Source organism: Carassius auratus, chromosome 42 (genome assembly GCF_003368295.1).
Source record: "Carassius auratus strain Wakin chromosome 42, ASM336829v1, whole genome shotgun sequence".
In the NCBI taxonomy this organism is placed as follows: Eukaryota; Metazoa; Chordata; class Actinopteri; order Cypriniformes; family Cyprinidae; genus Carassius; species Carassius auratus.
Genome location: NC_039284.1, coordinates 6,264,577 through 6,336,665, shown reverse-complemented (window position 1 = coordinate 6,336,665; position 72,089 = coordinate 6,264,577). Strand labels below are relative to the sequence as shown.

General features: G+C 37.6%; 2 protein-coding genes across 4 annotated transcripts; one reads left to right on the top strand and one right to left on the bottom strand.

The window, feature by feature from the left end:
* Positions 1-42,054: 42,054 nt before the first annotated feature.
* LOC113060491 (uncharacterized) lies at positions 42,055-47,542 on the top strand. 3 transcript variants are annotated; one of them, XM_026229433.1, is made up of 15 exons: positions 42,055-42,326; positions 43,436-43,608; positions 43,827-44,058; positions 44,179-44,254; positions 44,341-44,618; positions 44,820-44,885; positions 44,975-45,062; positions 45,186-45,279; positions 45,366-45,571; positions 45,670-45,763; positions 45,851-46,013; positions 46,142-46,239; positions 46,440-46,584; positions 46,668-46,794; positions 46,925-47,542. In XM_026229433.1, the coding sequence occupies exons 1-15, from the start codon at positions 42,285-42,287 to the stop codon at positions 47,230-47,232; spliced, it is 2,190 nt and encodes a 729-aa protein (XP_026085218.1). In that variant the 5' UTR covers positions 42,055-42,284; the 3' UTR covers positions 47,233-47,542. The 3 variants fall into 3 exon arrangements, with proteins under 3 accessions (XP_026085218.1, XP_026085217.1, XP_026085219.1); XM_026229432.1 differs by having other exon boundaries at positions 43,433-43,608; XM_026229434.1 differs by lacking the exon at positions 43,436-43,608 and having other exon boundaries at positions 42,249-42,326; positions 46,925-47,540.
* A 77-nt stretch (positions 47,543-47,619) lies between these two features.
* Positions 47,620-50,416, bottom strand: LOC113060493 (uncharacterized). The gene is made up of 7 exons (XM_026229435.1): positions 50,221-50,416; positions 49,113-49,783; positions 48,966-49,011; positions 48,789-48,880; positions 48,445-48,555; positions 48,093-48,369; positions 47,620-48,015 (listed from the first exon to the last, which is right to left on the bottom strand). The coding sequence occupies exons 1-7, from the start codon at positions 50,260-50,262 to the stop codon at positions 47,812-47,814; spliced, it is 1,443 nt and encodes a 480-aa protein (XP_026085220.1). The 5' UTR covers positions 50,263-50,416; the 3' UTR covers positions 47,620-47,811.
* Positions 50,417-72,089: the final 21,673 nt, after the last annotated feature.

Sequence of the window (72,089 nt, the reverse complement as noted above, 5' to 3'; positions counted from 1 at the left end):
CAAGAACCAACAATTGCAGACCTCAACAAACACTGATTTACACTGCAGTACAATCTTTAATTTGACAGTGATTTCCATCACTTTTTCCTCAGATTTTTGACTTGTTTCTCTCGCAAGATACCTCTAAATCAAACCCATTATCGTTATAAAAAGATGTGTCATGGCCACTGAAACTGCACATAACTCAGCTCACAGGTTAGTAAAAGGTCCTGAGACAGTCTCTGATGCACTTTACTAAACTTTAACTTTTGATTGAAAACCTGTGATTCTGTAAGTCATCACATATGTGGAGCATGTCAAATGTTGCTCCACACAGATTTAGTTTTCACCATTTATCTTTCAGGCTTCACTTTTCTGTATTGGCGTCCTCCTTTCCTCTATTTAAAGCTTTGACTTTGACATATGGACTCTTTATTTAGCTAAAGAAGCACAACATATGTCATCTATCCTGTGGAACACATGCCATCTGTCCCTATAGAGTTGTTTAACCTTCCATTCGGTCCTGTCTTAACTGGTTTTTGAGCTTTCCTGTTGGTATAATGGACATCACTTAATTCTTAAAAAAAAGTCAAGTAACGTAAAAAAAAGAAAAAGAAAAACATGACCCAGACTTTATTAAATGTAGGTTGATACTGTGCTAAGTTGTCACTTGATAAAAAAAATATATATATATACAAGAATACAATTTATTCATGTATAAAAGTAGCTTTAAATTTATGCATTAAAAAGTATTATTTACTAATTAATGCTTTAATTAATACTTTTTTTTAAAATTGATCTAAAGTGACAGTGAAGACATTTTATAAACTCAAATACATCACAAAATCCTTAAAAATGGTTTCCACAAAAATATTAAGCAGCATAACTATTTTCAGCTTTGATAATAATATAAAATGTTTCTTGAAAACCAAATTAGAATACTAAATTTATTTCTGAAGGATCATGTGACACTGAAGACTGGAGTAAAGGCTGTTATTATGGCTATATTAAAACCTGTTAAGCTACGCCCAGACGCGGGCGCACTGAACTCTCCTTGTTTGCATGTGTCAATGTTTACAAATAGATTAAATGAAATGGGACAAATTTAATTTTGACAAACTATATATCATTATACAGATCTAAGCCTTAAGCATTAACGACAGATCACTGTTTTTCAATGGAAAGCTAGGAATGTATTTGCTAGATTTGTGTAAGCAGTACAAATCAAAACATGAAGAATCAAAATGCAGTACATACCAAATTTGTCTTAATAACGACTCATAAACGCATCCATAGCTTTAAATACTAGTTTAGTTAGGAAGGTAAGGGTCCACTGAATGAAATCTCAATAAAGTTGTAATATGGATGATAATTCCTTTGTTTACATTTCAGTTCTTCAGGGACAGTATCGTTTGAGTCCGTTATGGATGCAATTCTTTATATACCGGCCAAACCCTGTGCTATCATCTTCATGTATTCCATCTCAGTCATTTCTTAATTTTATCATATCAGATTTTTGAGAACTGTTTATTAATCCAAATTCACTTTTCCATGTCCCAGCCTCCTGAAGTTTTGTCAGTTAACCGGTCCGACATTCACCTAATGCTACAAAGTCATTTCACACATGGCACTGAGTTAATCCTCCGTAAAACCTCTGTAAGATGAGGTGTGGTGAGGCCAATGACAATGTGGCCTTGTATTAATATAGCATTCCTAGACAACATGTTGATAGCTATGGGAACATTGGTCTCAAAGTCCCTTTGTCATACAGTAGTTAATAGAGCTGATTTAAGTGATAAGAGACTTCAAAATAATAATATTAATAATAATAATAATAATAAAACAATCTTACTGACCCCAAACTACAATATGTTCTCTTGGATGGTGATTAGATTAAATCTTTCCTTGCAAAAGACCAAGAAATGCTGACCTAATTAAAAAATATATTTTTCTCTTAAATTTAATTTGATCTTGCATTCGGCCCTCCATTTCCTCCTATTATACTCATATTACTGTACGAATTCAAGATCAGGAAAATATATATGCATCCTTAAAGCTGTTATTACGTTTTTGGTGTTTGATTTTGCAGCAGCAGGTGTGTCAACTTACTTGCAGATGGCAATGACTGCCAAGAAGAGTATATCAGGAGAAGTAAATACTAACTAAAATATGGCTTACACAAAATGAAAATAAACAAGACCATATTATTTGAGTTATGTTTGAGATTAGTTGCTCTATAGGCTGAGTTTCTGATTTAGAAATATACTGCAAGCAAGTACTCGAACTTGGGTCACCTAAAGCGCAACCATGCTATATGTTGGAGGACTACTCATGTATCATGGTTATGCTGCTGTGGAGGAACGAAGAAGTAATAGGATGAAGGAGCTGAAATGATCACAGTCTTTATTATATCCGAACTGGAGAAAACACGGGGGAGTCATAAGACACACATGCAGCATGAGGAATAGACATTTAAGACAGCATGCATGACTCAGGAAACACAGGGCTACTAATGGAACACACCTGGAATAAATGACCATACAGACAGGAATGGGTAGGACCAAATAAGGGCATACAATAAACATGCCCTATGCTGCTGTGGATGAATGAAGGAGCACAGTGATGAAGGAGTTGCAATAATCACAGTCTTTATAATATCTAAACTAGAAAAAAACACAGGGCAGTCAGCACACACACACAGCACGAGGAATATATATTTAAATCACACAGGACTCTATAGGTACACAGTTAAAAGTGGGACACACCTTGGATCAAATTAACTAAACGAGGAACACCTGAAAAAAAATGAACATATGGACAGGAATGGGAAGGACCAAATAAGGGCATAAAATAAATATGGAGCACATGGGGGCGATGATACACATAAAACAAGGAACAGAGTCTGACATCATGATGCTGTTGGCTTTTGAGATTAATCTATGTAATTTACAATACAGATCCCAAATATGCTTGCATTGTACGAAAGATAACAATTTTCAACATTTTCTACTGAATATTGTAATTTTTTTTTTATGTAATATAAAAGCATTTTTTTTTGTGATGATATATTTCCGAGTCTGGTTGTGTGTCACTCAAGTCACAAACAGCCCTCAAATGAGAACTTGTATATTGTGAATAATGCTAGTACTTATATGAAAAGCGTTTGTACATTTGAGGCTTTAATTAGATAAACTTAGATAAAGAGGTCAAAATTTGAAATATGTGAATCAGTGAGGGCCAGAAGGCTTGCCACATTGACAATAATATAGCTCAGCATGTAAATCTGTTATTTCAGTGAGCAGAAGGGACTGGTAATCTCACTTGAAGAGTGAATGTCAAAAACAGACTTGGAGGATTTTTGTGTGTGTTTAAAAAAAAAAAAAAAAAAGACAATATATTTATAGTCTCTTCCATTGTTCGGTAACTGTAGTGGGTTTCTTAGCTATAACTTTATTGTCTAGGATTTTTCAGAAATCTCTGAAAAGGACTCTGGGCCGGTGATTTTATTATTTCAATGTTCTTAGCTTCAAGGTACTTTTTTACCCATTTTGTATTGTGACAGGGAGCATTTTCTTGCATTAAAATTTCATTTTAATGGCTATTTGATAAATTCTTGCTGGGAAGGAATTACATATCACTGATGGAAGTTCTGATGAACATTTGCATTTACCTGACAGACGCACAACTAATAAAATATAAATATCTCCCAAAACTATGACACTTCCTGCTCCACCTTTCACTGACTTCTTAACTCACTTGGGCTTCAGTCTTCTCCTAGTTTGATGCTGAACAAAATGTTTCTCATCTGACCCAAATAAATTAAACTTGCTCTCATCATTACAGAGAACTTTGGACCAGTTCTCCTGTCTCCACACAACATTCTCCTTAGCAAAAGTGATAGATAAGAGGCTTGGTCATTGCAGAGTGCACTTTCAGTCCGACTTCTCTTAAAAATGCAGTGACGTACAGATCCATACCCTGTTCAGTGGCGAACTGGTGAGTAGTTCCAGCTGCAGTGTTGAACCGATTGTGATTCTTCCTTGAGAGCCTCCACATTATCCTTTCTTCTTTTGCATTTGTATTATGTGGACTTGCATGGACTTGAATGGATTAGTGTCAATATAAACCTACAATATTCAAGATTTACAGTTTTGCTATGAACTAATCTCGAGTCTGAAAGGTTTCTTTTTTTTTTTTTTTTAAATAGAGAGTGAAATAAATTGAGAAAATCACTGCATGTTTTTGCCACAGTATTTCATATATGAAATGAGGCAGTTTGAGATAAAGTGCAGGCTGGTGTTCCAGATGTGAATGTGTCTCACATGAGAGCAGTCCATAATTAAACTCCACACACTTAATAACCTTAAAGATTCTGTGCTGCCAGCATTTTCCTCTTTGTTTCCCACACTGCTTCTCAAATGGGCCGCTTGTTGTTGGCATGGCTCCCTGTCTACCTGCTGAGCTGTGTCGCAGAACTGAAGTACAAACAGGTGGCATCATGTCTGTTTTGTCCTCACCTCCTCTGAGAGATTACACACGAGGAGAACAAAAAGGGCCTTTCTTGTTCTCACCCCTAACATCTTCCAGGCATGGCCGGAGGACACATCCCATTAACTTTCACCTTTTCAGAAACACATATTTTTACCACTAATGTTTGCAGTAAAAAAAAAAAAAAAAAAAAAAAAAAGAAAGCTTCTGTTTGGAAAAATGTTCCAGGCAACGGTTTAGCTTGTAGCTGTTTAATCTTTATGCAGCTGCGGTGAACCAACAAAGATCAGTGAGTTTTTATTTCCCTAATTTTGCTTTTTGGAGCCGTGGGCCACATGCATAACAGCAGTGACAGATACGGTGCCAAGTTAGATAAGCTTGTAAAAGCATAAGGAGCCTTGTGCTCATTTTTAGCTAAATGGAGGCAAATGTTGTCAAAATGTGTCAGTGAGTTCACCTCAGGAGCCAAAACTCTGGCAAAACAACAACAACAAAAAAAAAAACAGTAGAGTCATGGGGGAAATGCTTAAAGACAGGCGGAAAATTAGCATATTTCGCTAAAAACATTGTACTTACGTGACTCAGCAATGCAATGCTGAGGGTTCTAAAAGTTCATTCTAAAAAGCACATTCAAAAAGAAGAGAAGGTATTAACATCATTTTTAAAGGGGTAGTTCATACTATTTACTCACCCACTTTGTTATAAACCTGTATGACTTTCTTTCTCCTGTGAATCACAAAAGGAGGCATTTCACAAAATGTTCATGCTGCTCCACATAATGCAAGTCTAGGGGTTGTCAAGCTTGAAAAGAAATGACAAAGATTCATAAACGGGGTCCATATACACCATGGTCAATATTCACACTTGTTTGATACCCCCACTCAACTGTAGCTATTAAGTCTGATTTGCGCTTTCGCATATTCAAACTTGGAGTGTCACGATCAATTGAAAGACAAGTCAATGAATGCCAGTTGCCCTCAGTTCAAACTCAAGATGCATAGCCTACAGTATGTGCAGGGATGAGTTACACAATTCATGCAGTTTTGGGTGATCTGATCTTTCTTTTTTCAGAATTACCTTTAGCAATATTACTGTGAGCCCAGATTATATTCACTGTCTCAGCATTAGTGCTAATACTCAAAGTAAAGTCAATTCAAGGTAACAGATGGTGTTTGGACATATTATGGGCTTGTCATTGACCACAGGGGATCATGGATACCTGAGTGCAAAGATTCTCTCATCACAGCACACCACCTTTCAGAGGCTTTAAGAGAATATTAAAACAGGAAATTAAGTTTTTAAGTTCTTTCAGCGGACTGAGTTCCACTTTTTTGTGCTTTTGTATCCCATGGATGAAAGCAGTTTTAAGACGATTTATGGGTGAGTAAATATAATGAATATAACACACAATTAAATTCATAGTAAGCATACTTTTATATTATATTATATTATATTATATTATATTATATTATATTATATTATATTATATTATATTATATTATATTATATTATATAAGGATATTTTTTGTTATTCATCATTTGACCAGAAATATACATTAGCTTATTACAGAGCCCCGCACATGCAAGAAAAAATTAATAAATTGTGCGCACGATTTACTAATTTGTTCCCTCAATGAACTAAATCGTGCACACGATTAATATTGTGTTGCCTCGATTTACTATTGTGTTCACTATTTATAAATTCAAGCAAACGAAATAGTAAATTGAGGGAACACAATAGTAATCATGTGTACGTTTTAGTACATTGAGGGAACAAATTAGTCAATTGTGCACATGATTTAGCCTACATTTTTTTTTTCCTGCATGGCATGTGTGGGGCTCCATAGCTTACAAGTTCATGGGAATTTTTTTTTTTTTTTACTATACTTCAAACTTAGTATTTACATGGAAGACAATCAAACTGTATGTATTTGGATAAAATCAGGTTATGTAAACAATTTTTTTGGGTGTGTCTTTACCAGACACACCCAATGAAAACAACTATACTATATCATATATATATATATATATTTTTTGTCAAGTTTTGTTTTGCTGCAGGAATGGACAGTGACAACTACACTGCAGAGTGGCTGTTATTGACACAGAGCCTTGGGGCTCGACACGCTCGACTCCGAATGATGTTGCCGTAAGCTGTGTTCACCAGTACTGTACATATGGGAGTTTGTTTTGATGAGTCCGCTGGTCTTTTTTAGCTCTAGAGTACGGTGTGTGTCTGCTAGATTGCCGACAAAGACATGATGGATTTATTGAAACAGTATTGGAGATGTGAGGTGCTTTGTGTTTCCATGTGTACCTGTAGGTGTGAGCATGTGTGTTAGTATGTGTGCGATGCTATTGATTTAAACAGAGCAGTGATGAGTTTCTTTGTCTGGATCATGATTATATGTGTGCACTGGTGGGTGTTCGAGGGGAAATTAACAGCCAACTCAGCAAACCTGCCAATCTACCCAGCCCTCATTTTAAGAGATTAAATGCGGTTTGTGTATCTGATATACTGCTGCACTTATATTGATTCACATGCCTGTTGCTTTGGTTTTTCATTATATCTAATCTAACTCACAACATCTCGATGCTTCAAATTCTATGACTTTCATTCATTATATGGAACCATGTGGGCCTGTGATATCCGCAAAACAGATATGAGACCATTTGTTTTCTCCAGCAGTGGTTTGGTTTGTTGTTTTTCTGGTTAGTTTAGTTAAACTGTGATGACCTATGGTGTCCACTATAGGAGCATGTTGTCACAAAAGGTTAACATATTTTGTCATGGTCACATTTACTGTTGGTCAGCGAATTTTTACAGACAAAATCCAGTCATTGCAGTAGGAAAGGGTGAAAGAGTTCACAAAAATTGGTAACAAGCATTTGTTTTGTTGACCGAAAGGAAGCGTACATGATGTACGTGAGAGCTTCTTGCAAAGGTGTTTTTTTGTTCTTCATCAAAATGTTGCTAAAGTGTAGTAATTAATTAATAATTAATAATAATATACAACATGCCATATGTATATAACTAAAACTAAACACACAATAACACTAGAAACTATTATATATATATATATATATATATATATATATATATATATATATATATATTAGTGCTGTCAAAATTAGCGCGTTAACGCATTCGATTAATTTGAAATATTTAACGCGTTAAAAAAAAAATAACGCAATTAACGCGGTTGCAGTTTTTTTTATTTCCAGTTGTGGCCTATGTGTGTTCAACGTGCAAAGAAATATGGATAAGACCAAGGAAGGACTTTTAGACGGAAAGTTTCAGTATAAAACTCTGCCGGATTACTCTTCAGTCTGCCACAAGAAACATTACTCTTCATTTAGTCTGCCACAAGAAACAGCAACATTAAGATCAACATTAAGATCAACTCAAATGTCATTGTTTAAAAAATAAAAATAAAAAAAAACAATGACTGTAACAGTGCGTAAATCAGACCTTTCTGTAAGGCTAACGTTAATAAGCTTAAACGAAAATAACGAAATAATTGTGTAGCGGAGTATTTTTTGTACACAGTGCCGCGAACTGTCAATCACTCCTGTACGCGTGCATCACTGTCCTCCTCGTAGCTGCAGCAACTTGCTCTCTCTCTCTTCATCAAGCTTTAAAATAAAAAGGGGACAAAAAGATAATATTGTATTTGTGCATAGGCTATAGATTAATTAGATAAATGAATATCTAAATTTGTGCCTTGCCGTCTACGGTATTTTTTTAGAACTTAGAAAAAAGATGCTGCAGCCAATGAACAGCCAGCGGGGGCTGCAGGACGACTCAACCTCCGCAGACAGTTTTTAATGTTTATCAGACAATAAATACTAAAGATTTTGCTTTAGTATAACTCACAACGAGTTTCACACACCTTCTCTGGCCACGTTGAGTTGTTGACACTTAACAGTGGGAAAAGCGACACATGCGCTATTCACTTGTATAACTTAAGGGTGAATGGGTAATGTAGTTTCTGCTCTGGGTGGGATGAATTAGGAAGCTTGCATTGTGAAGGGCGCTCTGAAAATCGGCAGTGCAGGTAAAAGATTAAAACCTCTATTAAAACAGATGTCCAAATGAGCGTACCGGTACGCTACAAGCACGTTCTGTGCGCACGGAGAGGTGGCGGTACGCTCAAGAGCTATATTTGGAAGATGGTGGTACTGAGTACCGGTGCGTACCGGCCCACTTAAAGCACTGGCAATGACTATACTTTGGAATTTTTTTGCAGTCCACTTAGACTTCAACATGGAAATCATTTTTGTTTTTTATTGGCATTGATTGTTTTGAAATTCAAATGGTACTTACATGCCTGTGTTTTTATTTCTGTAATAAATATGGCTTTCAAGCCAACAGTTAATTTGGAGGATATTGATGGTTTATTGCAGGTATGTTGTTTACATGAGAATATCTGTGTTACAAGTTAAACAAAAATTCCAATAAACAATCATATTTTGAATTTAAATAGTTTCTTTGTCTTGAGTTTACATTAATTATTTACATTTTACATTTACATATCCAAAAAGTTTCAGTCTTTTAATTGCTATTAATCGCGATTAATTTAAAAAAATTGTGCGATTAATTCGTTAATTTTTTTAAATCGATTGACAGCACTAATATGTCTAATATATTGACAAATAATGGTATATCAATGATACTAAAATAAAACTGGCTCCCGGTCATCCCTAATTCCAATGCAATATTGCTTCTTTCTTAGATCAAATCTTTGTAAAGCCAACTTCTCCTTCGAATGCTTGTTTTATCATACTGCATTATGATGTGATGTTAACATTTTATAAGGTCACCAAATCTTTCAAGTACATACACTGATAATCATCTGTTTACCACAATTACTGATGTCAGCACATGAAGTGAGGGGACTTTCAGACCTTACTAGCATGAAAACATCTGTGTGACTGACAGGTAAGGCCTTGAATTGACAGACATGTATGCGATTATATTATTTTTCATATACTATGTATGTGTGGTTTGGAGCATGGGGTCTCCAGGGGCCACACTAACCATACTGACCTGCCTGTTTTCACTCTCATTACCTACTGTATGCATGGTGCCGGGTAGGCGTTTCAATCTTAACCATTTGTAGGATAGTAGGAAGTTGTGTATTTTACATTTACTATTGACAAGAGCTGTACATATTCTTATAATTTCCTATTATTAAATATCCTCATTTATTAAAAATATTATAATATTGAATAGTATTATAAAGGATTGAATATTACTTTAAAATGGTAATATATATATATATTAGTGGTGGGCCGTTATCAGCGTTAACGTGCTGCATTAACGTGAGACTCTTATCAGGCAATAAAAAAAATATTGCTGTTAATCTATTCTCAAAGTTGAGTTGGGAGCTGGGTCTGTACTAGGCGAGCTATCATGACTTTCACCTTAATATTTTAGCCCGGGTGTATACCTAGCCGAATCTGTAGGTGGCGAGAACGAGTCTTTAAACCTGTGTGTATGCCAACTGTGAAATTACCACATCAAACGTGACATGCTAACATGGATGCAGCTAAGATGCTGCTGGGTTTGCTTCAGGTAAATTATTATTTTTTTTTTTTTTTAAGAAGCTTCCCAATGGAAACCTTGACAAGACGCATGCCTGTTTCACACATACTCCATCTGCAGTGTGTATGCAGTCTGTGTGTGTTTCGTATGTGGTGCTGAAGCAACACGGACTCATACTCATTGTGCTTTCACACAGGACGCGTTTGCAGTCCGCCACTCGGTACATGAACAATCGCTGCATCGCTGCAGATGCAATGCTCCTGGAACGCACTGACGGACCGCAACTGCATGAACTCTGGAATCCGTTAACATGGGTGTTTAAAAAAAATATGCAACGCATACGCACTGCAGACAGAGTGTGAAACAGGCGTAAGGTTGATTGCACCTTGTGCAATGTGGAATTTGTTTACAGCTTTCGCAAGCAGTTTGTGATGCACTTTGGAAACAGGAGATGAGCCCCTGGTCTAATGCACCACCTGTCTTGAGAAACCCGTTCTCAAAGGGCTCAGTCAAAAGTACCAGTTATTATATGTGATTACAGTATTGTGATTTCACCATGTACAACATGTTCCTGGAACATTCCAATCCCATTCCAATCCACCAATCAGAATTGAGGAATACTTTTCCCCTAAATGTCAGATTTAGGCTTATAATCAGGGTTACATGCTTCCACATCCTTGTTATTCACCTAGTATTTCTATCTGATTTTAGGAATAAATTATGGGTAGGGTTAGGTTTAGGGGTAGGCAGTAAGCCCCTGTGCAGATTTCAAGAGCTCAACTGAGTTATAGGTTGCCAGGCTGAGGTAACAAATGGGTTTGAAATTCATATGATGTGTCAATTGTGTGATGCGTTTCATACAAAATCTGGCAACTGGACAACCTTGGAATAATATATGTGATTATTCGTATAATGAGGTTTGGGCCACACAAATTACAGGAGTTTCCCTGGAGAAATAACAAAATGGCAAGGGGGCGGGAGATGGGTGTGAAATATGGGAGACTCTCAAAAAAAAAAAGAAAAAAGGGAGTGTTGACAGGTATGCTCTAACCAAACTCTAACATTTATGATCTCTAGTCAGACCACTTTAATTAGAAACTTAATTTAATCAGGCTGTAAGAATATTATTTATAAGACTGTTTCCTCAAATACAATGTTCAATTTGGATTTTTATATCATATGCAACACCCATAAATATTGGATGCAAGCAGCGCGGTGTGACAAAATAGTATAGAACTTCTTATAATCAGTGATACTGTCTACACTGGATGTGGCGTGGTGTGACAAATCCCCAACTGAAAACTACTGCTGTGTTCTATTTATGATGTATTGGCAAAAATAAAAAAATATATATTTTCAATTGTCGCTCAGTGTAGACAGACTTTTGCAGGCCATTCTCATCCCAAGACGTCATATACTGACACTTTTGACATTTCGTCAACATCCTACGCACAAGGCACCCTCTAGCGTCAATATTAGACGCAGATAAATATGGGCCAGGAGGCCCCTAGCGGTCTGACCTTAACCCTAGCCCTAACCCTAACCCATAATCTGAATCTAAAATTGACGCTAGAGGGCGCCATGTGCGTAGGATGTTGACGAAATGTAAAAAGTGTCAGTATATGATGCCTTGGGATGAGAATGCGTTAGACTTTTGGTGTTGCGGAGCGTCGCTGCGCGACAACTGTCACGTCCAGTATAGACACGGTGTTAGTAAATGAAATACTGTGTATTTTGTATACTGTGGATGCACAGTATACAACATAGGCAATAGGGATGGGACGATACACTTAAACTCACGATACGATGCACCTCGATATGCCAGGATCACGATACGATACGTCACAATACGATATCAAAAAAGAAAAAAAAAAGAAGAAAATATTACTGTATAACATTGTAAATTTCCGGGATTACCTTCTCTGAAAAATGTCCTCGACATGGCATCTTAAACTTGGGCTCCAGCACGTTGAACATTTGGATGAATTTTCTGTTCTCTACCATGTTAAATGGAGCCATATAGTCCGCGATAAATTCGCAAATGAGCCTGGTTATCTGTTTTGCACGCAGACTTGACGGAGGTAGAGTTGGTGTCAGCGCTTGTTTCATGTTCAGCTGTCCCTTCGGTAGGCTCGTTTTCTCCGCGGCCGTCTTAAGATTTTTATGGTGACGTTGAAGGTGGTGGTTCATGTTTGATGTGTTGGATGTGGTGTACGGAATGACAGCATGGCATAGCTTACACACAGTCTTAGTCTTGTCAGTTAGTCTATTGCCGTCTTTGTCTTTTTTAATGAGAAAGCCAAAATACTGCCAGACATATGACTTGTATCCAGGCGGAGCATCCTCAATTTCGACCTCATTTGACTCCATGGTCGGCTGTTTGGGGGCAAAGCAGTTGGTGCTAATGCTAATATTTGTTAGCTCACTACAGTGTTGTTGTTGCAACATGCGCTGTCTTGACGAGACGACGTACCGCACCGTTCCCCGGATATAATTTTTTTTTTCATTTAGTTTTTTTACCCTGCTTGATCAGCAGATGGTGCTGCCAGCCTGCCACCATAGACTGTATGTCTCCCCCATATACATACACACACATATAATACACTACATTATTTATATACTATGCAAATCATGCAGCAGTGCCATCAATCTTTATTCCGCGATCCATTTTTTTCAACCTCGATGTGTTTCATCACATTTTGTATCGCAATATTTTGTCAAACGATTTTTCATCCCATCCCTAATAGGCAATAGATGGTATTTGTGCATATAAGTGTGTTATGTACAAATGCAAGTACATGTAATGAAGAAGTAGAGTGGGGAGGGTTGTGCCAGTGATTAGCTCAGTAGTCCAGATTTTCCTCTGCAATCTTCTTCAAAGGTCTGATTTGGTAGTTGAGCTGATCCAGACAGTTGTAGATGTGCAGAGGACAGATTCAATGACTGCAGAGGAGAAGTGTATCAGCAGTTCCTGAAACTGATTGTACTTCTTCAGCTGGCGATGAAGTACAGCTTCTGCTGGGATTTTTTTGTCAATGGAGTCTATGTGGAACTCCCACTTTAGGTCCTTTGAGATGGTGGTTCCCAGGAATATGAATGACTCAGTTGTTGCTACAGTGCTGTTCATGATGGTGAGTGTGGAGTGCAAGGGGTTTCTCATGAAGTCTACTATCATGTCCATTGTTTTGTTCAGCTCCAGGATGTTAAGACCACAAAAGACATCCAGCTCTTCCAGAGTATGTAAGCATAATCATCACCATCCTTTATGAATCCAATAAGTGTGGTGTCGTCTGCAAACTTCAGGAGTTTGACAGAGGGGTCCTTTGGAGTGCAGTCATTGTTGTAGAGGGAGAAGAGCAGTGGGGGGAGAACACATGCCTGGAGGGCTCTAGTGTTGATGGTCCGGGTGGTGGATGAGAATTTTCCTAGCCTCACTGGTTGTCTTCAGCTGGTGGTCCACTGACAGATGGAGGTAGACACAGATAGCTGGGTTTATTTGGAATGGAAGAGCTTGGGTGACCTTTCAAAAATGGTGGATGCACAGTTGCTAATGCTTAGTTGCCAAGGACTGCTTTCAATTCCCAAAACCCAAAAAACAGGCTCCTGAAGTCTGAAGAACAAGAAGTTTAAAGCTTACAGGCTTCCATATACTTTTTTTTTGTTTGTTTTTTTTTGTAATGCTAATACACCTTGACATTTTGATAATGACATCGTAAGAGACACCAAGGATGCAAGATTGCAAAACAATGCATATTGAGAAACAACCAATGTCCTATTTATGTGCTACAAAAGACATTAAAGCCAGCAGAAACTGATGTTAGCAACTACTAACAGTATGATACTGTAGTAAGCACAAAAATACATAGCGCACAGAAACATACTGGTGATCTGTCCTTTTTTTATTACATAGAAGTACCTCTTTATACTCATTTTAGTGCTGAATACAATGTCTATGTCTTGAATTAGCATATTGAATTAGTGAGTGCTTTTGCACAAATTTACACAAAATGCTGTGAGAATGAAGCACAATATAAGACAGCATAATCTGGCTCCTTGCAGTTTAAAACAACCTTTGGCTTTATGTGTGTATACAATGACTAAAAAACCTAAATATATGCAGTTCTCAAGTGTTTTGATAGAGAGCCAGCATCATACATTAGGATTAAGCATTAACCTATAATTATCATACAGAAACCTACAGAAAAAACTTTCAGACAAAAATTACAGTGCAATTAAGGTCAATTAAGTATTAAAATGAGGTTAAAGCGATCATGAAACATTAGAAGTAAATCCCCAAATCTTCTTTAGGCGACAATCCAAGACTTATCCACTTGTTGTTTACCACAGATCATTTTTCCACCATTTTGGCTCTGTTTCATTCTCTGTTTCCCCAAGTGTATTTGTGTATTCCTGACTGCTCTTCTAGTCTGCTTGTACCCTAAAGTCTCTTTTGCGCACACACAGGTGGTCGGCCTGTTATAGCATAGTGATTATAATGATCTCATTCTTTTTCTGATAGCATTAGCAGCACTTAAATAGTGCTTTTAAATAGAACGGATCAAGTGGCCAAATATTTGCTAGTGTAAAGAACATGAGAATCCCAAGGCAGAATACAAACAACAATTAGCCAATCTTTCTTCAGCCTTACAATTTTAGAAAATAATGGTCAGATTCTTTAAGAGCCATGTAAGTCGAATTGCACAAATCACCAAAGTCATCTCCTGTTACCCCATAAAGGAAATTCTGCTTTATTTTTTCTCTAGTCTTGATGCAGAACACCACCTGGAAAAATGTCACTGCCATGTCAAGTGACGAAAAATGACACCCTTTGTTTATCCTGAATAAGCAATAATTGGCAATAATTGAAGCTATTAGCGGGTATTAACCAAGCACTTGTGTGGCACTCCACAGGGTTGATCTTCTCTATGCCAACCCATTAAATCTAAACACCATTTAAGCTCGGCAGCATATTTAGTTCATTATTCCTTTAATTGCTTGTTTATGTCTAGAAATTACAACCACGGGTGACACAAAGCCTTGGCACTGCACATTTAAATAGAATTCTAAAATCAGACAAGGCGATTATGGCAGAAATGGCAAGGGCCAGACAGATGCGCCCTCCCCTTATTTCCCTCTGAAAGCCAGTCAATAAACAATCTGCATATCTTTAGTCCATCAATATTTAATAGCAGCCAGCAAAAGGGCTCCTCTCTCAGTCTCAGTCAGGTTTGATGTTTGATGCTTTGAAATGTGCCACAGACAGCAATCGCGCGGTCCCCAGAGGGTTTGGGCTCACTGTGTGTTTGTATTTGTGTGTGTTCACTAGAGTATGTATGTGTACACATTTTTCTTTTGAAAGCATGCACTAATGTGTGTATTCTGGGCTACCTGCAATGTTAAGTATACAGTAAATACTGCTCAACTGGTTTTGCTTGGGAATTCCATTTACATTAGACAAAGTGACCCAACACAGTAAATAAAAGGCTATATACTGTATATTAATCTGTATTAGATTAAACCACATAAATCATGTGTGTTTCCTTTTCATGAATGCATAATTTGACCAGTTTATTAAAGTCACATTTAAATTTGTACACAATTTGTTTATTAGTTTCATTTTATTATTCGCATTTAACATTGTTTGTTTTTATTTCCTTTGACCCCAAGACTGTAGATTTATTATTTGATTAAATTTTTTTTCTGATAAAATCATTTTTATTTGAGATTTAAACTTTTTTTTTTGTCTATCTTTAAGCTTTCTGTCAAGCTTCTTTTTTTTTTTCAAGTTTTCAAGTTTCAAGGGTTCCAGCTTTGATGTGGTTATTTGTAAACAATGCCCAAAATGTTGTCAGATTTATGTGTTAAGATAATAATAATAATAATAATAATAATAATAGCAATAATGAAAAAAATGAACACATTGATATAATATATTTTTATTGTTAATTTACAAAGTGAGTATTTAAGAAAGTAAAACATTCCAATAGTACTAATAATGTAAAAAAATAAAAATAAAAAATAAAAATAAATAAATATAATAATAATAATAAAATGGGCATTTTAAAATGATATAATAAATGATCTGTGGGATATTTTGAGCTAAAACTTCAAAACCTCATTCTGGGGACACCTGGGTCCTACATATTGTAAAACAAAAGGGCATAAAAAGACACTGGAAACCCTGTTTTGATTCTTCTTCTTCTTCTTCTTCTTCCAAAAATTGCTTAAGGGGGTAAATTAATCAAGGGGACTCAATACTTCGGATGAGATGTTAAACCGAGGTCCTGACTCTCTGTGGTCATTAAAAATCCCAGGATGTGTGACCTCGGCATCCTGGCTAAATTCGCCCATTGGCCTCTGACCATCATGGCCTCCTAACAATCCCCATATCTGCTGATTGGCTTCATCACTCTGTCTCCTCTCCACCAGTAAGCTGGTGTGTGGTGGGCGTTCTGGCGCAATATGGCTGCCGTCGCATCATCCAGGTGGATGCTATACACTGGTGGTGGCTGAGGAGATACCCCCTGACTATGTAAAGCGCTTTGAGTGCCTAGAAAAGCGCTATATAAATGTAAGGAATTATTATTATTATTATTATTATTATTATTAATTAACAAGAAGACAAACCTTTTATTTATTTATTTATATTTTTATTTTTTATTTTTTCTTATTATAATACTTGCTTTTTTTTCATTTTTTGTGTGTGTGTGTGCAGATGGGGTGGTCTTAGTCATTCTGAAATGAATTTTAATGATCAAAACAAATGAGCCAGTTCAGACCCACAATTAGTGGACAGTCATGGCTATGTGTTGCCTGTAAATGAGAAACACGACAGCCCCTTTACCCACTCTGGAGTAAACCTCTGTCCCTGGAGAAGCCTCATTAACTGGGCTGGGTTATGGGTGAAGGGGGGTGAAGGGGCTCTTTAAAGCCTAATAACCCCAGAGGGCTGGGACTGGAACCTGTTCCCTATAATAGACAGTATTAGTTCAAGGTGTTGCTGTCAATCATCCTTTCTTGTGACTCTAATTTAATAGCTAATTATTTGTGCCTTTTTTCCATCTACAAGATTGATGGCCATGTAACATGGATATTGCGTCATTACTACTTTTTTTTCATCAAGTAATTAAATTGCATCTATGTATCACTGCATTGAAAAGTGCATCATCACGTGGATTTCACGAATCAATATAAAATGCTACAGTGAACTTTCTATTGTTCCACCTGTATTATTATGGTAGTTATCAGTACATTTTAAGGTAAAAAGCTGATTTGTGTAGTGCAAGCTTGGTATATTACCATTATATCAATTTATGAAATATATGGTTGTAAGTAGTAAAATATGTCACCAATATGCCATGCCATAACACTAAAATTGTTGTTCCAATATGATTTACAGACAATTTCTTAAAAAAACAGCTATTTTCTTTTAACATATTTAATTATCTAAATATATATTTTATTTTTGTTATTGCTCATACATTTGAAGAAAATACATTTGAATGTATTACACTTTGGTGTATGACCTTATTAAGCTATGGCTATAAATGATACCTCAAAGCAGTGCACTGTCAATTTACTAAGTGGTCAATTTATAATGTGGTTATTGCTAGACTGGCAAACACTAGAAAGTATTTTGGTTACTAATGTACTAGTTTGGATCCTATTCATTGGTTGTTAATTGGATTAGCATCAACCTGGTTCCCTCAAAAAAAAAAAAAAAAAAAAAAAATATATATATATATATATATATATACTGTATATATATATATATATATATATATATATATATATGTGTATATATATATATATATTTTTTTTTTTTTTGGAGGGAACCAGGTTGATGCTAATCCATATATATATATATATATATATTTATATATATATATATATATATATATATATATATATATATATATATATAGTGTGAACATTACTAGTTTTCAAGTTTTGGCCCTCAAATATATGTCATGTAGGCACTATGTTATGATTTTCCAAGCTATTTCAAAGAATGCAATGATAATACCATTATACTAAAATGATATGCTACGTTTTGTACAATATATTGGTATTCTAATTGGTCTCAGAGACTTGTTGTGGATTTGACCCATGTACGGCGGCTTCAGCACTCCTAGGGAGTAATACTGATAGCTTCACAGCAGAGGGAAGCTGTCTATTAACATTTAAATGATCTTCTTTGAAAGAGATAATATTATGAAAGAAAATGACGAATTAGCGTAATGCCCAGGTCTTATCTGGTTGGAAGGTAATAAGTGCCTCCCAATTACGCCTAATTAATTCTAATGGACCTTCACCATTTACAGTTCATCCACGCTCAGTATGGGGGCTTTTGGTTTTATTTTTTATACAGTGAGGCCTTGATCAGACAAAATGCGTCTTTAGCAGTAAGAGGAGCCTTTTATAAATAATTTTCTGGCAGTGAGCATTTTGCATGTTGTTTCTGTGCCCTGTTGGTTCAGCACCTAGTTTTTTGTTGTTATTTATTTATTTTTATTTTTTTTTGTCCAATAAATGGATAGGCTGACCTTCTATTGTGATGTTTTTTTTTTTTTTTTTTTTTTTTTTAATGACAAAAACTTACAGTTGCTGGCAATGTCCAGAGACTGCAATGATGGAGAAGAAACTCCAGTGGTGGCTGTTGCGGGTTAACCGGAGCAGTATTTTAAATGTAAGTTTCTTATAGTATGACAGTTTACTTAACAGCAAACCAAACAGAAACAAATTTAATTTGTTACATTGTGCGACTGAAGTCCAATGCATTATTAGTGTTAACCGGAGCAGTGATGTTGTGATGTTTTTTTTTTTTGTTTTTTTTTTTAATGACAAAAACTTACAGTTGCTGGCAATGTCCAGAGACTGCAATGATGGAGAAGAAACTCCAGTGGTGGCTGTTGCGGGTTAACCGGAGCAGTATTTTAAATGTAAGTTTCTTATAGTATGACAGTTTACTTAACAGCAAACCAAACAGAAACAAATTTAATTTGTTACATTGTGCGACTGAAGTCCAATGCATTATTAGTGTATAAGCATGTGTGCATTGCTGCAGTGTTTAGCTAACAATATATACAGTTTATACAGTACAGTATATACAAAAAACAGTTTAACAAAAGTTATACAAAATGTATCGCATCATCTTAAAATGCCTTTACTCAGAGACATTTTACAAGGAATAAATTAAATCGCTCACACTCCATTATAGTTTTTCTTGTATTTCTTTGTTTGCATTGGCCTTAGTTGACACAGGCCATATGCTGTGTGTAGAGCACTTTCACTTTCACTTTCAAATGGTTCATTGTTCATTGAGGAGTTGTAAACTTAGCCAAGGATTGATATAGAACATATTGATGACCCTTGTGAAAAAAAAGTACACTTTGGCATGCTTTTACAAAGAGCACTATTACAGAAATTATATGCCTGAAAATTATACACTGAAATGCAAACGGAGTGTATAGTTTTTATAGACAATGATTTGCATGTTAATTGTCCTAAATTAAAATGTTGAAATTAAATGCAGTTAGCTCAACTTTTAAAGTTCTTTTTTTTGACCCACTTAAATGTATGTAACCTTTATGTAATTTAATTATTGTATTGTCTTTGAAAGGTGGCTAAAGTAAAATATAATATAAATGTGTATTTTTTATGTTTTTCATTTTTTTCCACATTTGTGAAGCAGCAAAATGTTAAATGTAACATTGAATCACATTCTACTAATAAAATTATATTAAAGTACATTCTTTAGTTCTCAATACATCAAAGTTTACTTCTTTAAATCACAATTTGTTTATATATATATATATATATATATATATATATATATATATTTAAAATGTAAATTAAAACGTTTAATTTGACATAAAAAACACTTTTTTTAAATTGTACTTAGTGTGATAAGAAACAGTCGTGATGTTGTCCTCTCTTTATGTACACACTACAAGTGCACATTCAGCACAACTAAGCACACTTTTCCACAAGGGGATGATACTTAGAGTAAATTAGTTTGCTTAGCATGAAAATGAAACAATCAAAATACATGTGCTAAATAGATTAGTCTCATCTAAAAGTCTAGTGCTTTTGAAAGTTTTTCTTCATCTTTAATTTCAAGCTTTTATGCACATATTGTGCTCCTCTTCAGTCTATGTTGAAATAGCTTTGTCAGTTTAGAATTAGCTCTCTGGCTATTAGAGAGAAGTTTAATTAAACACACTAATCAAGCATTTCTAATCTGATTAACCAAATGGAATTGTTTCCTGCTAATTAATATTCTGCAATTAAATACAACCCAAAACACTGAAGTATTTGGTAAACTTATATAGGATTTTTCATTAGAACCAAAGATATATCTTGTAGCTTCTGGATTCCAATAAAGAGGGTCATAAGATTTATAGATAGCAAAAAGGTTTCAGCTGAACTTGGATGTTTCCACACATTGATGGAGTGCTCCTGGTGACAAATCCTTTATTCAGCAGAGCTAGCCTTGACGCAATTTCCACTTTCGGTACAACTTTATGGCTCAATGTCAGGGGGCGAGACTGGGACTCAGTTGCAGGTGCTCAAAAGGTCAGTTTATTAGATGGCTTAATTCCAAAGGACAGAGAAAAAAAATAAAAATGAGAATTAACAAAAAACTATCCAGGAACAGGGCAGTCTGGAGCAGATCCAAAAGAGCCTCCTGGACGAATTCCACTAGGAAATCCTCTGATGCAATGCCCGGACAAACTGACAGGGAGGCGGGGGCGCTGTTGAGGCGGGGAACTGGTGGCGCGCTGTGGCGCGGCGAAGAAGAGGAGTGACAGCGATCGGTGAGCTCTAACACGGAAGGCTGGAGAGTAGCGCTGCCTGAAAGCAGGAGGAAGTGGGAAAAAACAAACAAACTAGAGGATGAAAACAAAACGGGCACGATCTCTGTGTAGGCTAAACAAGAGATGTGGATAAAGTTGAGACATGGACGAAAACAACTCGACGATCTGACAACAGACAGCACACATGAGGAGACTAAATAGAGAAGGAGTGATTATCATAATGCAGAGCAGGTGATGGTGACCAATAACAAGATAATAATGAAACAAGAGGGCGGAGACGGGCACCACGGTGACACAGAAGCACATGGTAAGTGTAAACAACACACACTATGGGGAAAAACAGACAGATCAGCCCGGGGGCGTGACATTACCCCCCTCCCCAGGAGCGCCCCCTGGCGCTCCAGGGAAGGTACCACCACGCTGCCGGTTGAAGTCCTCGATCAGCGACCGATCCAGAATATCCCGAGCCGGGACCCAACTCCTCTCATCCGGACCATATCCCTCCCAGTCCACCAGATACTGAAATCCCCGACCACGACGTCTGACATCCAGCAACCTCCTGACAGTGAAGGCTGGGGAACCATCCACTAGACGGGGAGGGGGAGGGTTAGTAGCAGATGGGTTAAGGCGAGAATGAAACACAGGTTTGACCCGAGAAACATGAAAGACTGGGTGTACCCGACCAAGTATGGGAGGTAACTTGAGCTTTACCGCCACCGGACTCAATACCTTGGTGATCTGATATGGCCCCATGAACCTGGGGGCTAACTTGCGAGAAGCCACCCGGAGAGGAAGGTCCTTGGTAGACAGCCATACTCTCTGACCACATACGTAGCGGGGAGCAGGAATACGGTGACGGTCAGCCGCCGCTTTGGTTCGTCTGGAAACCCGAGCCAAGGTTTCCTCAGCCCTCCTCCAGGTGCGGCGACACCTGCGGACGAAGGCTAAGGCAGACGGAACAGCAGCATCGGGTTCCTGTGAGGGGAACATAGGAGGTTGAAAACCAATGGAGCACTGGAATGGAGACATACCTGTGGCCGCCACTGGCAAGGAGTTATGGGCATATTCAATCCAGGATAACTGTTGGCTCCAAGAACTCGGATTATGGGACGTCAGCAGCGGAGAGCTTGTTCCAAAACCTGGTTTGCCCGCTCGGACTGCCCATTGGTCTGAGGGTGAAAACCTGACGACAGACTCGTAGAGGCCCCGATCTGTCGACAGAACTCCTTCCAGAATCGGGAGACAAACTGTGGCCCCCTATCAGAAACCACGTCCACCGGAAGGCCATGAATCCGGAAGATGTGGTCAACCACCACTTGAGCGGTCTCCTTAGCTGAAGGCAGTTTGGGAAGGGGGATGAAATGGGCCGCTTTAGAGAAGCGATCAACCACCGTCAATACTACGGTGTTACCCCTCGATGGTGGAAGACCAGTGACAAAGTCAAGGGCTATGTGTGACCAGGGGCGGGAGGGGATGGGTAAGGGCTGTAGCAGACCAACAGGAGGCTGATTAGAACTCTTGTTCTGGGCGCAAATTGGGCAGGCAAACACAAACTGCCTGACGTCCTGGGCCATGGATGGCCACCAAAATCGCTGGCGGATGGCAGCCAGAGATCTCCGAACCCCAGGATGACAGACTAACTTGGATGAATGCCCCCACTGGAGGACTTCAGGGCGCAGCCCATCCGGCACGAAAAGTCTACCCTCTGGGCACTCCCTCGGCACCTCTCTCTCTCGTATGGCTTCCAGCACTCTCCTCTCCACGTCCCAGGAGAGGGACCCTACCACAATCTCTTTAGGGATAATTGTTTCAGTAGATACACTGGTTCCTTTTGTATCTCTGTAAAGACGGGAGAGGGCATCAGGTTTTATATTTTTGGAGCCTGGGCGATACGAGAGAGAGAAGTTGAACCGGCCAAAGAAGAGTGCCCATCGGGCCTGGCGTGAACTCACCCTCTTGGCCGAACGGACATATTCCAAGTTCTTATGGTCCGTCCAAACCAAGAAGGGCTGTGCTGACCCCTCCAACCAGTGACGCCACTCACCCAAGGCTAGCCTGACCGCCAACAGTTCCCGGTTCCCTACGTCATAATTCCGTTCTGCTGGGCTCAGGCGGTGAGAGTAGTAGGCACAGGGATGTACCTTCCCATCTCTGGGGGATCTCTGAGAAAGGACCGCACCTACTCCAATCTCAGAAGCATCCACCTCCACAATAAACTGGCGTTCAGGGTCTGGAAATGAAAGAACAGGAGCAGAAATGAATCGGGACTTTAGGTCATTAAAGGCCTCCTGAGCCTTCAAATTCCACCTAAACGGTACCTTAGTGGAAGTAAGAGCTGTCAAGGGTGCAGCAACCTGACTAAAGTTTCTGATGAAGCGCCTGTAGAAGTTGGCAAATCCCAGAAACCGCTGCAGTGCCTTTCGTGAGTCTGGAGGTGGCCACTCGGCTACGGCCCTTACCTTAGCGGGATCAGCTTTGATTCCCTCCGCCGAAATGATATAGCCCAGGAAGGGAACTGACTTGGAGTGGAAAACGCACTTCTCCGCTTTAACATATAGCTGGTTCTCCAGCAGCCGTTGTAGCACCTGGCGCACGTGTTGGGTGTGTACCTGAAGTGAAGGAGAGAAAATAAGAATGTCATCTAGGTACACAAAGACAAACTTGTTAACCATGTCTCGCAACACGTCATTAACCAGGGCCTGGAAGACAGCTGGGGCATTTGTCAGGCCAAAGGGTAGCACCCGGTACTCATAATGTCCCGAAGGAGTGTTGAATGCTGTCTTCCACTCATCCCCCTCTCGAATCCGAACCAGGTGATAAGCATTACGGAGGTCCAACTTACTGAAGACCTTGGCTCCCTGCAAAAGTTCAAAGGCAGATGACATTAAGGGCAGGGGGTACCTATTTTTAATGGTAATGTCATTCAAACCTCTGTAATCAATACAAGGGCGCAAGGAGCCGTCCTTCTTCTTAACAAAGAAAAACCCTGCGCCAGCAGGAGACGAGGAGGGACGGATGAGACCGGCATCAAGGGACTCACGAATATATTTGTCCATAGCCTCTCTTTCTGGACCAGACAGGGAATATAACCGACCCCTGGGCGGAGAAGTGCCTGGGAGGAGGTTGATGGCACAATCATAAGGCCGGTGAGGAGGCAGGGACACAGCCCGGGACTTGCTGAAGACCTGCCGCAGATCGCAGTACTCCTCCGGCACCCCGGACAGATCAGCATCATCCACCTGCACAACAGGAAACACAAAACCAGGAAAAGAGGCAGAACCCAAACAAGACTCAAGACAAGACTGTTTCCAAGACAAGACTGAGTTTCTGGCCCAATCCACATGAGGACCGTGCTGCACCAACCACGGGTGTCCCAGAACCACGGGGGCACTCGGGGAATCAAGAAGGTACAGCTCGGTTATCTCATGGTGATTGCCAGAAACGATAAGACTTACAGGAGGGGTGAGGTGAGTGATGGTAGTGATAGGGGAATCATCCAGAGACCGAACAGAGATAGGAGTAGAGAGGGGAATGGCGGGAATTCCCCACTGCTTGGCCAGTGCCGTGTCCAGGAAACTACCACCAGCCCCAGAATCCACCAGGGCCGAACAGGAGTGACGAGAACCTCCGAACTGGACACCCACGGGAAGTAGTGTGCGGGAGGAGTGGGGGAAATTAAGCGGAGATGTGCCCACCAGAATCCCCCTGGCTACTGATGGGCCTTGGCTTTTAGCGGGCATTTTCCAACGAAGTGTCCGGCCCTCCCACAGTAGAGACATAAGCCCCGGGTGAGTCTCTCTTGCTTCTGCTGGGAAGTAAGACGCAGTCGTCCCACCTGCATGGGTTCAGGGTCAGCAGGAGATGGCAGAGGCAGGACCGGGGTGGATTCGCTGGTCATTTCACCCACCCTCCAAGAAGTGCGAGCAGTCAGTTGTTGGTGACGAAGGCGAAGGCGGTTCTCAACACGGAGGGCCAGGTCGACCAGATCATCGAAACTGCGTGGAAGCTCTTGGGTGGCGATCTTGTCTTGGATCTCCTCGTCTAGTCCAGCACGAAACACAGCTCTGCAAGCCCCCTCATTCCAGTCACAGGCCGCTGCTAAGGTCTTGAATTCAATGGCATACTCGGTCACTGAGCGGCCTCCTTGCTGTAGCCGTGCCAGCTGGGCCGCTGCTTCATCACCCCGAGCAGAACGGTCGAATAATTTGACCATCTCCTGTCGAAAAGCCCCAAACGAGGCACAAAAGGGAGCCCGGGCCTCCCACACTGAAGTTCCCCAGTCACGGGCTCTGCCTGTGAGGAGGGTTAGAACATAAGCCACCTTAGTCTCTTCCTGGGCATATCGGCGGGGCTGGAGGGCGAAGACTAGGGAGCACTGAGACAGGAAGGCTCTGCAGGAGTTAGGGTTCCCATCATAGGGAGGTGGGTTGTTGGCATGAGGCTCAGGATCATGACGGGTAGAGGAAAGGCTAGTGGGGTCCTCCGATCTTGCAGGTGTCTGTCTCTGAAGTTCCTGGAGCTGGGCAGTCAGCTCCGACAACTTGGCATTAAGGAACTCAACCTCCCGCGATGTGGACGTTAGCTGGGAGGCATGTTGGCCCAGGAGAATGCCCTGCTGGGTGACGGCTGATCTGAGGGGATCTGCACCTGCTGAGTCCATGGTGGTCAGATCGTTCTGTCAGGGGGCGAGACTGGGACTCAGTTGCAGGTGCTCAAAAGGTCAGTTTATTAGATGGCTTAATTCCAAAGGACAGAGAAAAAAAATAAAAATGAGAATTAACAAAAAACTATCCAGGAACAGGGCAGTCTGGAGCAGATCCAAAAGAGCCTCCTGGACGAATTCCACTAGGAAATCCTCTGATGCAATGCCCGGACAAACTGACAGGGAGGCGGGGGCGCTGTTGAGGCGGGGAACTGGTGGCGCGCTGTGGCGCGGCGAAGAAGAGGAGTGACAGCGATCGGTGAGCTCTAACACGGAAGGCTGGAGAGTAGCGCTGCCTGAAAGCAGGAGGAAGTGGGAAAAAACAAACAAACTAGAGGATGAAAACAAAACGGGCACGATCTCTGTGTAGGCTAAACAAGAGATGTGGATAAAGTTGAGACATGGACGAAAACAACTCGACGATCTGACAACAGACAGCACACATGAGGAGACTAAATAGAGAAGGAGTGATTATCATAATGCAGAGCAGGTGATGGTGACCAATAACAAGATAATAATGAAACAAGAGGGCGGAGACGGGCACCACGGTGACACAGAAGCACATGGTAAGTGTAAACAACACACACTATGGGGAAAAACAGACAGATCAGCCCGGGGGCGTGACAGCTCAATGGCTTGGCAGATAGAAGCTTATCACTGTGTCAGATCTGAGATCCCCATAGCCCCCCTACTGGTTAAACAACTCTGTCTCTAAGATCTTTCCCTAATAAACTTCTGCAAATGGATTCTAATTCTGCCTCAGCCTTCTCATTACACTATGATATTCTGGCCATTAGATTTTTCCTCTTTCAATGTAAATCTAGTGGGATTTTTACAGTTTTATTGTCTGACAGGTGAAAATCATAATTACTATATATATTATATATACACACTGTAAGTAGCCTACATAATAAGTAATAATACATAAATTTAAAAAAGATTACCTTATTTGGAAAGGCATGATTAATGACTTTAGTACAAATCAACAATTCTACCTTATAATATCCAACCAACAAATAAACAAACAAATAAAACATTTATCATACTAATTCTTAATTTTTTATCTTAGATTAGAACGCAGTGGACTTTGAAGAATAAACTGCAAAAGTGTGAAATATAACACCTCTTAAAGCTTTATTTTACGTAAGTTGTACTAAAAATATTAAATAGTTTTGCGAATTAATGGTTCATCTCTCTACACTTATTGACCCTTTGACTTGTGTTTGTATGTATGCAAATGTATGTAGACAGTAAAATGCAAGCTTATGTGAATTTCACTTCATTCATCACATTATGATCTTACTATTCCATAGTATTTTTCCCCCTCCATATTATGGAAGTCAGTGGCTTCCAGTAGCTTTTCGGATACCAACATTCACCTTCTTTTATGAAAAAATAAATAAATAATAATAATAAAATAATAATAAAAATAACCTTATACAGGTTAGGAACAACTTGAGGGTGAGTAAATGATGACAGAATTTAAATTTGTATGTGAACTATCAACTGAAGTCTAGTGTGACCATGATATTATGTAAGGCATATTTGCTATATGGAAAATATATGAAATAGTATAGAGCCCCCTCATGATATGGTGATGAAAAAAAAATAGACATTGTAGCTATGAAATATCAGAGACCACCGCAGTGTCTACTTCTGTGCCCACCCAGAGATGCAAGAAGTATGATACCCTATTTATAACTGCCTTTGAAGGCTAGGAATGGAAAAGGGATTTGTCTTACCTATATCCTGACCCACTGAACATTCCCAAGGTGCCCTACCCAGAGGTAAAAAAAAAAAAAAAAAAGCCTTTAGCTCCCCTCACCAGTACACCTCTTTTTCTGGGTGGGCGTCCCTGGGGGATTTAATTAACCAGTCAGTGCGTTTGGGATGATTTAAATTCCCGAAGTCTCATTAATCTCCATAGCCACACAGTGCAAAGGCCAGACTGGATAAACGCTCCGCACTTTTCACATTATGTACAGTGGCTCTTTACAGCATCGGGATTAGGCAGGCGCATATTCAACATGATATTAATCCTTACATGCCTTCGTGTGTGAAGGGCTACCTGTGTATACAATACCACAGGTGTATTCAGTTGTGTTTTATTTCTGCGATGTGATTTCACAGAAGAGCTGAAAAGCTGAGCTAGTTTGCCCTTGGGCATATTTTTAACAACATGTACCGATTACAAATGAAAAAGAACCATCCAGGAAAAGAAACACACAGCAAATATTTGGAAAGCATTGAGGTTATGAGAATAAGTAAGTTTATATATTAATCAGAACTTTTTATTTTTAAGCGTTTGCATAATGTTGTAATTTTCTAATACATTCATACATACATACTACATACCATTTTTTTTTTTTTATGGATTATACAAGGAATAATCCATGAATATAAAAAATTGAAATGAATATTATAAATACACATATAGTCATACATATATAAATACCAAAAAAAAAAAAAAAAAACTATATTAATGTCCACACCAGCGTATAATATTGAAAACTGATTGGCTGTCAGTGTTTTTATCATCAATCTGTTGTAAAAATAGATAAATAAATAAATAAAAAGCTCTAAAATTGATTACAACAATGTTGTTCCTGTGTTGTAATCATTGAAGTTATGTGGACATTTTGGATTTCTATAGAATTAGATCTCAAATATCAGTTGCAATAGAGCATCACAGTTCTGCCCACAGCCGGTGCCGGAAGTAAAGATTGAATAAAATTTCTGCATTGACATTTGGGAAATAAGCCATAAAAACATAACCATACATGGTAGATTTAAAACCAGCTAAGCGATAGTATATGCTCATATAAACGGCAAAAGTTCATGGGGCACTAACCTTGTTTTGAGATAAATGCCTTTTATTCACGATGTCTTGGATAGGTACTTCTTTACCCACAATCCTGAACAATCCCACAATCCCACAGTGATGCATCTGATTGGTGGAACTCGTGGAACTGTCTGGTTAATTCTGTGTTGCGTTTTTGCACGGTAGACTTAGTGCAATCATGAGCTCCTTGGCTGTCATGATGGCGTTTTTTCAAGGAGGAAAACAAGTGTTCAAAGGGGTGAAACCCACTTTAGATAGGGTCATGTAACGTTAGTTGAGTGTAGCGTGTCCGAGGGTCAGCTTGTGGGTTTTGTAAGGGCCAGCATGAGGGACAAGACCCAAAAAGTTTTGGTGAGTTTTGCAGGGAGGTTGGTAACATTAGTTAGCATTATCGTCAACTTTAGCTAGGTTACTGTAGCCTTCATATGGTATAAGTCATATCAAGCATTTTATGATGCCACTGTCAAAACAATATTTAGCCTAGGCATACCTTTTTGTGCATTTACTGAACATTTGTGTAATGGCAACGACATGTGTTGACGACTGAGCGATGATTGCAGTCAGGTACAAAGCACTGCACCATGTTCCTGACGTTATTGTTAACCCCTTTCAAACACGCACACAATATATAAAATACATGATGATAAATATAAAAATCAATACCTATATAAAACACTTTTTATTTACACGATTAATACTGAAAGAACTGCTATTACTGCACATTCACTTTATAAAATAAAATTCACTGGAGGAAAAAGTTTGCGCGGCCGTCATCAGATTTGGAAGTCGCTCAAAAGGCTCGTTTGCGGATGTGGCTTCAGTCGAATTCAGTGAGGCGCTGTGTTTTATGGGATGAGTAGTTCCTGCGCTCGAAATGAAAATATGTACACAGTCTTGTATCTTTTACTTTTTTTGGCTTTTTGCTTACTTTTTCATTTCACTTTCACTCTAAATGATATGTTGTATGCTTATGAGTTCAGCCGTAGCTGGTTGTCCTCAGACATGCTCTAAAACTCTTTAGATATGTATTTTTTCTGAAAGTCAATGGGAGAAATGAATGGGTAATTTACTTCCGGCACCAAAGCTTTCTCGGGCTGTGGGCGGGACTGTGATGCTCTATGGAGCCTTTGCAGGGAGTTTGATTGACAAACGATCTGATCAATCATAAGGCTGAATCTGCCATTTTTGTCCATTTTGAAAGCTGCTCTGTCTTGTGTGTCAGCTCGTTGATGTGTGTCGTAAGAGCGCATTGTCTTATTAGACATAAAAACAGTAACTAAGGGGGGGGGGTTGTGTTCTTTGCGAAAGGATCAGTAATTTAGGTTCAAACTTGTCATATGACATTAGAACCAACTGACCTATCGGTAAGCCCCTATTTAAGTCCTACTTGAATGGTGGTCTTTCTGTGTCGAAAATGTATCAAATCAAAAACATTTTCGGACAAGGTTTTCACACTGACAGCTGTCATTGTAAGACAGTTAGCATCTCAGTTTGTTTATTTGAGTGAGCAACAGTAACGGGGGGGGGGGGGGTTGTATGGTGTTATGGGGTTTAATGATAGGTCAATTGCATCAGCAACAATTCAAGACGTGCAAGATTTCAATTAAACACAAACATTCAATCATTTCAAAAGAACTATTCTTTAATTTTCATGACTCAAGCTATCAAAAAAAAAAAAAAATACAAAATAATCAATAATGCAATTTTTACACATTTTATCTTGTATATACAGTCATCTTAAACTGATTACCAAAGATCATAGGGAGGAAAACAAAATACACAAAAAAATCCTCACAATGGATTCCATTCAGACTGTTCGGCACAAGCTTTGGGGCCGTGGTGAGCCAGACCTCAGATAATCCATTTTTCCACCTTATTTGTCATTGTGTTAGTAGCAAAACCATGTGATGCTATCGATAAGACTGCCCAGCAGGGGTTAAAGCATTGTTCATTGCCAATCTCTGCCCCAGTCTAACATATGAAATATTCAGCAGGCCAATAAAGTATTATCGTTAATACCTTTCTGTACATACTGTTGAAATATTAATCAGCAATATATTCGCTATAATTTGATTAATTCATGACTAGATCCGAAGTGAACACTGCAATTGAAGTCGCTTAAAAAAAAGAAAGAAAAAAAAAAGAAGCTGATGGTGATTTTTTATAAAATTAATTATGTTCAGATAATTCACTGCAGATATACAAATATCTCTGGTATGAAAAATAAAAGATGTACAAATATTTCGTTTTCTCTGGGAAATGAGAAGGATATCTGTCTGGCTTGACTTTTACAACGTGTGATCATTATATAAATAAGGAAATAAACCCTGCTAAAGTAAAGTGCTAAACACCAATTTTTATTTTCTTTATAAAGTGATTGTAGTTTGGAGGATGAAACTTGCAAAAACATCTAGGGTGAACAGAATATGGTATGTAAAAATACATACAGAATATATATTAAATGAGTTCATGCTGTTTAAGGTTAAAAACATTTTTACACATACTGTGCATTATTGTATCTCCTCGATCTAGTGCATCTTGATTGTCCAAATACCTCAAGCGTGAGACGGAAATATTACAGCCCTTGCTTTACTGTGATGCCATCTCCTGGCATGATGAGACGAATCCAATAAAACCCATTACAAATGAAGCATTTGTTGCATCCAATGGGGACATAATTACTGATTATAATGATTTATACTGTCTTTTTTAAACATAAAACCATGTCTGCATTTGTGATTGGAGAAATGAAAAACAACAAGTGGTACTCTACACTGCTCAAAAATTTAATAAAACTTTAATATATTTCCTCAGCAACCAGCATGGATCAGCTCTAGGCATGACGAATTGGATGGAAGGGCAAACAAAGTAGTTTAGCTTTCACGATGAAGCACACAGCATCTCCACAACATGGCGGCACGGCAACAAAAATACTACAATGAAAACAGTTGCGTGGTGATATGCAAATATATTCCCACATCATGACATCGACATGTGTGGGCGTGTTAGAATAAGCTGTTTTAGGGGGGTGTAGTTAACTCTTAACTTTTATAATAAATATCTCTTTGGATTTCAGACTTTCGTCTTTGCAACTTTACAGATCTTCTTTATGCACCAAGGGCTTGTAACACTCCAAAGAGAAAGGGAAAATTGTAACCGCATTATATATGAACCCTTCAATACATCTCTAGACTGCAGTTTGTATTATTAAACAAAAAAACTACTTTAGACATACATTTTGATGTATTTCCATACACATAAACATATATTCATATAAGTGTTTTGCTGTGAAAGGCATGATTTGACTAACACTAGTCTAACATGATTTGACTAACTAGCTCTGGAGAGCTGAAGATTTTCAGAAGCATTTCATTTACACAAGCGCCTGCTCTAGTCTGGATGTTTGGAGACTGGACGAAAGGAAATTATTTCTTGGTTGTTGCTGTATTTTACTAATCCATGACATTATGCTCTGTACAGTCTATGTAAAGGAGTAATCATTTCTTATCCCTTAATTCATATATAAAAAAATAATAATAAAAAAACGCTTGTAAACATTTCTAAAAGATAAATACAAATTTGTTCCTGCATCAGATCCCTAAATGGTTCCTTAATGTTCATTTCAGTGATAAGTTTATGTTTTTATTAAATCAGCAAAGCTTTTAATGAAAGCATGTGCTGCTTCACAGGGAATGGACTTGCTTTAAATCAATACTCTACAATGTTCAATTATTAATCATGTTATTCAATGATATTCAGTGCAGGAATCCCTCAGGTCATTTTCTCCTTCATATGTTCTCTTTCTTTCAACAAAGAAAACCAACATTATTATAATTCTGCAATAGTGTATGTCATGGTAAACTTTCATTATAATCTATAGCAATTTTATTTTACTTTGTTTTGCATAGGCCTTTATTTGTATAAATGCTACCCATGCTATTTAATATAGTTCTCTCTGCCTCCCTGTCTATCTCTCTCTCTCTCTCTCTCTCTCTCTCTCTCTCTCTCTCTCTCTCTCTCTCTCTCTCACTCTCTATTTCTTTCTCTGTCATTCTTCTTGATTGTATGTACATAGACACCTAGAAAGTTTTTTGAATTCACCAACATCTCTCTTTTTCTGTCCTTTTGATTTAGTTTTCTTCGTGACTGTCTTTCCCTCTATTTCCCCTTGTGATCCACTGATGTCATGTTAGTGGCTGTCTAAAGCCAGTGTTTGTGTTAACGGGATCGACAATCTTCATATGACAAATGTTAAGATGTGCAGCTGTTGAGCTTTCTGCACAAGCACGGTTGGTGTGCATAACCTCTGAACCTGGACCTATGACCCTGGAAGCAGGTCGTTTTTTGTGTGCTAATCACACAAGAGGCCACAGTGTCATTGGCTGGAGGGGTGGAAGCACTGTACCTGATGTGAAATACTGTTAACAGATTTCATTTCCTCTCTGCCTTGAAGCCTGATAAAAATGGAACAACCGTCAAGTGAAAGTATGTGTGTGTGTGTGTGTATTAAAGAAATGCAGTTTTTTTTCTTTTTTTTTCTGTTAGTCAAACATACTTGTTTATAATCCATGTGTATGACCAACATACAGTTTTCATATCCAATGGAGTTACAAGGTTTAGCCACAAGCTCTTCTTAATACCATTCATTGGTTAAATATTTGCAAAAACCACAGACTGATGTAAAGGGTGTCCATTTGTAATGATTTATAAATAATAATAATAATAATTACAAAATATGGAGAGTATTTTAAATTGTAATGATATTTCTCAGTGTTACTGCTTCTAATGCATATAAACGTCTCATATTTCAGTCTCTGCAACTTTCTTGCATCCCTGGTAGCCAGTGTTTGAATTCCTTCCCCATGTTATCCTTGAAAAATCATGACAGGCCTTATACTTTGACAGACACTCTTTCTGCCAAGCAAAGGAACTCCTGCATCCACAAAGTACTTAACATGCTCTTGTTGGATGTTGTCATTTATTATGAACCATCACACCAGGCCCCCCAGTACGTTGGGCCCTAGGCAATTGCTTACACTGTTATTTTCCTTTTCGATGCCTTTATTACCACATTTAATGCAGGCAGTGGCTCCCAGTCAGCCACACCCAGGTTTTATTCCCAGAGCCTATTATGCAAGATAAATAAGTGAGAAGCAATTTATTCTGTTCTGTGAAGGTTGAAAGATGTGTATGATCAGTGATGGTCATTATCATACTCCTTGTCAGCATTATACCTGTAAATGCATCACTGGAGCAGTGTAGGAGCCAAAAGGCTGATAAAGCCATTAATATTTTCATTCAAGGGAACATGTGTGCGCCTCCGCAGTGCATGTAGAGGACATGTAGGGGCAGCCCGGGAGAGGTGTGTTGTGAATTGAGAGGGGAAGGTCATCTAGGGTTGTGAAGCTATTAGTGAATACTGATGTCATCCACCCCCTCTGGTTCACGAATGGCCGTCTGTCACCTCATCAGAGCAACATTGTCTGGCCACCCAAACTGTCACCCCCTCGGTTCGTCCAAAAGAGAGCAGCCCACTACATGCTCGTGTGCACACAAATAAGTGTACAGATGCACAAGCAAGATTGGACGTCTGACAGCTCGTACAAGAAATTTATTGCTATATCACTGCAATTTAATTCATTTTTTTCCCCACTATGAGCAAATTGAAATAGGGGGAGGTTTTATTGCTTGAGATGCATGTACAGTGGACAGGATGAGATTAAGAACAGTATTGTCAGGAAATGTTTCATCTTTTCTTTTTTTTTTTCTTTTTTATGAATCCAAAGCTGTTTACAATAACAGACACAAAAGTCAGACCAAAATATAAAAAAGGACAAAAAAATAAGCACAGATGCATTACAACCAAAGGCTAATGTTTTTAAATAAATATCCACATATATGACCAAAATACAGTGAAAACAGTCTGTGAGCAACATGTATTTTTAAATCAGGAATGGGGCAAATACATTTTCAAAGTTGCCCCATGTATAATCACCTTGACACAAACGCACACGCACACACACACACACACGCACACACAAGCACACACACACACACACACACACACACACACACACACACACACACACACATATATATATATATATATATATATATATATATATATCCTGAGGTACCATTATTTCTGGTATTTCCTTCCTTTAAATTTTTCCATTTTTAAAGTGCCACTTAGAATTTCTGTGATCCCCCCCCCCCCACCTAGTGTCTTTTCTTTTCTTTGTCTTCCATTAAGAAGATAGTTGCCCCCCTCCCTCATTGAGTTCAATTCTTGATTAAATCCTGAGCGAGATTAATGCACTCAGATATGCATGCGACAACAACAAGCCTCTACTATTAATGCCCAGATGATCAGGTGTGTGTAAACAGGGTTTGCTATAGAGGAAAATATATCTTGAGGGTAAAACATTTCACTGTTCCTTTTTTCAAGGTAACATAAATCTTAAGGCAAAATTTCAGAAGGAGATCATCTTATCCTGATGTATCTAGTTTTAGAGAGAGCCAAACTATCTACCATATCAAGACAGTATGGAGAAAGACTGATCGTACTGATTCGAGTGAAACACTTATTTTTAGCTCTCAATCACTGTCTATACATTCTTATAGCATGTAATGATGTCAATAACGACAGCTATGAGATTGTTTGTGCTTCTATTACATGTTTTCGATCAAAGTCATTGTAAGGGATGCCTAACCCAGCAGGAGTTCTGCTCTGGCTGTCGCAGTGGATTTCTTCTGAGATGCCTGTGGTTATGCTGTGTTTGGCCTTTGGTCATCCTTGGTTTCTGTCCTATAATGATGGATTAGTTCCACTGTTGTAGGCACCGCACACAGTCCATGCTCACACACACACGCACACACACACACACATTTCAAAGGTCTTTGAAGCTTTCACCCTATATTCTGAAACTCCAGCCAGGTTTTATGGCTGAATTTTCAATTTTAAGGAAGTAGATATGTATATCCATTAGTGAGTCACTGGCTTATATTATACATAATATGGCTCTTACATTTAGGTGTGTCAATCTGAGTGTGCTGGGAGGATGAGGCTGTTGAGGGAGGTAACAGAAAGTCATTGCCCATTACTGAATGGTTTGAATATTGCTCATGCAAATGTACTCAGAAGGAAATATCAAACATGAAATCAGTAAGAGATGCATTTCAGAAAAGGTTCAGAAGTTGAAAGGTATGTTTTTTTTTTTTTTTTACAATAAATTAAAATATAAATGTGTTTTACCTTATGTCTTTACATCTACATAGCATTAATTATCCATAGGCGTGCATCAGGGTTTGGTGCTTGACCCGCTATTTTTTTCTCAACAAATACTATATCACTGTGACCTATGATCCAGGTTCATTAAGATGCATTGATTTTTTTATATTACTGTATGTAATATATAATGGTTGTCCAGTGTGGTGGACATATTACAGAGTGTGGAACAAGACAGATTTATTCAGTTTAATGCTTCCACAACTCTTATTCAGAAAGTTATATAGGAATGACCATTTAAACATTCACACACACATTGCAGCACATTTCCTAAAGATATATTTCATGTTTGGCAGCTGACTGAGTAGAAAGATCTAATCTCCTCTAAACAGATGAGAACGATGTGACGTTATGACAAGCCTGGGTTATCAACAGCTGCCTCATTCCTCTATCTCTTGTTCTCCATGGTTTTCATGGTGGTGGTGAAATGCCATCCAAATAGATACTAATGTATCATTGCATTGAAATCATCTGACATGATCATTGTAGACATGCACATAATCTGGCAACAGACATTTATCCAAGCCACACACACACATAACCCAAATGACCATGGTGCTGAGCATATGCATGCAAAGATATACTGAATCATTAGAAAGTAGAAATGCAGCCTAACCACAAAATATGTACACAATACATTAATTGAAAAAAATAATTGTCATGTTACGACAAACAGATTCTTTAAATTCTAAATGTAATTATTGATTTGCCTCTTTAACATTGTTTTGACAGTGGGAGAAATATGAAAATGCCAATGCCACAGAATATTTATTTTAAATTAGATGCACCTCATTGATTCCAATTACAAAACCTTTAAGGCTAAATAAGGACACCCTCAATCATGTTTACCCCCCTGCAAATAAAAGCACTTAAATTCCCTCTGTCTAAATTACCACATCTGACTAATCCATTAGGCCCTGGTTGGTATCGGAAGCCATTAGTTTTTGCATGGTAAATTGAAAGACGACTTCCACTGCTTTGCATCATCGTTTAACATTGCTAATGGAGGGCTACCTCACTAGAGTGCTGGCGGCTGATGCATCTATGCCAAGTGGCATGGTTAAGAGGTGACAGCAAATATATTGGACTCCACTGAAATAACCATTTCTGAAGGCCAGTCTCATTTGATGACAGCCATTAGCCTTGGTGTGCCAAATTGATCAAGTTGTCACCAAAGGGTGAACTAGCCAACTTATTAACCAGCTTGAGGCTTTTGGTAATTTCATGTTTCCTCCAGGCTGATGAACTGACATGATTTCAGACTAACTCTTTGTGCTAACAAGCATACACTGTCCAACCATATGTTACAAAATGCTAACAGTTGTCTAGTGCAGACTTTAAAAAAAAAAAAATAAAAAAAAAAATAAAATAAAAAACTCTCTGTGCATTCAAGTCATGATGGAAACATTACATGTATGAGCTAAACATAAATGATTGCAAACACAAAGTCATAATTACTAGTGGGAAACTCAGAACTTTATTTATGCCCATAGTTTCCAAACAAGTTGATGACATAACATGTTGGATGCTTTTTTTCTTCTTCTTCTTCTTTTTTTTTTTTTTTTCATGTTTATAAGATCCTACATGACAGTTGACCTGAAAGTCAAAATAAGCCTAATAGTGATCTTATTATTGTTTGTGTATGTAAGGTTGCACAAACCATAATTTATGAGGGGCTGTACAAGACTTAATTCATTCTGGCACTCTCACACACTTACATTCTCCTTTGACAGTCATATTCTTGCTTTCACACACTTACATTCTTCTTATACATTGCATACATTTCTACTCTTATACACATACATTCTCCTTTCATATGGATATATTTTTGCTTTCACACTCATATATTCTCCTTACACACACACACACATATGTATGTGTGCAGAGGGCGCATGTTTGTGTTTCTGTCAGGTATTGGTAAGGGAGGAACTCAGGTGCAGACAGGGATTCTCAAACAAAGGGTTTATTACAAAAAGGGGAAAACAAAACCCACGAGGGGGAAAACACGGAGCAAGGTACATACTAAAGAACTAAAACAGGACTGGACTGACAAGATAAACAAGGACTCTAAATACTAACTATAAACACTCACGGTAATACAAGGACTTCAGCGGTACAATCACAAGTGTAAAACACATAAGTAGTACAATCACAATGACAATGAACCGACGCAAGACAGAGCACACTTGGAGACCTAAATAGGGGAAACAATCAAGACACGACAGGTGGCACAGATGGGACAATCAAGACACGACTAGGTTAACAAGGGGGGCGGGGCAAGGGAACGAGACAACACAAGCACATGGCCCAAAGACAAGGCCATGCGCTTGTACACAAAACATGGGTCTGTCATGATCCTGCCTCAAGACTAGGAAAAATCAAGGACACGAGGGCAGAATCATGACAGTTTCTGAGTTCATTCTTTCGAGTTTCTCTATGCATAATTTCATAGATATGTGGGTATATTTAACCACTGGTTCACCTAAAACCCTTACACGATCTGTAGTTAAATGGCATGGTTTGATATAGTGCTCAGGTAAATTTGATCTAAGTAAATGTTAAACTTTTGAAATTCAGAAAAAAAGAACCACATAGGCTATTGATGAATCAATACATGGAAATTATGTATCTGTGTCCTGTTATTTATCGTTTAGTATGCATTTCAGAAAAAAAAATGGTTAGGATTCAGGTGTAATTGCAAATAGTGATTAATCCTGATTAATCCACTGAAAATTCTGATTAATTTGATTAATTTTTTTTATCATTTGACAGCCCTAATATATATATATATATATATATATATATATATATATATATATATATATAAATACTCTCACACACACATACATTCTCCTTTCACATACATATGCACACATACATAATGTATGTAAGAGAATAATGTATGTTTGTGTGAGAGAGAGTATGTATGTACAGTATGTGCGAGAGAGTGTAGTGGAAACGGAAGGAGTATAGTAGAAACTAATGATGCGTGGATCATCTCATAACCCACGTGTAACCCGTGGGTCGGGTTGGGGTGGGTTAAGAAATTGGCACTTTATTGCGGGAAGGTTGGGGCGGGTGACTAAAAACTACATTTTATGTATTTACTTGTGACAAAAACTGATTTGGCATTATTAAAGTGTGTGCATGATCGCATTAAATAGTCTAAATAAATTGTTCAGATTAACATACCACAAGGTTTTATCTGGGATTAAACGTGGAGTTATGTTCCGTATTACAAAAATGAAAACAAGCGTATATGTGCACCTATAACTGCGCTTTGTATCTGCTTATTGCTGATCGAGATTTACATGCTTGGCCCTGTATACATTTATTTCACTTTAAGAGGTTATACATACTGGAGGGGCTGCTATGTGGTAGCAGCCCTCTCAGTGTACTGGCTCGAGACCGCGTCGGGACTGGAGGCTGAAGCAATGCTCTGGGCCAGGGTTTCCCAGCCTAAGCCAGATCTGAGGGCCGTACTTCAGGCTGGGAGGTCCTCAGCTAAGAAGTCCTTACATTTGTCGGTCACGACTGCAAAGGTTCTAGTTACAGAACAAGAAGTAAATACCTTATTAGGGAAGGAGGCCATTGAGGTGGTCCCTCAAGACAGCCGGTATTTCAAAAGTTCCAATGAAGGATGGGGGGGGGGGGTTGCGTCTGATCATAGATCTACATCAGTTAAATCACTCAGTTATTCGGCCTTGCACTCTCACCCCGCATACTAAATTGTATCAACGATTGGTTGATTCTAGCTCAATCAGAGCACGTGCCATGGCGCAGAACCTGATTTTGCCAAGTGAGACATGTTCCTGGGACGACATCTTTGTTGACCCTGGAACAACATTGTGATTAACCAATCAGATTTGAAAAACAAGTTTAGATTTTGTGAAGTTTACGCTTACAATCACTGTTATGTGCTTGTACATCAGTGTCATTCATCTATCATTTCCTCTGATTTTAGGGATTACTCATGGTTAAGGTTAGGTTTAGGTGTGGGGATATGGTCAAGACTACATTTTTTGAGTAAAATGTTGATCCAGGGTCAACAAAATATGTTGACCCAGGAACACATCTAACTCAGCAATATCAGGACGTGCATGACGGTTCGACATCGAGATCATTCTCGCTCACATGGGGGAGTGGGGTTTGAGACTGAATGCCAGAAAAGTGTAGTTTCTCCAGTTCATAGAACCACCTATCTAGGCGTAGTGTGGGATTCGACCATGATGCAGGCACTTCTGTCTCCTGCTCGTATTGAGTCAATACTCTTGTCAGTCAAGAGAGTCAAAGAAGGCCAGTCACTCACTGTCAAACAGTTTCAGAGACTGCAGGGTCTGATGGCAGCTGTGTCCAACGTGATACCTTTTGGCCTGCTGTACATGAGACCCCTACAGTGGGGGCTCAAGATTATAGCTAAACTTTGCAGGACATTAGCCCTCCAGGAACAGGATTGGACCCCCTAGATTTAATCACTTAAAGAGGTCATATGATATGATTTCAAAATGTCCTTTCTCTTTTGCGTGTAACAAGCTATTCATGAATAGATATGATCCCTAAAGTTGAGACTAAAACACTAGAAGACTCAATCCCAAAGACTAAAGTCTCAATCCCAAAGAGATAGTCTTTATAAAACTTAAGACTGATCTACACACTGCTAAACCGCCTCGTTTAAACATGCCCCTACATATATAAGGCATAACGTCGCCGAAATGTTCATGTAAAGAAAGAAGGCATAACTTTGAAAAATTTCTCGCAGTAGCATGAAAGTGAAACTACCATGCTTGGTCTTCCAAAAGAGGACACAACTAGAAATCAGTGGTTAAATTGTATTTACAACACTGTTCCAGTATTCATTCAGATGTGTGCAGTGCATTTTATGGAGGTCAAGGACTGTTTCCTGGGAGAGTAGCCTACAGAAGTTTTGAGCAGTGCTAGTTGTTTGTCGTTTCTCTGATCAAATACAGACAAGTTTTTTTTTTTTTTTTTTTATACACAGCACGATGCAATGCAATGCATAAAAAAGATAATGTAGGTCATTATAATCCATAATTTTGTCCCAACTGGATGCAACAAATTCCTTTGTAATGGGTTTTATTAGATTTTTAATGGGTTTTTTTTTTATTTGAACACGGCATCACATATGGTAAGGGGTATAAAATTTCCATCACATGGTTGAGGTATTCAGACAATCACAACACACTGGATAGCTGGCCAATCAGAGCATACCTTGCTTTACAGAACGATGAGCTTTGCAGAAATTTATGCTTTTCAAATGGGGGCATAGAGGAGAAAAAGTAATGTACATTATGTGGAAAATAATGTGTTTTTTTTTAACCTTAAACCACATAAACACATTTCATTGCAATAAAATAAAATAAAATAAATGCAAAAAAATAAATTATAATAATATTTTTTTTATTATTATTTATTTATTTATTTATTTATTTTTTGCCATGGGACAGCTGTGACCAAAAGAAGACAAATGAATTAATAAATTATAATAAAACATGATATCTCTGTGTGAGAAAAAGGCCAATTAAAGTCCAATCCCTACCCTCATTTTTGAACCAGACAAGTGTTAAAAAAAACATTGAAAACAATGTACTTCATATTAAGTTTGGTCAAATTGCCAGTTACTCTCCAATATTGCAAAAATGATTACATACAATATATTTCAAAAAAAAAAATTGTTTGCACAGGTTCTTCGTGGGTCAAATTTAACCCGGGAGTAAATTTTCTGAGGGGTCAATGTAGATTCTAGAGTGCAGTGTTAGAGTATCATTCTTTCTTTTGCACACACTTACAAACTTGTCCCTCACAAACCCCCCACCACCACCTCCCGCCTTCGAAACTGTGCATATGTATTTATGTAAAAATTTATATCAAGAATTCTTATGTGAATATTCTGGATTTTCTGAATACTATTGCATATTAATTGAGATTGCATAGCTGCAAGCATCGGAGTTAATATAATTAGAATATGTTTTGGGTCTTAAAAGACAGAATGTCTTCTATGATCTAATGATCTAAGTTTAATAAGGGTGTTGTGTCTTGAGAGTTTTTCCTTTTCCTTTTAAGCACTCTTGGTGGCCATTTATCCACTCAAACAGCTAATCTAGAAGAGTGAACTATGGGATTAGAATCCCGCCAAATGTATTGCAGTCACAGATCGAAAAATAATAAGCATAAATTAAAAAAATAAAAACACGTGTAAAATAATAACGCACAAAACCGAAAAACAAATGAATTTTTTTTTAAATAACAAACAACGCGGTGATGGATCTAAAAATAATAAGTGTGAATCAAAAATGTAAACACATTTAAAATTATATTGCACAAAACTGAAACGTGTTAAAAAAATTCCAAATCGCAAACAAAATCAGGTTTCCTGCTCACGTGTTATTTTTTTGTGTGCTTGTGGTCTTTCCCCCTTTGCTCTTGTTTCCACGTTCTGCGCTTGCGTTTCTAAAAGTTGCAGTTAGAGTTTCATGTAAATCAGGGCGGGCTTCAGTGTCACTATTGGCCAACAAGTTCTAGATTGACAGCTTCTCCTCTAGCCAATCAGTCCAAGGGAGAGTTGACGTCACTCCAATGCGACTCATGGCTGCTGTGAGAGGATGGATAACCAGCGTCAGCAGGCAAATGCCAGACAATCTCAGGTAATTAGCCATAAATATTTTGTTAGTGGGTGACAGAAACATTCCCTTTGTGTGTTATGATATTTTCTCCAAGTTCAATGTAGTCTGAGTAGGTCGATATCTAGCCTGTTAACACATGTCTTGTTTGTTTGGCTTAGTAAGCAATACTTTATATTTTAGGCAGTAGGCCTAACGTTACACGATAACGATATTTAATGCTCATCTGATCAGTAAAGCCGGTTCTGTAATCAGCGGTAGATCTCCATCACCTGAACGCTTTCACATGGAGCAGTATTTACTACACAGAGACGTTATGCTGCTCCATATGAAAGTGTGCAGGTGATGGAGATCTACCGCTGATTACAGAACCGGCTTTACTGATCAGATGAGCATTAAATATCACGTGCTTTTTTTTTTTTCGTGCAGGCAGTATTTAAGTCTATGACTGTATATCTTAAAATGCACGATTTTGCTATCTGTAACGGTGTAGCCTCGAGATCATAGATTCCATTAAGATTATTATGATTTTATGCATTGATCCTAACTCACTGGGATAGCAAATTGTTACCTTATTTAGGGACTATTCCACTATAGTGCAAAGAAATCAGTATCTAATTATCTATCTTCATCACATCAATAAAGCAGTTCCAATAGCTTTGAGAAGTATGGCTGCTAACCGTTTATATTAGAAATAGAGGACAGAACATCAGTAAGAATGCCAACTAAATGCTAGAAATGTAGGCCTATATACAGTGGATTCATAAAGTGGTCAGAAACATTTTTCCCTCATTTGTCACAGTCTTTAGTTAAAAATGTTCACATATATTTAACCTCACCAATATATGATTAGTACCCTACTGTGATTAATTGATAATAGTTTTTTTTATCTTTAGCAAATGTAAAACCCTAAATAATATCACCTTTACATAAGTACAAAGACCTTTCAGTATAATATATATATATATATATATATATATATATAGTCCGCTCTGCTGTATACCAATCAAACAATGACAACATTATCAAGAGTGAAGCGTTCTGAATATATTCTGAATGCATAATATAAAGGTTTTCTCATTGTTTCTCATTATGCTCGCATTAACTCTTAATGTAAACTTTGTGTTTAGCAGACCGAATACCTGGATGTGCTTAGTGCAGCACAGAGCCTCATCTCTGTGCTAACACAGACTCTTAATCAGAGTCCTGTAACACCACGTCCTCAAGTTCAAGTGCAGGGTCAGGGGCAGCAGGCAGTCTTACCAGAAAGACAGACAAATACCACCATTGATCAGGACATGGCCAGGTGCATGTTGTTGGCCAAACAGTGCATGGATAACCAATCTAATAGTTAAAATGTTTTATTTGCAGGCACTCTGTCATTTACATAGTTAAACCCCTACACTATTAGATTTGACATTTTTTTAAGTTAAACAAACTTCGTTTTTTTATTACTGTATACCTACAGACATTCATTTTATATAAAAAAAATATATAAATGATAAAATTTTTCTTTTCTTGTAGGGCCTTTCCAAGCATGTTCCGAAGACATGCAATCTGCGGGAAAAAAAGAATAAATGTAGCATCCAGAACACATACCAAGAATGCAAAAGCATTTAAACCTTTTGATTTAAATGTATATCTTTTGGATAAAAATTCTGAGACTACCCCTTCACCTGCACACGAGCTCAAGCTTGTTCAAGCAGGGTTTGGCAAAAGGACAATCTCAATTACAATGGACATAACACATTCAGAGGTATGTTAGTGTATTTGTCTTTTTGTACAACTGGAAAAAGTACATTTATAGTGGAGTCATAAGTACAGGAAATAGAATTAAAAATTCTAATTTAGTGAGTTTCTTTGCATTTCACAATAGCTTTCCAGCATACTGTATGAAGCATTCCCGAAAATGGAGGGTCTGAGTGGAGGATGGATGCTTTATAAGGCTACTGGTGACTTTATATTTTTATTACCACTTGAGTCAGTATGTTTTGGGTTATAAAAACATTTGTCTTGTTAATTTTGTCTTTGTTTATAGGGGGGAGTGGTACAAGACGGCTGAATGTTATTCCTCCAGACTCGGAAGGTTACACTGGATCCCAGATTAAATCTGCCTCCGCATCTGGAAAGACAATGCTGTATGTAGTTCCTCTACAAGAGGAGCTGGACCTTAATCCTCTCCCTAATGATGCCAGAGAATTCAAAAAAATGCCAAAGGCTACTTGCCAAATGTGCAACAAAAGCATGCCCCTGCAAGTGTTGGCTCTCCACATTCAGGTTTGCAAGTCAAGTGATTCCGCATCCTCAAATGAAGAGGTAATGGATTGATGCTTTCTAATTAGTTTAGTACCCAAAAAGATTATTTTTATTTTGAATAATGTAACATTCCATATTGATTTATTATACAGACCTACAAAAGGATAAATGATTTTAGTTTATGTCAACAGATTGCTAATCACATACTTATGATGAAGTACTTTGTATGATACAGTTTTTATTTATTTGTTTTTGGAGCAGACAGAAGTTCAGTTCGTCTCAGAAAGCAATTTGGATGAGATAACACAAGAAAATTTTCCATCTGAGGTAATGTGGCATTAAAATTCTCCAGCCCTAATCAAAATTTTCTCTAATCCACGTTACTATTATATCGTTTAACATGTTCTTGTTTGTAGTCTGTTTTACCATGCCCAATATGTCAACTGAAGTTTCCTGTGGACAGTCTTGAACTACATGCCAGCCTGTGTGGAGAACAAAATCTTTGTGAGTAACACAAACTTTAGGAAACATAGTTCTAGGAAACAAATGTGTTATAAATCAACCCCAAGTGCTTTAATGTCACATGTTCCACTGTAAAATGAAACCGTATTCTCTTTCCAATTACAGTGGAGTCTCCAGATCACAGTTCTTTTATGCGCAATGATGATTTTGGTATTGCTGATGATACAACAGGCAATTCAAGCTCTCCACAAGTATTATGGTAAAATGTTCATATAGTACAGTCTAAAAAGTTAAATAAAGTGTAAATGTAAATGGTGTTCACCATCTCATCATCTCCTGCTACAGTCTAGATGATCTTCTGGAGCTGCTTGCTGGCCGAGTTAATGCAGAAAATCAATTCCGCATTTGTGTTTCACGGGACAATCTCCTAGAGAGGGGGCTCAAGCAGTGGCAAAGACAAAAAAAAGGAAACCCAGCCAACCAGCTAAAAATAACCTTTATTGGGGAAGCTGGAGTCGACTCTGGTGCTTTAAGAAAGGAGTTTCTTACAGGCAAGTTAAGAATAATAAAAGTGGAAAAGCTGTACCAAAAATAAATAAACATTTATCTGTGTAATTCACACTCTGCTTTTTCTCAATGTTATTCAAAGAAATGATCAGTGGCATTGAAAAACGCCTCTTCTTGGGTCAGAGAGCAAAGAGTCCACAGTACTCCAACAGTGACCTTGACAATGGTCTCTTCAGGTTTGTGTTGTTGAAGCTCAATTTTTTTTATTACATGTGTAAAGGCAATTACTGAGTGCTTTTTAAAACCTCACTTTGAAATAATAGGACTGCTGGCGAGATCTTTGCTGTCAGTCTAGCTCAAGGTGGCCCAGCCCCATGTTTTATGAGGGAGTGGTGCTACTTTTACCTCACCACTGGGGAAGTTGATGTCAGCAGAATTTGTAAGGATGATGTAGATGATGTTGAATACTCCCTATTGATCACAAAGGTAACTTCACTCTGAATACTGCCTAATAGCTGCCAGCAGTATATTACATTGTTGGTTTGCATATTACCACAAAGTAATCACATTGAGTTAATTTGTCATCCTGTTTGTCACTGACTGTTTTTCTTAAGGTTGAAGAGGCAACTGATCTGACTGAATTTACAGATGAAATTATCAGCTGTGGATACACAGGAGCACTCAACATAGAACAAAAAGATGCCGTAATTAGGTAAATATGGAAAATACTTTGCCTTTTAAGCAGACTGTGTTATGAAGGATAGAATTTGGAAGACTGTGTAATGTTACATTTAGTCAAATTAAATTTTACTTATTAACCATAACTGTTTAACTTACATCTTGAAACAAACTTATGCTGTATTACTAGATCTACAGTTTTTCTAATTTGTTACTTTTGTTTTTCTCCACAAGAGCAATTGTTCTCCATGCAACATTTCGAGTTATACCAATGCTTGGAGACTTGCGCAAAGGCCTTCAGCTGTATGGATTGCTGGACATACTCAAGGAGCATCCAAGTCTTTGCAAGAGTCTGTTTGTTCCTGGGCAGGACTGTACAGTAAGTTAAATGTTTGTAACAACATTGTTTTTTTTAAGGAAACATCAATTTGCTGTTCTACTGACAATTTGTTATTTTTCCAGCCAGATGCAGACTATATTCTCAGCAATGTTGCTCCTGAAATGAGTGAGAGAGGAACTTCAAGGGCTTCGGTAGAGAGTAAAATCATAAACTACTTTCAGGACTTCCTTCAAGAAATTGAATGTGGAGGTGGGCTTTACGTTGTATTGTACTTTATTATCAATGGGATTGTTTACCCAAAATTAAAATTCAATAACACTACTCACTCTCAGTTTGTCCAAGATATGACTTTCTTGTTTTTCTTTACACAAAACTATAGAGAGTGCTGAAGATGCAGCAGAAGTGGAAACTGAGCCATCCTACCTCACTGTCCCTAGAGTCATGCAATGGATTACAGGCCAGGGACATAAGCCACTACTGATTTCGGAACAGAAGGCTTTTCAGATAGTTTTCAAATTTGATCATGACTGTAAAGTCAGAATGCCACAGCACACCATATGCTTCCCAATAGTGAGTGCTTGCACTAATACGGTTACCTTTCCAGTAGCACACATGACAACATACGAAGACTTTAAATTCATCATTGTACAAGCCATAAAATCAGGGGGAGCATTTAGCAGGGTTTAAATATCACCCACAATATAGTGCTGGATTTGAGTTAATCTCTTAAACCATAGCTTTAAGTGTTACAGTTGGTTAACATATTTCCTACATCAACTGGTGGATGTCTGCAGTACTTTTAGACCTACATTAAGATACTTAAGTTGCACTTTCTTTTCTGAAATGAGTGCGGTTTCTGTAGTTTATATCTGATTTAAGATATATAACTTGCATCTGCAGTTCAAATCAAGCCGCTCTGTTGTAGAGCTTTCCTTAACTGATTTTATATCTGATTTAAGGTACTGATGTTGCATTTCATTTATAAGTTCATGTTTTCCAAGAGAGCCTTGGTGTAAAGGTTTGCAACTACAGTAGGTATTTGACAATGTTGATTACAATAATAATAATAAAAACTTTTAAAAGGAATTGTTTTTATTTTTATGCCAAAAGTGTTATGTCACATTTACCACATTAGTCATATAGATTTCATTTTTTTTGTTTAATCTCTGTGTGGGAAGCACTGATTAGTTTCACAATAGTTTAATGATACCATTACAGGATTTTCTTTTACGTAACTTACAGTCTGATGTTTTGAGCTCCAAAGTGTTATTCAAGAAGCAGCTGCACAAAACGTAACACTGATAAGTAAATATCTTGGCCAAAGTCTCTGGACTGTGAGACTGGACTAATGGTTGTCCTGAGTCGAGCCATTTCATACTCTGAGAGCAGACACTCCACCTGAGGGACCACTACTCCAGTGTTCTGCTCCTCCTGGGGGTAAATTCCATCTTGCACCAAAATGTTGAGGTCCTGTTTAAAAAAAAAAAAAATAATAATAATACAGTATAGACAAAACATATTGTGCTTTTTTTTTTTTACAATCATACCTCCACATTACAGGAAACATTGACTGTATTCTGTGCGAGTCCTATTTCCCACAGCTGATTGGGGGACAGATTTTGCTCTGTACGGATGGAATGGTCATTCCATGCCTCAGTGAATGTATCTAGGTCTCTTTGGAGGCGTGGAAGAAAAACATAATGTGCACAGAAGAGGTGAATGGTGTTTGATGGGTCAAGAGTGCCACTCTCTTCCAAATTATGTAGAACATCATAATACAAGTTTGAAACCGACATCCACACATCTTTCCACAGCCGTTCGACCCTAAATGTAAGAGACAAAACAACCTTATTTCTTAATCATTTATGATTCAAAAACACTAAAGTAACAAGAAATTACCTTTGATTATGAACGCTCTTCCCCGAAATGAAACTTCCCCTGCCACAGCCCTGAACAGTGAACATCCACCTTGCAATGTCCACATTTTCTACACCTTGGTCTGCTCTTACCCTACACATTAAGACAGTAAATTTAACATTAACACTACATAGTAAGGTTGGACAAAACATCTTATGGGGTTGGCTTGAGAAAGCCTGAGCCTAGCCAGAAAGTAAATTGTTATATCTTTAAGTTTGAAGCCATTTAAAATGCTTGGTGAGGGTTTTAAGACCATTCAGTCAGTCAGTCATTCTGTATATATAGAAACATGGATGGATAGGTAGGATGTACTCAAATGTACATACCGTGAAGGAACTCCATGCTTTTCTACTGCCTCAAGGAAGAAACCTAGTGCAGTCTCTGCTTTGTTGTTGGTTGCAGCCCCCAGATACATGACCTCATAAAATAATTTAGGGAAGTTATTGGCATTTTACACAATTATTCCATGATTGTATCACACATACAGGAGTCACACCACTAACCTTTCTTGAGTAGCCATCTATGCCCCCAAATATTACAAAGCCATATCTGAATTCAAAAGGAAAAACATTTATGCACACAGGGACCTTTAATAACATAAGATATCTTACTGTACAACAAGTGACTTGTATAAAAATAATTTAACCTACCTGATCAGCTTGTGGTTGGTGTCCAAATGCATGAGGGAAAGAGGGGCCTGAACTGAATATGATCTCCTCACAACATGTCCAAGTTGTGACATTCTAGCAAGGACTCCAGCTGAATCAACTCTATTCATAGAGTTGAAGACTCTGCTCCACTGGACTCGATGACCAAGAGCTTTCAAGTGTCCTCTCATCATTCTGTAGCCTGAATGTGGTGATGTTGTTTTGATTGCAACCACAAGATTGTCTAACTCTTCATCAGTCAATTGACTGTATGTTCCTCTCACTGTTATACCAAACTCTTGCATTCTGCGTTCTATGGTTCGTGTTGACACGCCAAGCAGTTTTGAAATGCAAGGTACAGTCAGACCAATTTCAATCAATCGTCTGATGTGCTGCTCAGATACAATGATTTTGGGACGTCCCATTAGTCCAGCAATTTCATTCAAAATCACTAAAGAGGTACGTCTTGTGTCCAGGCGATTCACAAGAACAGAACATAGGTTTGAAAGACACTGCATTACTTCTTGAGGTACATGTTCACGACTTGTATGTGAAGTGATCAAAACCAAACCATTTGTGCAAATAAAATATAAATAATCCAGGTCTAATGGCAAGCGCTGCAAAGCCTCCTGTAGTCGTGACAAGAGTCTCTCTAAAAGCAACCTTGAGACTGCCTGTGAATAAATGAAATATAAAACTATCAACATAAATTCAAGCAATCAATTCATTCGTTGCACCTAAACCGAAATCCACAAAACTGTCATAATTCACACACTATATATATATATATATTAGGGGTGCTCCGATCACAATTGGCCGATCGTTATGTGCATCTCGTCAGTAAAGCCGGTTTTCTAATCAGCGGTTAATTCCATCAGGTGCGTGATTTCACATAGAGCAGCTGTTACTACACAGAGCCGTTGTTAACTGAGAAGATGCGCCAATCCACGTTCATTTTCAGCGTTTATTTGCACATCTTCTCAGTAAACAATGGCTCTGTGTAGTAACCGCTGCTCTATGTGAAATCACGCACCTATATATATATATATATATATATATATATATATATATATATATATATATACACACACAAAATATTTATGCTAATTACCTGAGATTGTCTGGCATTTGCCTGCTGACGCTGGTTATCCATCCTCTCACAGCAGCCATGAGTCGCATTGGAGTGACGTCAACTCCCCCTTGGACTGATTGGCTAGAGGAGAAGCTGTCAATCTAGAACTTGTTGGCCAATAGTGACACTGAAGCCCGCCCTGATTTACATGAAACTCTAACTGCAACTTTTAGAAACGCAAGTGCAGAACGTGGAAACAAGAGCAAAGGGGGAAAGACCACAAGCACACAAAAAAATAACACGTGAGCCAGAAACCTGATTTTGTTTGCGATTTGGAATTTTTTTAACACATGTTTCAGTTTTGTGCAATATAATTTTAAATGTGTTTACATTTTTGATTCACACTTATTATTTTTAGATCCATCACCGCGTTGTTTGTTATTTTAAAAAAAAATTCATTCGTTTTTCGGTTTTGTGCGTTATTATTTTACACGTGTTTTTATTTTTTTAATTTATGCTTATTATTTTTCGATCTGTGACTGCAATACATTTGGCGGGATTCTAATCCCATAGTGAACACCCATCTTGACAGTGCAGTGAGGCACAGTGATAAGAATACAGACTGCCATTAAAGAATGCTTACTAAAGTATGACCACTGTAAGGTCAGAAAGGAGAGACTGAACCCTGTACATAAAAAAGAGAGTATTATGGAGAAGTTCTCTTTGTATCTTTTTTCTCAAGTGCTAGGAACCCTAAAGTGCTGTGAGGACCCTTGTCTGCAGAGCTCAATGTGTCAGATGCTCTCGGGTGACATTGGGACTCACTGACTGCATGTTAACACAGCCTGTCTCTGGGTCCTCAGGGAGGGCCTGTCTCTATGTCAGCTTTATCTTCCTTCCTTTGCCCTTGCATGCAAATGCACTGCAGTGGCATGCCTGATAAACAAGAATCCCATGAGAGAGATCTTGTGTAATTGTTTTTTCTCCAAATTTACATTTTCTTTTCAGCCATCTTTTTTTTTAGCAGTATTTTATCTTATTTTTATTGTTTCATATGCCTGGTTTCATTTTTTTATCCCCATTTCTTCTTCTTGACATCTGTCCAGGTCTTTTGTTTTGTTTTGTTTTGTTTTTTACACTGTTTTAGGCATGTCTACGCTAATGTGGAAAAGTATCATGGTATTGCCATAGAATAGACATAGTTTTTAATAGACATGAAACAATAATGATCTCATTATTTTTGGGACATGTGCCATGTTAATGGAAAAGATCACTCAAAAATGAAAATTCTGGTGAAACTTTAGTTTAGGGACTAAAACTGTTTGCTTATTAGCATGGCAGACTACTAGCATATTAGCTTTTTATTAGTACTTAAAAAGCAAATTTTACTGCCATATTCTACATGACCATATTTTATATTCCTTAATCCTACACCAGTCCATTCCTAAACTTAACAACTACTTTACAAAAGTTTATAAGCACAAATGCTATTTTGGGGATTTCCGTTTTTCATTTTCCTGCCTAATTTTGAATGCTTCCCTATACTAATGCTAAAGTGTAAGCTCAGAAAGTTTGGTATAATTTTAAAGGAAACCCTTTGAAATTACATAAAACACTGATGAAATTGATAAAAATGACAATATATGCTGTCTGTGTTATAATAAATAGGGAAAAAAAACAAGGCGCTTTTTTATTTTATTTGTGTAACCTGAAGTTTGAAATAGAGTAGCTCAGGCAATGAAAGACCTAGCAACTTCAGACCAAGGTCATGTTTTTCTTGCACTTGTCAGGTAGTAGAGGAAATTTCTTTCTATCCTAATCTATGCTAAAGTTATTCTATTCCAACTGAAGGAAGGAATAATACCATTTTTGTATAAAATTTTAGTCTAAATAAGTATGAAGTCATCTTTTGCACACTTGCAGTATGGAATAATGTGATCTCTGTATATTATTTTACAGAAAACACTCAGAAGTTACATAAAAAGCTTCTGTTTGTGACAGATAGTATTATTTATCTTGTTTCACATATGATGAACCATCTCAATACAATGTGCTTTTTTTGTGTGTGTGTTTTCTGAACAGTCTTTGAAAGAGAATAAGTCAAATTACACAATAGCAACATGCATAAAATTATAAAAAAATATCTGGTCTATCAAAATCTAAAATAGAATCCACAATCTCCAGCTTCATATCATTTCATTTATGTCTATTCTGCATCGTGTAAAGATTGGGAGACCTCGCCTGTCTCATTCATATTTAATATTTTGATGTTTTATCAGCGTGTCTGTTTGTTTTGATTCTGATTCAGCGCTAACACGCTCCCCGAAGCTTGTACGCGATCTTCGGAGCGTCAAAAAACTAATTTATGTTTATTCCCCCAGTACTGTATCGTTTACTGTACCTTCACTGAGATGCGGTCAAATACTGTACGATATTGAAAATAAACAGATTATCTTATTGCTAGCAGAGCTTCCAGGCCTCAGAATAAAGAATCATATGTATAAAAGGCAAGTAGCACGCGTATACGCTTACCAGATGCGCGTTCTGACCTCTCCACGGCGAAGGTGGCCACCCATAACTTGTTTTATGAATATTATGCATTATAAATCCGGAGATTCGGCCGCTTGTAGTTTCACCTTGCATGGTCTTTGTTTAGAAGCAGCCAAAAACTCAATTTCCCGTCTGCCAGCGCTTCGCTGGCGTCACACCGGCGGAAAGGACTGGGCAGTCGCTGTCCAGTTCCTGTCACTCCTCCCGGTGCTGAATTCACACCTTCGACTGGAGGGAACGACTTGTGAATGGCAGCTATTAGGACAAATAGCGCTTCACAAAAGAGATCAGATGTCTATAGCAGAAGAAAGGCTTTTAGACGGATCAATATGAGTTAGAGATCTTGTCAATCATACAGCTCTTGGATCTCTTTTGCGCACTTGTACAAAACGCTTTATATCTCAGCAATGGAAGCACGCAGAAACGTAAAATGGTCTTGTTTGAAAGAAGAGATTCTAATCTAAAATATTATATCGAGTATATAGGTATGTGTGGCTGTTTAGCGGTGCTAAGATGGATAAACAATAATTTGCAATGAGGTGAGAAATGTTACATCGCGATTCTGTTGAAGATCATTCGATCTGTGATTGTCACACAATACAATGATCTACATCATCAGATTCCTGAGAATTTCTTGTGATATATGACTTGACTGTTTTGTGAAAAATATTTTAAATACACATTCTTCTGAAAAATTATTCCCAATCGTTAGACGGAAATTTATGGGGGGGGGGATATATTTCTTAGCTTAATTTGACTACTTTATGTATCATAAAACCCCAATTAATGGTATTCTTTGTAAAGAAAACACTCTAAGCTTTCAAATGAACCCATATATGGCCTGATACCATAAAAGGAAGGCGTTGCAAATGCAATACAAACAATTTGAATTCTATTTTAGGACCCGGTACCGGGTCTGCAGAGTTTAACTTACCAACTACTTTACAAAAGTTTATTAAGACAAAAGTTGTAGTTGACAGTTAGTTAATAGTGAGAATTGATCCCCAAACTAATGTGTGACCAAAAGTATGTCATTATTCACCCTCGTGACTTTCTTTCAATCAATCACCTTTATTTATATAGTGCTTTAAACAAAATACATTGCGCCAAAGCACTGAACAACATTCATTTGGAAAACAGTGTCTCAATAATGCAAAATGATAGTTAAAGGCAGTTCATCATTGAATTCATTGATGTCATCTCTGTTCAGTTGAAATAGTGTCTGTTTTAATTTGCAATCAAGTAAACGATATCGCTGTAGATGAAGTGACCCCAACTAAGCAAGCCAGAGGCGACAGCGGCAAGGAACCGAAACTCCATCGGTGACAGAATGGAGAAAAAAACCTTGGGAGAAACCAGGCTCAGTTGGGGGGCCAGTTCTCCTCTGACCAGACGAAACCAGTAGTTCAATTCCAGGCTGCATTAAAGTCAGATTGTGCAGAAGAATCATCTGTTTCCTGTGGTCTTGTCCTGGTGCTCCTCTGAGACAAGGTCTTTACAGGGGATCTGTATCTGGGGCTCTAGTTGTCCTGGTCTCCGCTGTCTTTCAGGGCAGTAGAGGTCCTTTCTAGGTGCTGATCCACCATCTGGTCTGGATACGTACTGGATCCGGGTGACTGCAGTGACCCTCTGATCTGGACACAGACTGGATCTGGTGGCCACGGTGACCTCGGAACAAGAGAGAAACAGACAAATATTAGCGTAGATGCCATTCTTCTAATGATGTAGAAAGTACGGTGTTATGTGAAGTGTTCCGGTTCCAGTTTACCTAATTAATGCAGCCTAAAAATCCTTTAACGGATTTGGATATTAAAAGCATATTAGTATGTTATGTGTATGCCAGGTTAAAGAGATGGGTCTTTAATCTAGATTTAAACTGCAAGAGTGTGTCTGCCTCCCGAACAATGTTAGGTAGGTTATTCCAGAGTTTAGGCGCCAAATAGGAAAAGGATCTGCCGCCCGCAGTTGATTTTGATATTCTAGGTATTATCAAATTGCCTGAGTTTTGAGAACGTACGGACGTAGAGGAGTATAATGTAAAAGGAGCTCATTCAAATACTGAGGTGCTAAACCATTCAGGGCTTTATAAGTAATAAGCAATATTTTAAAATCTATACGATGTTTGATAGGGAGCCAGTGCAGTGTGGACAGGACCGGGCTAATATGGTCATACTTCCTGGTTCTAGTAAGAACTCTTGCTGCTGCATTTTGGACTAGCTGTAGTTTGTTTACCAAGCGTGCAGAACAACCACCCAATAAAGCATTACAGTAGTCTAACCTTGAAGTCATAAATGCATGGATTAACATTTCTGCATTTGACATTGAGAGCATAGGCCGTAATTTAGATATATTTTTGAGATGGAAAAATGCAGTTTTACAAATGCTAGAAACGTGGCTTTCTAAGGAAAGATTGCGATCAAGTAGCACACCTAGGTTCCTAACTGATGACGAAGAATTGACAGAGCAACCATCAAGTCTTAGACAGTGTTCTAGGTTATTACAAGTAGAGTTTTTAGGCCCTATGATTAACACCTCTGTTTTTTCTGAATTTAGCAGTAAGAAATTACTCGTCATCCAATTTTTTATATCGACTATGCATTCCATTAGTTTTTCAAATTGGTGTGTTTCACCGGGCTGCGAGGAAATATAGAGCTGCGTATCATCAGCATAACAGTGAAAGCTAACACCATGTTTCCTGATGATATCTCCCAAGGGTAACATATAAAGCGTGAAGAGTAGCGGCCCTAGAACTGAGCCTTGAGGTACTCCATACTGCACTTGTGATCGATATGATACATCTTCATTCACTGCTACGAACTGATGGCGGTCATATAAGTACGATTTAAACCATGCTAATGCACTTCCACTGATGCCAACAAAGTGTTCAAGTCTATGCAAAAGAATGTTGTGGTCAATTGTGTCAAACGCAGCACTAAGATCCAATAAAACTAATAGAGAGATACACCCACGATCAGATGATAAGAGCAGATCATTTGTAACTCTAAGGAGAGCAGTTTCAGTACTATGATACGGTCTAAATCCTGACTGGAAATCCTCACATATACCATTTTTCTCTAAGAAGGAATATAATTGTGAGGATACCACCTTTTCTAGTATCTTGGACAGAAAAGGGAGATTCGAGATTGGTCTATAATTAACTAGTTCTCTGGGGTCAAGTTGTGGCTTTTTTATGAGAGGCTTAATAACAGCCAGTTTGAAGGTTTTGGGGACATGTCCTAATAACAATGAGGAATTAATAATAGTCAGAAGAGGACCTATGACTTCTGGAAGCACCTCTTTTAAGAGCTTAGATGGTATAGGGTCTAACATACATGTTGTAAGTTTAGATGATTTAACAAGTTTATACAATTCTTCCTCTCCTATAGTAGAGAATGAGTGGAACTGTTCCTCGGGGGGTCTATAGTGCACTGTCTGATGCGAAACTGTAGCTGACGGCTGAATGGTTGCAATTTTATCTCTAATAGTATCGATTTTAGAAGTAAAGTAGTTCATAAAGTCATTACTGCTGTGGTGTTGGGAAATGTCAACACTTGTTGAGGCTTTATTTTTCGTTAATTTAGCCACTGTATTGAATAAATACCTGGGGTTATGTTTGTTTTCTTCTAAAAGAGAAGAAAAGTAATCAGATCTAGCAGTTTTTAATGCTTTTCGGTAGGATATGCTACTTTCCCGCCAAGCAATACGAAATACCTCTAGTTTTGTTTTCCTCCAGCTGCGCTCCATTTTTCGGGCTGCTCTCTTTAGGGTGCGAGTATGCTCATTATACCATGGTGTCAAACTGTTTTCCTTAACCTTTCTTAAGCGTAAAGGAGCAACTGTATTTAAAGTGCTAGAAAAGAGAGAGTCCATAGTTTCTGTTACATCATCAAGTTGTTCTGAGGTTTTGGATATGCTAAGGAATTTGGATACAACTTTCTTTAAATTAATCAATCAATCAATCAAAGAGAGAGAGATTATGAAGAATGTACTGGTTGCTATTTTCCATGGAGTCACAAATGAACTGAAATGAGTCATTCAACTTTTAAAACAATGCAAAATCAGTGCTACCAGTCATTTTGAGTCATATTTAGTCATGTTGTATGATTTAGTTAAACTGAAAAATCAGTCAGGATATTCTTGTTACGAAGCGAGCGAGTGTGGATCCATATGCATAGCTTTTATTTAAAGGCCTGGTCATAAAACAGGCAAGGTTCTGACAATGGCAAACAGATATATAGAGGGCAATACAAAAGAGTAATCCAAAATGCGAGGAGCAAACACAGTCCGAAATAGAAAGGCAAAGGGTTAATCCCAGATACACATGCAAAAATCAGGTAACACAGAAGAGCAGGCAAGACAAGACTACAGTATGACTATGAACTAAGTACTAGAAACTTGCTCGGTAATGTGCTACCACCAGAAGAGCAATATACACAAACAATACTTGGCCATGAGAGAGAGGAAGACCATGGCTTATATAGGGTTGGTTACAGCTGTGAGTGTAATCAGGGCAATGGATGATGGGAAATGCAATCCAGGGTATAGTGTAACAGTGTTATACTGTTGTATATGAATATGATAATTATTCAGTAACATAGTACATGAAACATGTTTGCCATTTCATCTGATATATATGTACTGTTTCACAGTTCTTCCACAGTACAGTAGATATTTAAACTATGGATTTTTCAGTGTGTTTTATTTCCTCATCCCCTCTTTTAACACTTTTTACACTTTTACACTAGTGCAGGCCTGCTCTTTATTGCTCTTTATTTCAAATTAAAGCAGCGGCAGCAGTCATCCATCATGGCCAGGCCTGACCTTTATCAACGGAGATGGCTGATACACACCCACCCACAGCATAAAGTGACGGGATGCATTTTCACAGCATTAGTCTCAAAAGAACTAGACACCTGAGTATTCAAACAATGTAAAAATCTAGCAGTGCTAACACTAGTTAGCAGGCTATGCTAAGTAATCAATGCTTGAAACCTTGAACGATTTTTGTTCTACTTCTCACTCCTCAATTTTATTGCTAGTCATTGCATACTGAAAAATGCTGTTTTTGAATGAATACCTCTTTCATTGCCATTCTCTCCTTGAAAAATGTAAAAAAAAAAAAAAAAAAAAAAAACACTTTAAGAAGAATACTTTCACAGTGATATATTTTATGCAAATAGCACAGGAGAGAATAGGGAAAGTATATTGGCTCTTTGAAAGTAGAGATGTTACGTCGTGAGGTTTTGTCTGTGGGGATAATAATAGATCTGGCAATGTTTAAAATCACCAGAGTCTCAGCACTTAGCACTGCATGGTACAATAAAATACATTATACAGGCAATTATCATCAGACTTCACTGTCTAGCAAATGTTCTATGCAAAAGAGCAGTAATTTTCTATGGTAATGACGATTTAATAGTTTGAGTAAATAGACACCAAAACATTCTTTGAATTTAACTAGATTGACATAGCAAATTCTTTTTGGCTGGCTTTCTAACAACAGCTTCTGATCCAGTGGTGTTGGTCAGAAGTCTGATTCAATGATTGGTAGATCAGTCTTGAAACATTTTTACATTTTTCTTTTTTGTTTGTTTGTTTGTTAAATATATTGATAAATGATAAAAAACAATACATTTAGCTTACGCTTTTATCGAAAGCGACTTACAATTGCTATATATGTCAGAGGTCGCACGCCTCTGGAGCAACTGGGGGTTAAGTGTCTTGCTCAGGGACACATTGGTGTCTCACAGTGGATTCGAACCCGGGTCTCTCACACCAAAGGCTTATCCACTGCGCCAACACCACCCCACAAAAAATAAATAATAATAAGAAGAAAAATAATACATAAATAACAATAACATGTAATTTGGCCCTATATTTGATTAATATATATATATATATAATTAAACTTTTTAATGTTAAATTAATAATAATTACTCATTTATTTCTCAATTCACCAAATCAGTACAATTAAATGGGTGGTTCAATTTTGGGTGTTTTTTTGTTTTTTGTTTTTTTTAGGCTTGATTGTGCTTGTGGGGTGCAATCTAACATGTATCATACTCTTAGATACACTGGTATTTATAAATGCTACTGCTTAAGTTAGCTTTTTATCCTGATTAAAGCTTTAATACAGTACGGCAACTGCACACTGCAAACCATGTTTAACGCTTGTCATAGCTATATAGAAAAAAGTGTATAACTGGAACAGTTCATTGTTGGAGCTGAGCTGAATGAGTGAGAGAGAAAGAGAGCGAGAGAGATGCAGAGCGTGTGCAGAGCAGGGGAACAGTATTAAGAACCACTGCTTTAGAACAATCAGCCACCCTTTTAATACAAGTATTCCACACGGCTCCGGGGTGTTAATGAAGGCCTTCTGAAGCAAACCCATGCATTAGTGAAAGAAAAATAGATAGATTTTTACATTTTTCTTAAACTGTAATCTACAGCTTCCAGTCGCTCAAGCAGGCATGTTCACGAAAAGGCGTTCGAGAATATGACGTAGATGTAACGGCAGGTGCAACGAAGGCTCTGGGGAGAGAGTGGTGAATGTGGAAGCACAGAGGAGAAAGCAAAAAAATTGGATTTCAAATTAAGGCAAAATTAAAATGAGTTTTTTTGCCTAGCCATATTTGTTTGAACCAGAGTTTACCGATCAGGAACTCCATGAGATGGAAGAGGTCCCTGTTTGTCTTATATTTTATCTTTTTTGTTTCACAGAAGAAAGAAAGTCATATATTCCATATTATATTCAGAGTTCAATATTAGGTTGAGTAAATGATGGAAGAATTAATATTTTTGGGTGAACTATGCCTTTTCGATAACTTGAGATGTATGCTGGTCCAAATTTTTCAGCTTAATCTGTCATTTTGCTCTTCAAAATGGATGAGTGGCTCTGCACAACATTCTCAATTAGAGTTTTGCCTTCTGCTTATTACTGTATGGACTGCACTACCGCATTTAAGAAAAGACAAACAGAACCAACAACTTTTCTCTCCTGCCTGCTAAAAGTCAGGCAGATAAATGCAGATAACAATCACACCATTTCATCAGGATAGATGGTATGTGTGAGATTAGTCCTGAAATCCCTGACGACAGGACATTTATGATAGAGGCACTATCTCTGATCCTGCATTTTAAACATATTTGACTAGTGAGACATATATATATACACACAGTTTATAATTTTCTATTAAAAAGATCTCATTTATTTTTATTCCAAGCACATTTAGGCATGATTCCATTCGGTAGGAAAATGAAATTCATATGACATGACAGCATGTTTGGAAAAATGGGCACAGTTCCAATTAATTATTTTTTATAAACATTACCTTCAAAACAAACTGTCCCATTTTCATAACAAGAAATAATCATTTTGACCTAATCATTCATAAAGAAAAAGTCAGGAATGAATGAATAAATGAATGAATGAATGAATGAATGAATGAATGAATGAATGAATGAATGAATAAACTAACAATAATTTTGACATTTATAAGACCCTTAATTTAGAAAATGAATCCAAAATTGTTTCTCTCATTCCATTTGGTATAATTAAGTCATTTTTGCTCTTACATGATAAAGATGTGTATATCTGCACAGATAACTGTACAGTTTTTGGAAGGGTTCATTTTTTAATTGTATTTTATTTTTCATTCCCTTTTGCACACTGCATTTACCCTAAGCACCATGATTAACTGGTTTTGTTTTTATTCAACTGAGATTGAATAGAGATATCAGCGTCTGCAGCTTTCATGGATCAGGTTCTCTTGTTGTGTTTACATGGCAGCACTCCTCCAGACAGGCTCCAGCTATTGTTACCCTGTCCCATATACTTTCCACAGTGATATGCTCATCCAAATTCTTATTACTATTATCTCGTCGCCACAGCCGAGCGAGCCCAAAAAATTTTTTGCAACATAATTTGTTTGACACAATATTTAACACGCGAAACAAGAAGAAGAGCCACTCATACATAGATCTGATCTGCCTCATGGCCTTAAAATTGATATAGGCGACGCATGCTCGGGGAAAAGCCGAAACTAGTTTAGCGAGTGTTTCAATTATTTCACCTGTGGGATGACTATATGCAATCACAGCCTGTTCAAGAGTAATATAAAGTCTCTTAATTTTTTTCTAAACTGCTGCATTTTAGCTTGATGGTTATTTAATCACAACGAGTTTAATTTTAGTATTGAGAACATGTTATTTTGTTATTCTTTCTGTATACTTATAATCTAAAAGATTAATCAGTTATGTAAAGAGGAACATTTTGCCATCAAGGGAATGGAAAAGCTGGCTGTCGATCTCTCAAAAAAATACATTTTGAGTTATAAAATAACGAGTTCATTTTGATTTACTTCAACATTCTGGTCTAATATTTTGAATCATTCAGAGGACTGAACACTATATGCTGCTTCTAAAACAAGATCCTCTTAGAAGATACTTATTATTACTAAACGCCTATGTGGAAAGCCGTGTTACCTGTAGCACTGTGTGGGTGTTAGCAGCTAGCAACGAGTGGTTGGCTGCTGTGTGATCGCTTTTATAATGTTGTTTGTGCTCGCAGCGACTGGTTCACAGCTAGTGCGCTCGGTGTGTTAATTCTGTCCCTGACCCATCCCACAGAGGGCCAACATTCAGGCGAGCAGGGCTCTCAATAATTGGGCTGAGATCCTATAACCTCCACTCTGGGGCATTGAGTTGGTGTTTATGCTAATGACTTGGGCAATTAGCCCCAGGATGCACTCTACAGAGGAAACATAAAGGATCTGGAATAGAAGCAATGGGAGGGATAAATATATATATTTTTTTCTTTATTAGCAAGCGATTAGTATTTTATTTAAACATACATAACATTAATGATTTTGAATATCCTTAAATTAGCTTTTTTTTAGATGTATATTAGATACTCTACACAAATATGACATGTTAATCGGTACTCTTTCAAGCATCTCTCTGCACCACATGTGCTTGTTGGACAAGTCTTTGTTTACACTTTGGATATTGTAGCTATACTTTTTATGCAAATTTAGGAAGGTTATCTACAAAGACAAGTTATTTTTATGATTAATTGCAAGACTATTTTTGCTTGCTTCCCTGGATTTCAACCCTGTATGGAACAATGTAGATTTATTCAAAAGTTATTTTGAACTGATAATCAAGCTGAGCTTAAAATGTTTTGAAAGTCAACATGCAATGCAAAACAATGCAATTCATTTCACAGCAGTGCCAGAATTTTTTAAACGGGCCTATACTTGCCTCCTGAATTTTCCTAGCTTTTATAAAAATAAAAATAAAAACTCAAACGAATCAACCAAAATCAATATGCAATTGATATTTTAAAATTTATATTTATAAACATAATAATGAATTATTATCTGATGCATTATAAAAGATAAAAAAAAAAAAACTAATACTAACCCCAAATACTAATAATAATTTATTTTATTTTAGCAGTAGTAGTAGTAGTAGTAGTAGTAGTAATCTGGATAAACTTGAATTTCAGCCATTTTCAGGAATGTTTTTTTTTTTTTTTTTTTCTCAGAATAATAAAGGCCCGCAATGATCATTTGATATGCTAATAACTACATGGTTACCAACACTATAGGACAGATTGGATTCCCAATAGACATTATCAGTGCTTAAAGCGCTTTTTTTGCCACATACTGTGCAGTTCTTTTTGACATAAAGTGAGCAAAACGAAGAGCTGCTTAGATGTCATTCTTTGCATTGTTATCTTTTTCCACTTGTCTTGAATGACATGTTTAATTCCTGGGATAAAACTTTACAAAAAGCAGAATAATGGGGTCAATATTCTCTTAAGGGGGTGTTTGCATGTGTGTCTCTCATTCTGTCACTCTCAGATGGGGCATCTATAGAGACACATGCCTGAGGCTTGCTGGCTGGGGAAGACTATTGACCAGCTGCAATCTAGACAGAAGATGAGTACAGCTCTTGACGATGATAACTTAAAAGTGTTCAAGCACTGTTGACATTTAAGTATTTGTAAAGGGCCCAAGTAATCCACATAAGGCATTCAGTCAGAGTTCTCCAATGAGGTGTGACATTTATATTTGCTACAGAATAAAACTGTTCTTGGAAATACCAGGATATTCCTACAGTTACATTTAAACCCAGTGTTGCTATTGATTGTTTTACATGGTTTTCCTAAATGATGCATACTCTACATAATCATTATTTTGTTGCCAGGTTGCAAGGAAAATTTTGTGGAGTGACATTTTTCCCATGCACTACCAATATCTGTCTTACCATTCTCAGCTCAGTTTAGAGGAATCAGATGTTATACCTGTTATAATATATTAGAATATATATCTGAAGGTTTATCCTTCAGAACATGTTGAATACCCAATCACAAGTGACATTTCCCTTATGAGAGTGTAATTTAATATACAGTACTGAGATCTTCTCTGATATGTGAAAGCATTTGGATCATGCAGGTTTACAGCAGTTCTGCTCCTTGACAGTAAAAGTGTTACAGTAGTTCTATAAGCAAATACACTTTCGTATAAACCCAGTGCACTTTCAGCTGAATGTTACTGGATGAAGATAACAGCTATGCTTTTCTTAGACCCTCGTACAAGATACCCAAACATGTTACATGTCATTTAAATGAATTATGTTCTCTGCAATTTTGTTAAATTATGCTCTTCTTATCTAGGTCGCTGTGTCAACAATATGTGTCAATATGTGTTGACATATTCCTGAACCTACTCATTATTTTTATTTTTTTCAAAAAATCAACTGTCTTTGGGAATTAAATCAGAAACTCAGAAACTGTTTGGTGAAGTTGGAATATGATTACTGGAGCATTATGTATTATAATCTATCTCAATATTAAAAACTACAAAGTATAGGGATGCACTAGATGCTTACCTGAAAAACAAACAAAAAAAGTCTAACACTTTTACGTATAGAAAAAGTGTACAACACTTTATATACCAGCATTTATAAGAATTATTATATATGACTGGGTGTATATTATTGTTGTCACTTACATAAAACTTGGCTGTTTTAGTATTTAAAAGACTTGAATATTGTAAAAAAAAAAAAAAAAAAAAAATCAATCACATTTATGTTTGTTAATGAATGTAAGATAACAAAATAATAATAATAATAATAATAATAAATAATAATAACTATAAAATTAAACTAAAGATTTAAAGAAAAAATAAAGGTTTTTACCTTTCATTATATATTCATTTATTTGTATAGATATTTTTTTAAGTAATTTTAATTTATATTTCAGTTTAAAATGATGATTCGGATTCTTTGTAGTAAAACGTTTGTCAGTTCAGTCCAAAAACATCAACAACATAATGTTTCTTGTGTGGTTGTTTATGGTTTGTGCCATTAGAACTGTGTCACTTCCTGAATGATGTCATTCTGGAAGTGGCTTTAGTAAATTACTAGATGTGATATTTACAAAGGTTGCAAAGTGATATAAAGCAATTAATGCCATTTCTAACTTAAAATACTCACACACATCTCTGTTGCTGAGATACATTTCTATTACAGAACTAAAAATGGCCATCTAATGCATACAGGGTGAAAAACAAGCCCATTTTGCACCAAGAATGTTTTTGTGGGTCAGGATTTACCAGAAATGCTGCTTACAAACAATACTTCCCAAATACTGGAATGCATCGTCTTAAATAACACAGGGTTTGAGTTTCAAGCACATGCAGTACTGTCTAAAGGGACGTTTAATTCTCATTCTTTCCCCTGAAACTCAACCACAACATCTAACACTATGATTAGCATTCACACCTGAGCTTACCTGCAAATGTTTAGAAATAGTTGTTTCATTAGTCAAAATATTCCTGAGCAGGTGTTTAGTGTACGGCAGATAAGGAGATACAGGAGTGTTTAGTGTACAGCATTGTGGTTTTAACATATTATTTTCCCGTCCACTCACATGACCTCTCTCCTGTCCCCGTGTTGAGCATTTGAGGAGTGAGGTGCAGATGAAGAGACTTATCCTGAGGCTTATTTTCACGTTTGCTGTGAAAGGGCCAAATATATACAAGTAGGTGGACAACCAGAATGGGTAAAATCTCAAAATGAAAATCACTCACTGCTCTTGAGTGAATTACTTTGTAGTTTTAACAGTCAAACCAAAAATTATTCAGACATCAGATAGAATTTTTGATATATATAGCAAAACTGTAATAACGTGAGAAATGTTGAAGGTGTCTGAATAAATGTAGGTTTGATTGTATATTTCATTTTTACACTGAAGACTATCCAGTGCTATTTTACATTAAATTAAAAAAACTTAAACCATGTGTAAATAGCACAAATAAATAAAAATAAACTAACATGCAAATTAACCAATTTCAAACAGGACCCACTGGTACAACCTTCACCGCGTCCCCACTGACCCCAGCTACGGCCCTGCTCACGCCTGTTTCACACATACTCCGTCTGCAGTGCGTATACTAGCTTGATTAAAAAATTAATTTAAAAATAAAAAAAGATTAATCTAGATTAATTTCAAAATCACAGTGAGATTAATCTAGATTTAAAAAAAAAGAATAATCTATGCCCACCACTAATGGTGAAATTAACTCACTGTAAAGTGTCTAAGGGTTTTTACAGATGTTACAATGTTATAGTATAATGTTATTGTTGTTTTACGTCTTCCTTTCATCTCCATTTACAAACCAATATTTTACAATTTCATTCAGTTCCCAATCTGTCCCTTTGCGTCACCTGGCGGTAGTTTTGCAAATGATTTTAATACACGACTGACTTGCAGTTAATGCTGTGGCCCTGTGGTGGCAGTACACGTATTACCCATTCTGGTTGTCCACCTACTTATATATAGTTGGCCCTTTCACAGCAAAAGTGAAAATAAGCCTCAGGATAAGCCTCTTCATCTGCACCTCACTCCTCAAATGCTCAACATGGGGACAGGAGAGAGGACATGTGAGTGGACGGGAAAATAAAAGTAACTTGGGTTACTTGTTTGAAAAAGTAACTTATATATTATCTTGTAAAAAATAATGACTTACTTTACAAGTTAACTGAAAAAAAAAAATAGTAATCTGATGTCAGTAACTCATATTACTTGTAATGTGTTACTAGCCTCAACACTGATACTAACGCTAACCACAGAGTAAGTACGTTATTAATTTGTTGTACATTACTTAGAACTATACAAATATAATTACCCTCTAACAAGGTCGCCTTAAAATAAAGATTAACCATAAATGATTTACATTAACACTTTATCCAGATATTATGTTAGATTTTCCAAAAATCTGTGCAATTGACTGCACTAAATGTCTGAAAAAAATTGTTGGAAGAGTTTACTACAATGGAAAAAAAACATTAACAGTGGCAATAAAAAATTTGTGAACCCTTCATAAATATCTGGACTTAAAGAGGGCTGTGCTGTAAAATTCTGATAAACTTAAAATCCAGAACTCTGCTTGACTATGTACTTTCTATTTCTATTTGTACTCTGCTAAATTTGTTTAGTTACTTACTTCATTAAATTCCACTTAGTATTATATTCCGGAATTATCTATTTCAGATTTACCTGACACTAAGCATAACAATTTTTTTTTTTTTTTTTTTTTTGCTATTTCCTAAGTTTGTCACACAACCCCTTATTGGCTAACTGAGCAGTTTTTGGCCAGTATAAGTCATGAAGCAATGTCTTAGTGACAGTATACATGTATGTATGAAATATGGATGGTTTGAATACTGTAAAGTCTTACTAATTTCTCTTTCATCTGAATGGATCTATTTCAATTTCAGTTGTGCCCTATAACTGCATCTTGATAAGCTGCTAGTTTGAGCTCATGGTGGGGGTCTGAAGCAAACACTGTAGTGTCAGATAGAGAGGACACTGCCAATGTCATTCCTGAGAGAGGAAATGCACAGACATGCTGTCAGATAGCGGACATGCAGGAGTGACAGTGAGAGATTTGACATCCAGAGGTCAGAAGAAGTGTACGGATCATCCACATTTGTGAATATTTGAGAACGGAGGAGGCTCTGCGGGAATGGCCCATTAGAGAGTGCATGCACCCAGAGGATAATCAGATACAGGGCAAATTACACCCAGCTGGACGCCAGACCTGCGTTTGCATGGAGAGTGAGAGGAATGGAAAGACCCTTCCTGACTCGTGTGTGTGTGTGTGTGGGTGGGTGATTGCAATTGCAGTTCCATACGAAGCGCTGCTTGGGACTCTGAGACTCTGACCCTGACGCAGTTGGTAAGTATGATGGTTTATGGGCCATTGGACCGCATTCAATTCTGCGCACAACAGAGGCCCATTACAGACTTGACTGCTGGGAGATTTCACCCCTTAACCCTCTGACTTTGTTTTTACAATCTTCACATTTCAGGCTTGAGCATGAAAAAAAAGGTTACTGACTGCAGTGGGGATTGTCCTTATATATTTAGTTTTTACTACGCTTTTTTCATATTGTATTAACCCAACAGCTACTGTGAGTTATCTCATGAGTTATTTTTATTGGTTTTCAAATGGCAAACTCCAAAAATGGTCATTTTCCAATTATAGCGAGAAACATACAGAACTTGCACACATTTTCTAAACTGATTGTGGGACAAAAGCTCTAGAATTCTGAGGAACAGATTTGAAGTCAACATGATATATATATATATATATATATATATATATATATATATATATATATATATATATATATATATATATATATGCATTTTAAGTGTGTGTGTGTGTGTGTGTGTGTGTATTTTGTATGTGTATATACATGGTTCATTAGTGTATTCTTTGTATAGAGTAATTAATTACAAGAGCTTTAAACTGTAAACTTTACAACAATATACTTTAAACCAGTAAATATAATTTAAAAAATCCTCCATGTGAGGGTAAGTACTGTAAATGATGTGAGAACTCTCACTGGTGAAAACATTAGTTTCTGCTGCTTTCAGAACATTCTGCAAGATTTTGCGGTAAAATCTACCATGCAGAACCACTTTTGACCACTGACTGATTGTAGTATAAATGTAAATTTATAGTTATTCATTTTTCATAAATGGAAACATTTGCAGTGCAAAGTTGTCAACTCTACTTCGAATAACCACATTATTTAGTCCCTGCTGCTGGGTGGAGATATTGTTCAGGGAGAACGAGTAAATCTGTCCATTGGCTTTGATTCATGGGGGCCTGTAAACATTGTGCTAGGTGTATGATTATAGGAGCATGGTGTTGAACACACAGTTATTCACCCTGAATCCCCACCCAGCCCAATCTTCCTAGCTGTCCATACTTGTCCCTAATAATGTCTAAGTCCCTCCATCTTTCTAGCACTCTTCTTACCTCTTCTTATTTTCTTTCTTTCTGTTTCCATTCTTATTCCACAAACCACTTAAGAGAGCCTGAACACATACCTGTACTCTAAGGTAATGGATTGCATGGGGATAAGGGATGCTTTGACACATTTACAAGTTAGCAGCTCTGTAATTATCTTTGTGAATTTTTATTTACACCATCAGCTGACTGTTTTACCTGTGAGCCTTCAATCTGACAGGAATTTACAAGGTACAGTTAGAAGAAGAAAACGTACCCTAGAGTGCAAGGGTGTAAATAAATGGAAAGGTGTGCCAACAGATGCAGAACTGAAGAGCTGCACTTGAACTCACTGACACCATTAACACAAGGTTGTTAAATATTGCACTAATGAAAAGAGAAATTTGTTGTCTATTATACACATCAACCCTTGTCAAAAAAGAAGTGTGTTTAATTGTATTGAATGTGTGCTTGTAGTGTACTTCTAATCTTAAAAGTATATTTAAGGAAACTGTACTTGCAGATAATATAATATTAGTTAAATTAAAGAACACATACGTGTGCATAAAGAGGGTGTGATTTCATGACAATTCTTAACACTCTTAAAAGAAAAGTTCAGCCTAAAATGAAAATGAATGATTTACTCACCCTCAAGTTTTTGTTTTGTGTTAAATACAAAAGCTGACTTTTTGAAGGACATTGGTGACCAAACAGTTACCAGTAGCCACAAACTTCCATAGTAGGGGAAAATATAAAAATTAACTGATTGGCTACCAGCAAATGTTTGGTTACCAACACTCTTCAAAACTTCATCTTTTGTGTTCAACAGAAAAAAAAGAAAAAAAAAACTCATACAGCTTTGGAAAAGAAAGTGAGTAAACAATAACAAAATATATTTATTTTTGGGCGAACTATCCATTTAAAAGTACACTTTTAAATTGCAGTTTAATGTAAAATTGGACATTTTACTTTAAAGTACATTTCTAATCATTATTTTATACATATTTTAAATGTACTAAATTGCAACTTTATAATTATAAATATGTAACTTCAACATAAATGCTTGTCAGTAGCTTCAACAGTACACACTTGTTCTAGCTTCAGAAGTACAAGTATGCCGAATTGTTTTCATAAGAGTATTACATGCAGCAGCCAAATGAAAATCACATTGAATCTGTGTGTCTGTGTTACCCATCTCTATAAAGGACAAAAAATTACAACATTTTGTGTTCAAGTTGAATCAGTTTAATTTAATCTCCTTTACAGTGAAGACCCCCACTGTGCCAAGCAAATGTTCAGGCACATTTCTCATTTTACTCAAATAATGTCCTGGTCCTAAGGATAAAACACAACACTCACAGAAGCATGTTTTTGTTTTTTAAGTATTTTTTTTTTTTTTCAGAATACCTAAAAATTCATACACCATTTCATTGGGATCACTGGAGTGTGAGAACACTTAATTATTACAAATAGGAAGGCTAAAATAACAGAATGAAATGTGTGTCAGGGCAAGGCCATTGCGTAAGGCAAATAAAACACACCTGCCACTCAGAATGAGTGATTACCTCTCTCTACAAGGAAGAAAAGTCAATTCCACACTTTTACCCCTCCTCCAGGCACAGACACGCACTTAAAATGTCTTGCACACATGTACACTCAAACACACTCACGTTTATTTATGAAGGCCTGCAAAGTTCATGATTCTGCTGGGTGTTCCAAATCTATAATCATTAAAACAACACCAGTAGATCTTTTTTCCTTCTTGCAGTACCTCTCAATAGCTTTCATAGTAAAGCTCATGGATCTAAGTTGCCTGCAGTGCTTCCTGTGACACAGGCTGTTTCAGTGAGGTACGAATATGGGCCACTTTAGCCACAAAGGGCCTGTCTGTATTTATCATACTTTGTCTTTTTGACAATTACTTCAGCAGTCAGCTGCTATATGAACACCCAAGCCTTATCTGATTTATAAACAAACATCCATGTAGATTTAATTAGTTTGCTGCTTTATTTAGGCTTGGTTTTAAGCTTTGATTCTGTGTAAATAAAATGTCATGTTATTATTCTCCAACCTGATGCATTTCAAATAAAATCCCATGCCATGAGTGAGAGACCCAAAAGCCAACATATTCAGGAGGAAGTCAAGATTGTCGATGCCGAGGAAACCCATCGATTGTATGGACAGCTGGTAAGTTGAGTTATCTCCTTTCACGTTATCTAAAAGTTACATCCATCACCTTGCAGATACATAGACTCGCATTGTTGCTCACACCTCAGGCACAGTTACAAGTGGATCCTAGATAGGTAGCAACTTATGAAGATATGCTGCAGTGCAGGGGTGTCCAAAACTGTTCCTGGAAAGCCAACCACATTTAAACACACCTGAACTAGCTATTCAAGGTATTTACACTCAGAAATTTCTAGGCAAATAAATGCAGGAGAGAAGAAATGCAGCATGCACATTAAATTAACTGGTCTCATGGCAAAAACATACCTGTGGGCACCTTTTTGCAAGACGCAAAATACGTACAAATATGTACATATCGTTGCAATTTTCAAAAGAAATGAACACTAGAGGCAGTACAACTCTAATACCTTGTATTCCTTTTCACACAAATTTGCAGTTTTCATTAATAAAGCATAATATTTCACATAGTTCCATGAAGTATATTATGTTATGACTTGCATAGACAGAATGTTTTTTTCAGCAGCTCTCAGAGTACAGAAACATATTTGAGAGGTGAGGAGCCCTGATCCAAATCCTGTGTAACTGTGGTTTAACAAAACAGTTCAAATCTGCTTATAAGCAAGTTCAAACAGCATGATACATTTTACAAATGCAATTGTTAACTATCAGGTAGGTTTAGGGTTTGGTTTGGTATAGGGTAGTGATGGGAAGTTCGATTCTTTTCCGCGAACCGGTTCTTTCGGACGGTTCGATTCAATAAACCGGTTGAAAATGAAAATGCGATTTATTTGTTATTAAATGAACTTATGCTTTGCCAGATTGCCCTTCATTCAAGCCCTCGGTTTACCCGCTCTCATAACATTAGCACAGAATCAGTTCAGAATCAATCACCAAAAGAACCAGTTAGGTTCAGACGTGCTGTGAGTCAGTCTGCTTCGAATCGGATGCGTCTGAAATAAATGTTTTTCGGTGATCCGAAAACCGATGCAACTGGTTCTTGACTTGAGAACGAGAACCGCTCTAACCGGCACATGCTGCAGTTCAGTATCATCAGCTGCTCTACTTGTGTTCATGTTCTGTTTACTACAAACTCAATTTGTGACTGTGTCATCATTAACTATAAATACAGTACAGATATTTAATAACTCATCCCTTATTCATATTAAACATAGTCTTTAGAGTCTTTATTATTGTCCAACTTCCCTGAAAACCCATTTGGCCTATACATAATCTACAATATACAGATTAGAAACATTAATCTTAAAAAAAAAAAATATATATATATATACTTATTTTATCACACCTTCCGATGTTTAACAAAATACTTGAAAAACAAGCATGCGCAGTATCATCAGTTCATCGGTTCTCAAATCAGGCGCATCAGAAAGAAACCATTTTCGGTTCGGTGTACAGGTGATCCGAAACCTGATGCAATCTCCCATGGAGAGCCATCGAGGAGATAGATCAGATCTGTGAACCATACTCAGCCCAACCAGAACGGGGCTACTAGCAATAGACATACCTCGTCCTGGCGTACTCTCGCCAGAACTCCCGGGAGCAGAGCGATGAGGGAAAGATGTTCAGACAAAGCTTCGGCCAGGTCTGTACCACAGCGTCCAGACCCAGAAGAGCTGGATGAACTAGAGAGAACCAGAGGGGACACTGCGATGTCTCCTGAGTCGCAAATAAGTCCACCTGGGCTTTGCCACATATTTGCCATACCTGCTCCACCACCTCGGGGTGCAGCATCCATTCCCTGGGCCTCAACCCTGTCTTGACAGCATGTCTGCTCCCACATTCAATCTCCCAGGAATATATACTGCTCTTAACAAGAGGAGTTTGACCTGGGACCACAGGAGG

Coding starts and splice junctions, on each gene's coding strand:
- LOC113060493 (XM_026229435.1), bottom strand. CDS start 50,262: ATGGATAACCAGCGTCAGCAGGCAAATGCCAGACAATCTCAG. Junction 49,012..49,112: donor ACCAACCACAAGCTGATCAG/GTAGGTTAAATT, acceptor TTTTGAATTCAG/ATATGGCTTTGTAATATTTG. Junction 48,370..48,444: donor AAGAGCGTTCATAATCAAAG/GTAATTTCTTGT, acceptor TCTTACATTTAG/GGTCGAACGGCTGTGGAAAG.
- LOC113060491 (XM_026229432.1), top strand. CDS start 42,285: ATGGATAACCAGCGTCAGCAGGCAAATGCCAGACAATCTCAG. Junction 43,609..43,826: donor ATTGATCAGGACATGGCCAG/GTGCATGTTGTT, acceptor CTTTTCTTGTAG/GGCCTTTCCAAGCATGTTCC. Junction 45,063..45,185: donor GTGTGGAGAACAAAATCTTT/GTGAGTAACACA, acceptor TTCCAATTACAG/TGGAGTCTCCAGATCACAGT.